The sequence below is a fragment of the Pelodiscus sinensis genome, chromosome 5 (assembly GCF_049634645.1).
Source record: "Pelodiscus sinensis isolate JC-2024 chromosome 5, ASM4963464v1, whole genome shotgun sequence".
NCBI classification, from domain to species: Eukaryota; Metazoa; Chordata; order Testudines; family Trionychidae; genus Pelodiscus; species Pelodiscus sinensis.
The window spans coordinates 114718778-114790866 of NC_134715.1; the positions used below are offsets into that span (position 1 = coordinate 114718778).

Consider the following 72089-nt stretch of genomic DNA (forward strand, 5'->3'; position numbering starts at 1 on the left):
AATAGCAATCGTGTGGACACTCCCATCCCACTATTTGTAAATAACTACTCCCCAGAGTAATTCAAATGGATTACTCCCTAGTGCTTCCTGGGACTGTAAGTCAAGGTAGCATGTCCAAATTAAGGGAGCCTGCCTTAATTTGAAGATTCCCCTTAGTGAGGACATGCTATTTTGATTTTGTTATTTTGGAAGTTATTACATTGATTTTAGTTTCTTCAAAATAGTTTCTTAGTGTAGACATGTCCTTAGGCTTATTTATCCACAGGCCTAGAAAGGGTAGAAAGAGATATTGAATATTTGGGAGTCCGCAGGCCAGTTAAATAGGCTGGCTTGCTTCTTCTTAGGGGCAGTGTGGGGGTGAAACTGGCAGACCCAGACCCAAGCTGGGTCAGGGCTTAACCCTAAAGTAGTGTGCCTATGTGCTTGCCTTTAAATTTGTTTGTTTAAATAGTTTACTGTCTAAAGGCTGACACCAACCTTATACCCCAGGCCACTAAAATGCAGTTGTTCTGTGTGCCCAGAATATCAAATGTTCTGGTGCTTACAGGATTGATCTGGGGTTGCACCTGTCAGTGTGATGTTGCATGCACATTGAGTGCACAAGCATGCCACACAGGGTAGGGGGCAGAGGAGTAGCCGAGTTAGTCTGTAACTGGAAAATCTTAAAAAACAACAAATAGTCTTGCAGCATCTTAAAGACTAACAAAACACATAGATGGTATCATGAGCTTTTGTGGGCACAACCCACTTCTTTAGATAAATGGAGTTATTAAAAGTCCAATTTCAAAATAAATAGGGGATGGGAGGTGGGGAGGAAAGAAGGAAAAAAAGGGAAAGAAACAGAGTCTCCATGCAACATGAAGCTTCTAGAGAAGTTGCAAATTGTTCTTAAGTACCCTTGGGGGTTTTTTTTTTTATGTCATTAGGATGTGGAATGTAGCGGGCCATCCAGGGCAGGGGATGTAATTTTAAAGAGTACACAGCCCTCCCACTATTGGTCTGACCTTGAACACCTGCTATACATTAGTTCATCCTGGTGGGACGTGGAATGACACTTCGAAAAGTATCCCCGTCTGATACTGGGAAAGCCATATTTGTTTTGCCCCAGTACTTGATAGGGGACAACCCGGCCTAAAAGAGGATTGTCTGTTATAGAACTGGATGAGTGGCCTCCCTCTTTGAACTGCCCTATGTTGAACAAGTGACCATACATTTTTGACTACGGCAGGCAGAGCCAGACCATTACCCAGAAGCAGAATGGCTCATTTTCAGTGAAAGGCAAGAATGTAACACTGCTTGAGTTTTTCTGTAAATTAGATGAGAAAATACCAAAAAAAGGCTTGTTAGCAAAATCAATTGGGGAAATGGAAAGAAAATGGTAGAATTTCTAGAAGAAAAATTGCTGAAAAGCACTTTGTGGCTGATAAATATTTGTAAACATTAGACCATAGTCTCACTGTGGAAATTGTCATAGTTCCATTGACTTCATTCTTCACTCTTCAGTAGCTACGGATCTGGGTTACCATTTTTTCTCCCTTCACATATTGTATATTATCTATATCTATCTATATCTATATCTTTTATCTATCAATATTTCTTTTTACTATAAGTTTTTGAAATGTGTGTCTATCTGTTTGTCTGTGAGTCCGTTTGTTCAAGAACTCCTCCTACACGGTAAGAGCTAGGACCTCTGTGCATAACTTATCATAACCTAAATCAAGGTAAGAGTTTGGCTGTGTCAGGAAGATGGGCTGTACTGGAATGGGATTGCTTGTCATAGAATCACACAGAAAAGAGACAGAATTACCAAGCAGATGAAAGGGTTTGGCTGGAGTGCACCTTCCCCAATCTAGGACTGCCCCAGCCCCAAGCCTCCCTTCCCCCAGGTGCCCTTTAGAGAGGGAGAGGGGGCTGAAATTCCCCATCTCATTTGTATGGAGACATTGCTGGCTGTTCCCCTCTGTCAGGGAGCGAGGGGAAAATGCATGGTTGATGGCATTCCCCACTCTGGCTGGGAAGTGGAGGGGGCAGATGAACCTGGACCTGTTCCAGCCTGAGTACATGCACCCTCCTCTGCCAGCTCCTCCCTTTGGAGTTGCAGTGGCCGTGGAGAGACACTTCTCACCTGGAGCTCCCACGATGTTCCAGTGAGAGAGGGTTGGGGTTGTCCTCTCTCCCAGGGCAGCCTGCATACAGAACTTACCCCAGAACAATGATTTAAAATGATGCATGAACATGTTCATTTTATTTAAAAGACAAAACAAAAATGAATTGTGTTAAGGACCCAAGGAACGGCGGGTAAATATTGTAGCCCAATGCAGTTCCCAAGGAAGTGAAGTGCAAAAGGAAGGCCATGTGTAAGTAAACTTCTAGTACTAAGATATAAATGCTCTTCTACTTGGTCATTATGGCTTTCCAAAAAACAGTCTCCACTACATTGCTCCCATGGTTACCTTTGTAGTAACTTTTTTGTTTGGTTTATATCATTTTAAAATTAACAAATAAAGCTGGTTGGGAACTGTAATTTCCATTCAATGGGAAATTCCAGCATTTTATTTTTTTGTTGTTCTGAATCAGAACAAGCAACTAACATTTATTGAAACTTCCAGTGAAATGTGAAAGTTTGATTCAGAAAAACTGAAATGCTCTTTCAGTAATGTTGAAATGGAATTTCTATTTCCTTGCTCTTATCTGAAACAATTGAAATAAATAGGATCTTTGGGGGCTTTTAAAGCATTCGTTTCCACTGATAGCTTGTTCTTAAGTTCTGTTTGTGATACTCCCAATGAGCAGCAGAGAGAATTATTTCAGTGTCACAAATAGAAGAATATGATTTCATGTAGAAAAGCAGAAACAACCATAAATTCCTAAAAAAATAAAGATCCTTCTTGTCATATGTAAATCAGTGGGAGTCTTTCCATTTATTTTAATGGAAACTAGAGCAGACTGTAGGAGATTTGACTGTTGACACAGTATGCTGTGAGCATTTATCAGCTATGCCCCCTCCAAAGGACTTCTTACTTGCATAACATTAATCATGTTAGCATGTGTGACATAGTGAACTGTCACCAAATGGGAAGAAAACAACCCCCTTCCCAAAGTTCTCTGAGAAGCAGGTAGTGGACTACCTCCAAGAAATTAGAATTAGGGTGTGGCCCAGCTGACTCTAAATAATCACTAATCAAAGCAGAGGCAGCTGGGACTGGGAGTCTATATAAATCATGCCAAGCCCATAGCTTGGGTGAACCAGCTTCAGGAGAAGTATTGCTGAAATAGGGCCGGGGGGGAATCTCAGAGCATAGAACCTAACAAGAACTCAGGAAGGATAGAACAGAGCCAGAAACAGGGAGGCCCAGAATACCAAAGAACAGGCCTGAACTTAGAAAGCAAGGTAAGGAATCAAGGAGAATTTGGGGCCAGATTGGGCTCTATCTCTATTTAAAGACTTGAATTTAGAGGTCTTCAAATAAAAGAAACTTTAATATAATATGAGGTACAAGGTGCATGGATGTATAGGATTTGAGTGAAAAATAAACCCAACCAACTTTGTTTAAAGAACCATTACATTCCCTCCTTCCTTCCTGACACACACATGTCCCTGCCTTATTTGTGTTTGTCAGGAATAACCTGCAACAGCTGATTCTAGGCCTCTGTTTTGCCAAGGGATTGAGGAACTGTTCCTTAGGGTCCAACCTAAGTTGTCAAAGCCAGTTCTCATTGTATTGCCAGAGCAAAGAGCATTTTCTGGTTTAAAATTCAAGTTTAAAAAATAGTCTTTTATACATGCAAATGCATGACTCTGAAGGGTAGAAAATGTGATTTAAAAAAAAAACTTTGCAAAAGGTCATGCATCTGAATTAGCATAATATGTTAGTCCTTTCAGCTTCCTCTATTTGCATAAATCCTTTGAAAACCCATTACAAAATAGTTAATTTAAATAATTTAAAGAATAATTATTTAAATGTTTTACTTTTTTGAATAAGGGCATGAGGAAAACATGCCTAACAATATAGAGTTAATGGTCTGTCATATTTAAAATAATTTACAAACCTTTATCTAAAAAAGGAAAATGAATGAGCTGACTCCATTATAATCCAAAGTGATAGGCAGATGCCATGTCTATTTGAAGTTTTATTCTCTTGGGGCTTGCGTGATCTTCTAGTATTTGCACACACCAAAGGGCTATATATATTAATAGGAATCTTACTGTGGGGCTATAATCTGGCCATTAAAGAATTGTGCCCTGGTTCAGCATGGCATGGGACTATTTTTGTGCTTAAAGCTAAGCAAGTACTTTGAGATGATGTTTAACCTCGAATCCTCCTCTCACTGTAATTAGTAAAACTTTCCCTGAGATCAGTGGTGCAGGATCAGCATGGATACTTAGTCTTGCAGCATGTGCAGTCCTAAAAGGGGTAAAGAACCTTTTAGGTGGGAACCTACATGGGTGGGAAATATTCAAGAGACGGGACAAAACCAATATTCATACCGCATCTGGAAATAGCACAGATACGCAGAGAGGGTTGAGGCTCTTGTGCAAACTAATTCTCTCTTGCCTTCTGCATGGTGCTGCTACTTATTTTCCAATCTGTTACTGGCTCTAGAATGGGGAGAAACTCAGAACACTGTTTTCAGGGAACAAAACCAAATCCACCCATTGAATTTGGATTAATCTTCTACCCTATTTGCTGGTGAGGAGTGACTGTGGGAAAGGACTCCTACATCTTACTGATGGGGTATTCCCATTTCATCATTGCAGTGTCTCCTTTCTCACTCCTCAGATTATTATTGTAGGGAAAATATTCCCCTTGCTCTGTCATCTTGCCCCTGAATGAGTTTAATTTTGGAGCTGTTGGTCAGATATATGACACTAGGACAAATGTCTCCTTTACAGTTTCTTCCCTATCAACTGTAATTGGACCTTCCCCCTCTAGCCCATTCCTGTTTTGGGTCAGCAGTTCTGTTAAAACCAGAGGATACTGTTCTTGGACTATGGGCCTTGACTATAAGAGGCATCTGTTTCCATTGAATATTCATTCTATGGGAATATGGTTTCATCGCATGTATTTAGTCATTTAATACAATGGGTGTGAGTCTCCATTACTTTACATTTTGTAGTCATCTCTGTACCAGTTTCAAAATGAATGTGAAACACCTATCGGGATTGTAGCATTTTGCACACGTGTTCAAATGGAAGGGACTGTTCAAGTTGTAAGGGAGCAGAGAATTGAGCCCAAAGGTAGAACTGCTATCGTTTATTTACCACAACTTTATTTTTCTATTTCCTATATTTTCTCCATGATGTTGGTGTATGGTCTTAGTACTTCACACTCTTTCCCCTTTTCAGTTGTACACAAATTTTGCAAAGCTATCTTATGCCAGCTTGCTGAATTTCAAACTAAACAAGCAGGAGTTGCAGCACTGCAATTTACCTTTTGCAAAGATATAATTTTCCCCTGCACTTCGCAAAATCGGGAATAGTACTTAATTTTCTTATGCGAGTCAAAGGAGTGTTGTCAGGAATGATTACTTATGCTCATAGTATTTGAGAAGGTAAAATGCTAGATCAAGGAAATGCTGCTTAAATATAATTTGTATAAAATGATCAGAAAGCAAATAGTTAGCTTTGCATATTTTGAGTCATTTTATTATTTGCAAGTATTTGGATAGTTACAGAGTATTTGCTCATGTAAATCACTCAAAGTAAATGTTCATGAATCCCCAGAGTTATACAAATAGAATAGGAGTGAACAGTCATCTGAAAACTGATACTTATAAAATTAACCCAATAGAGCGGGCCACTGCAAGGCCCATGCATAACTTGTCAATGGAGTTCCACAATCCTTACTTTGAGGCTTCAGTTAAAATGTACCTGCACTAAGGCCTTATATTGCCCCTCTCGCAAAGTTTATACTTCATTTTATAATTGCAATGAAGAATGTAGGAAAGGAAAGCCAAAAATAGCTCTGCTTCCACTCCATGCTCCAAGTTTTTCCCTACTTGCATGCTAGCTGAACTGTCTGGCTTAAAAGAAAAGCCGGTACAACTTCAGAATATGGCTACTAACAGGTTTTTGCATATGCGACTTTTTCACTATCACTTTGATTTTCTTTACTGCTTCCTGCTTTTCCCAGTCATCCACTTGTTTCTGTGGATGGTAGGGTCTAGCTAGAGTAACAAATGGTCAATAGATTGTCCCCAACATATTTGAAATGGTAAAATAGTTCACCTGATTTTTGGCATTATCTTTGCCAGTATCAAAAGCCTCACTAAAGTAAAAATATAGCACATCTCCCCCTTCCAGACTATCCACAAGGCTCGTTACCCTGTTAAAGAAACTATCCAATGGGTTTGGCCTCATGCTCTTACTTATCACCTTATCTTCTAGGTATTTCCAAATGGATTGCTTATTTGTTCCATCATCTTTCTGGGTATTAAAGTTAAGCTGACTGCTCTGTAGTTCCCTGGGTTGTCCTTATTTCCCTTTTGATAGATGGGAATTATATTTATCTTTTTCCAGTCCTCTGTAATCTTTGACTTTTCCATGTTTTTTCAGCGAATGCTGAAACCTTTGTTACAAGAAGCTTAAGAAATACAATACATCAGTAGAGGCTGTTTATCTGAATACACAGAGAGCTAGCTGAAAGCATACAAAACATATACTGTTGTCAAATCATAATAGTTTCAACAATATTAATGATCCTGCAGATGAAAACAATTTAAGAAATATGCTAAATGCTTTTACCTATGGTAATCAGAGGGATAAATGAAGTGCTATAATTCCAGGATTAGACATACAAATACCAGGACAACAAATGCCTTTGCATAGTAATAATTTCTGAAATACTATACCAGGAATATTAATTAAAAACAACAACAAAAAAACCCAGCACCCCACTTTTGTCTTGGGAATGTGCATCTGTTTTAATGTAATGTGTAGGGTCTATATTACTGTCAAAATGTAAACATAAATGCCATGCTAAAACTTTACAATGCATGCTCCACATACACAGGGAAGGTGGTTATTGGTGCCGCCTTGTCTGAGGGGGAAAATGTTAAAAGTTACATAAGGAAGATGTACTAGATAAAACTGTGAAACTCCTCCCTGTTATGAATTAAAAAAGGGAGTAAGCATAGAATCGTTGAAACAATTTGGCAACTGCTTTCTTTCAGAGGTTGTGGTAACATATCTATAATGGAATAAAAGTTGAAGGTTGTGCTCTTTTAATGGAATCATAGAATGATAGGTTTAGAAGAGACTTCAGGAGGCTGAGTCCAACCTCCTGCTAAAAGCCGGACCGACCCCAACTAAATCATCCCAGCCAGGACTTTGTCAAGATGAGACTTTAAAACCACTAAGGTAACCCATTCCAGTGTTTTACCTCTAAAAAAAGCTTTTCCTAATATCCAACCTAGACCTCCCCCCCCTGCAGCTTGAGACCATTGCTATTCATTCTGTCATCTGTCACTACTGAGAACAACTTCTAGCCATCAGTGTTCCTTCTAAACTGCTTGGCAGCACAGCTTCACAGGTGATTAATCAGCCCCGCCCAGTTAGTTAGCTCCATGCCTGGAGCCCTGAGCTTCTGAATGGGCAGGGCTGATTAAACACCTGTGCAGCTGTGCTGTGCCTCCTCCTTCCCTCCCCCAAGCATAGAGGGAACACTGCTCTCTATCCTCTTTGGAAGCTCTTGCTATCACATCCCCCCCTCACTCTTTTCTCTTCTGCAGACTAAATAAGCCCAAATCCCTCAACCTCTCCACATATGTCATGTGCCCCCTAATCATTTTGGTTGCCCTCCGCTGGAGTTTCTCCAATGCACCCACATCCTTTAGGTAACTGGGGCCCCAGAACTGGATGCAGTACTCCAGATGTGGCCTCACCAATGCCGAATAAAGGGGAATAATCACTTCTCTAGATCTGCTGGCAATGCTCCTCCTAATGCACCCTACTATGTCATTAGCCTTCTTGGCTACAAGGGCACACTGATGACTCATATCCATCTTCTCATAAATTGTAATCCCCAGGTCTTTTTCTGCTGAACCTGCTGCTTTGTCATTCAGTCCCCAGCCTGTAACAGTGCTTGGTATTCTTCAGTCCCGAGTGCAGGACTCTGCACTTGTCCTTGTTGAACCCCCTCAGATTTCATTTGGTCCAGTCAATGTGTCTAGGTCACTTTTGGCTCATTATGCTTAAACTCTGCTCAGAATCTGTGCACACTGAAGTCACACTGGAGATCTCAATATAGGGCTGAAGTCACAAGTAAATATCACCTGGCCCACTGCACAGGGATGAATCTCACTTAGCCGATGTAGTCTTTCTGTTTTGTGGAAATCTTTATAGGGGTGAGGTATAAAAGAAAAAGAATTATTTTCCCCTGGACAACAGAACCACTCAATCATGAAACTCATTTTTCATGTTTATCGCAAATTAGAACAACATTTTCTTTGTACATCTGTATCTCCATCTGAAGAGTTTATGACTTGTTCATGTTCTTTAAAGGTCCAATTCTTCATGATGTATTTCATTGCAATATGTGATTAATTAAAATGATATATCAATATTTTTTTTAAATGTCACCTGTTTAATCAATCCAATTAGTTTGGAAGTGTCACTGTTACAAGAAGTGGGAGATTCAAAGTGCCACTGACAAATACATTTTTACAAGGTGCATTTCAGAAGCTATATTTTACAATGTAGAAACAGCAGCTTCATTTTGCTGGGAAAGGAGAGGAGGGGAGGAATTGGAATTCATTTGGTTTGTTGAATGGCAATGGATTTTTTTCACAATGACTCTTTTCCCATTTCCTCTGAGTTAAGCAAATGCTGCTAGTATTATCTACAAACAATCTCCTCTATTTCTACAGTGCCTAGGACAATGGGAGTCCTGGTCCATGACTTGTGCTTCAAGGTGCTGTTGCCATAATAAATACAGATGAATCAGCAGTGGTGTTGATTCAGCTGCACCAAAGCACCAACATAAATTAGCTTACTCTTTGGGGATTCTGGCCTTTATTATACATACAAACTAGATTCAGGATCTGTTGTATAAGTTTCTGTACAGTGTTAGGATACAGCAATTTAGGCCTGTTGTGAAAGGCCTATACTTTAAGAATTTAAGTATTTTTTATCACTTTGTTTATAATACCTCTTTAGTAGCTAAGAATCAAAATCACAGTCCATCTGTATATGGGCCTTCTCCCATTATGATAGTCTGAGGCCTTTTTCTTAAGCCAGGCCTTTTGGCTAAGCAGCAGGGGAAGCCATAAATTGGTAAACCTATGCTCACATCCTCTCCAGTCACACTGAAAGAAGGTGTTAAGAAACTGTTAAGAGGGGGATCCAATCTAAAAGCTGCAGAAAAAAGATCCAAGAATGTTTAAAGAAAATGTAGGTTCATAGCTTTCTGTCTGGTAAGGACCCCCTTATTATTGGTTGGAGTTGTGAAGTCCTCATTTCTTTATTGTTTTATCATAATGGTCCCACTTCCTTATTGATTGTCTGTATGATCGCTGTCTGGTTCTATGATTGTTTCTGTCTACTGTATAATTTTGCTGGGTGTAAAATGATGACGGAAGTAGGATACAACTGATTAGAATTAGATAATTAGCGTGGGAAAGTGAGGAAACAGATTGACAGAGCTAGACAAGTACACACAAATCAAATACCAGGCCAAACAAGGAAAATAACAGAATAACACTGGTCATCACCTACATCCCCTCCCTGCCCAGCTTAAACCCCTCCAGTGCATCATTGACAATTTTAAACTATCCTGGAAAATAATCACTCAATCTCACTGAACTTGAAAGAAAGGTCAATACTCACCTATAGACTACCCCACAACCTGAAGCAAATACTTACCAGCAGCCACATACCACTCCTCAGATACTCACCCAGGAACCTAGCCCTGTAACAAACTCTGTTGCCAACTTTGTCTTTATATCTATGCAAATGACACCATCATAATACCTAACCACATAAGCTACAACATGAGGGGCTCATACAACTGCACATCCTCTAATGCAGGCATGTCAAACTGGCATTTGGAGGGCTGCATGTGGCCCAATCAAAATTTTTTGCAGCCTGCCAGAACATTTTGATAAAAGAATGAAGTGTGGCCGAGAGTCTGCTCATGGCTGGCTGTGCCACTCTGCAACACAGCAACTGCTCATGGCCAGCCGGGCTGTTCTGTGCATGTGCTCATGGCTGGCTGGGTACTCTGTGCTGGGCACTCCAGCAGGCACTCACAGCTGGCCACTATGCTCATGCCACCCCAGCACCTTAGGCAGCAATATCGACTTCAGGACCCAGGTATTAGGTTGAGGGATCTGGCTCTGGGGGAGGAGGGAGGCATAAAGTTGGGGGGGGCTGGCTGTGGGGGAGTGGGAGGGGATATTTTGTTTATATTTTGGTGGTTATTTATTTATTCCCAAATAAAAGCACAAAATATATATTAATTTTATATCAATAAATGTCAATTTTTTATAATTGCATGAATAATTATCTTTATGCAAAATCTCAAACTTACGAAGTATCTGAAATTTTCACAGAAGCCTGTTCTATTTGATTAACCATGGTCTATACTTGTTTTTATTTCAACAAAACAAGTTATGTATCATATTCAAAATGTAAAGGTACCTTAAATTTATATTTAATTTAAAAATCATGTAAAATTATTTAATATGAGCACATAACAATTTTACACATCAAATTATTGTAATATTATAAAATAAACCTAAAACATAATCTGTAAAATAAATAACTCTGACTTTCTAACAAAGTACATTTTCTTTTGTGGTCCTAGGGTTGCCAGGTGTCCGGAATTGGTCCCTTCTGCCTGGCACCTAAAATGCTGGGGGGTTTTTTGCTCAACAACAAATTTTTTTTTTTTTTTTGGTCAAACCATCTGGGAACCCTAGGTGGCCCTGAAAGCTATCAGTTATTGTTTGCGTGGCCCTCAGTGGGCTTTGAGTTTGACATACCTGCTCTAATGTGATATCTTCCATCAAGTGCCAGCAATGCCCCTTTGCCATGGATATTGGTCAAACTGGACACAAATCAGACATCAGGAATGGTAACACACACAAATCTATAGGGGAACATGTTAGCCTACCTGGACATTCAATAATGGATTTAAAAGTAGTCATTCTTCTACAAAGGAGTTTTACTACCCAATTACAGATGGAGATTGATTAAAAGGAATTCATTTACAAATTTGACACTGTTACCCTGGGCTTGAATAAAGATATTAACTGGCACTACAAAGGAAATTTCCCCTGCCTTTGACATTTGCATTTTCATATCAAAACTGACGAAGAGGTCACTTCTGGTTTATATAATTAGTTTCCTTAACACGGATCCTACAATTGACAGGTAACTGTTTTTGCTGTTATATATACCTTGGATTCTGATATTTCCACTCCAGCTATTCTGATGAAGTGGGTTTTACCCTTGAAAGGTCATGGTCTTTAGAGTTACAGACTAACATAGCTATCCTTCTGAGACACATTGTAATATGTTAGGACTGGTTAGTTAAATTTCAGTAAAATGGCAGGTTAAGGTATAATGAAGTAGATCTCAAATTTTACTACATAGACTGAAGTCAAACAGGAAGTAGGGGGAGGAAATCGGAATCCTATTTTGCTAAAGGGAGGGAATGGGAACAAGGAATAGGGACACAGGCAAGGTTCTCTGGTGTCAGAGCAGGGAAGAGATGTTAACAAGGTAGTGCACTAGTCTATTCCTTGATGGGTCCACTTCATTTGAAATATTTTTCATATGGTTCAATATTTCCAACTCACTAATGGTTTTAATCCATCACGCTTCCTAAGCACTTTTCCACCCCACAGCTCTGGAATACGATGACTCTGATGTCCTTGGGAGGTGGAAGCACATCATTCATACTTAGGAGTGGTTTGCATCTATATCCTGCAGTGTTTGAGGGAATATGACCTAGAAGAGCTATAGCCAAATTCATGTGGCTTAAATTTAGGACAAAAGATCTGATTTGAAATTATGAGACTTCATTGGTTTGCTCCCGATTTATGTGTGTGCACACTCCATGCCCTATGGATTATATATGTGATCTGAATTTGTAGACAACGTACCAGTAGGTACATTCAAGAAGGAGAGAGAAAAATCTTGCAATTCTGTTTGACTCTTGTTTTAGCCAAAAAGATCACTGATCTCACAAAACATTTTAAAACATAAGGGTCAAATTCCTGGTGAAATAGTCCTGAGGTTATTTTACTATATAGATTGAAGTCAAACAGGAAGTAAGGGGAGGAAATTGGAAATTTTGCTAAAGGTGGGTGGGGGGGATGGGACCAGTTTTGGTCCAAAATCTGATCCCAAGTCAATCATAGCAGTTCTCAACTGATATTGGAAGGAAAAATACTCGAACATTGAGTTTGGAAACACTTAAGGAAATAAATAACATAGCTTCCCTGGTGCGTTGCTTATTTTACAATGGAACCAATGTAATCCATCACTAAAGATAAGAAAATGCTTCAATTACAATCAAACTAGTTCAGGATTGGATTATTTTGAAAGTGGAGAGTCTTACATTGAATGTGGTCAGTGAAAAATAATGATGGTGGAATTAGATGGTTGATTTTGGTGAATCAGGGTCATATTGGCGTTTGTGCTGACAACGTTCACTCTTAGCCCTTTTTCTTTGGGGCTACTAAAATGTACAATTATGAATGTATGTATTTGTGACATACTGTAGCCTATTACCCCCTGTATTCACTGTTGTATAATTATATGTTTTGGACTAAGTGTGCCTTGTGAGGTATAATTTGAAATGTCTCGATTTGATGAACCTCATTCACCTCTTGGAACGTGTATGTTGTAAATTAAGTTGAGATTTTGCTATATGCTTGTTATTGAAACATGTGAGTCGGGGAAACAACCATAGACTAGAGGTGACCAACACTGAGCAAGGTGTTAAGCAGTCATCACTGATATTTACAGCTTCCCTGCTGGTGAATTGAGAAATTTAAAATTAGTAATCCAGGATGGTCAGCAGCTCACATACACTATGGGAACTGCCTCGCACCATGCCACAGCAAGGATTTTTAAGAGTATTAATGAGGGACTGTGACATCACCATGCCTGCTTCTACTCTTCCCCTCCCTCCCTCTCTACACAAGGAAGCAGGATCATCTGGTAAACAATGTTGATCCTTTGGGACTGCCTGGAAATAACTGGAGTTCCTAGATACATCGATTCAACTAAACTCACATGAGAACTAAATCCTATTTCAGATTCTGGATATGAGAGTATGCAGCGATATTACTGAAATATACCACCATTTCCCCCCAAAGTAGTTAGCCAGCTCCTCAGCTGTTATAAGTTGACATAACTGTGGCATTGCACCCAGGGGGCATCGTAAGTGCTCTGTAGAAGGACTGTTTGTATCCTGCTATGAGAGAACCACAATATAAATATTAATAAAATCATAGAACTGGAAGAAATCTCAAGAGGGGTCATCAAGTCTAGTCCCCTGAATTCATGGCTGGACCAATTACCATCTAGACTATCCGTTTCAGGTGCTTGTCTAACCTGCTCTTAAATATCTCCAAAGATGGAGATTAAACAGTCTCCCTATACAATTTGTCAGTGCTTAAACACCCTGGCAATTAGGAAGTTTCTCTCAATATCCAATCTAAACTTCCCTTGCTGCAATCTAAGCCCATTGTTTCTTGTCCTATCATAAGAGGTTTCTCCTTCCTCTTTGTAACAACCTTTTTTTTTTTTTTTACTTGGAAGCTGTTATCATGTCCCCTCTTCATCTTCTCCTTTCTAGACTAAACAAACCCAATTCTTTCATTCTTCCCTCATAGGTCATGTTTTCTAGACCTCTAATCATGCTTGTTTGCTCTTCTCTGGACCTTCTCCAGTTTAACATCTTTCCTGAAATGTGGCACCCGTATTGGACACAATTCTTCAGTAGAGGCCCAATCTGAGCAGAGTAGAGCTGAAGAACTACTTCTCATGCCTTGCTTGCAACATCCCAGAATATTACAAAAAAGCAAACAAGATCACACTGTTAACTTATACTTAGCTTGTGACCCCTAGATTCCTTTCCACGGTACTTCTTCCTTCACATTTCCCAAGGCAAACATCTTGATAGCTTACTGATGGCTTTTAACAGAAGATGAAACAAGAACTACAACAATACTGTAACCTTACATTTGGTATAATAAATATGCAGAAGTCACAAAACTGAAAGAAAGGGGTTTCACAAGTCATAGTTACCCATATTATGCCTATGAATACAGAGAGAAAACCAAATATTTCAAGTGTGTAATTTAAAAAAAAGTTTCCTGAAGTACTACTTGTTACTAAAAGACTAACAAAACATGTAGATGGTATCATGAGCTTTCGTGGGCACAACCCACTTCTTGATACCATCTTGTTTTGTTAGTCTTTAAGGTGCTACTAGGCTATTTGTTGTTTAAGTTTTTCCTGTTACAGACTAACTTGGCTACCCCTCTGAAGGTACTTGTTACTGTTTGTAGTGATTTTAAGAACAGAGAATATCACTAAAACCGGTAATATCCATGAAACTAGATTGAATTGTGTAATCTTGTATAAATTGTGTTACAAATGAGATGACAGTATAATTTGATCCGTTAAATTTTAAAATTCCAGGCTTTCAATAAGAACCTGGAAACTGAATAAGTAACTAACTGTAACCATATCTGGGACTCACTCTGTACATGAATTGTCCTATCTTGCTTCAGTTCACCAGGGGGGAAAAAACCTTCAACACTGGGGAAGTGTAAGACAGAAAACTCTCAAGGTGATATTTTGTAGGAACTAATTGAAGTGTTTCTACTCTCCGTGACATTATGGGTATGTCTACACAGTAACATCGTCTGCATCTACACTACAAGCAGTTACTTTGACATAATGTTGAAATAATGTCGAGCTGGAGGACTTTGTATTCCAACTCCTTTAACCCTCATTGTACAAGGAGTAAGGGAAGTCAGAGGAAGAGTGCTCTTCTTCAGACTTCCTGCCATGTAGACAGCGCCAAAAGCCGAAATAAGCTCTTTTGACTTAAGCTACACAATTGATGTAGCTCAAGTTTTGTCATTTATTTTGGCTTTAGCCCTGCTGTGTAGACATGCCCAGAGATAATTCTATGCTATTATTTTACAATAGTATGTCCTTTTCTGGAGTGGTGATATACAGTCATAACCAGGGCTAAGTAGAAAACATATTTACTTTTCCATAGACCAGCATATTTAATTTACTTTGAATGTTTTCATTAACTATCTTTGAGGGGTGGGTGGGTGTGTGTGGGGGGGGGGGGGGAGGACTTAAACTCATTTGAGTTTTCAAAAACTGAAACCCAAACAACTTTCAGCTTCTGGATTTTCTCTCATTTTTGGCACATCTAGGTACAGTGGGGGGGTACTGTGGGGTAAGGGGATGGTACTTTTGACTTTGCAGAAAAATCTTGACCACCCAGCCTTGCAGAAAAACATCTCCAGACACAATAGCTGAAACCATAATGGTAGGAATTAACTTCTCCATCACCTTCACTTCCCTGACGAGTGAATTGCAAAGACTAACTGGAGCCATATATCAATGTAACCATAAGTGAGGGTGTTCTAATTTTAAGTGTAAAGCTGTGCTTTTGCAGCCTTAATGTTACATAACTAGAATCAGTAATGAAATCCAAAACTAAGGATCTAATTGACAATTAACTTATTTCATAATAACCTGGTAGTGTAGACATAGGTATAGAGAAGGTACCACAGTTGTAGTCTGTGGAGAGTCGAGTTAAGTTATTTCAAAATAACTCCCAAAATAACTATTTTGAAATAAGCTTATTTTTCTTCACAAGCAGGAGTTAATGTCAAAACAACAAGCCCATTATTTAGAAATAACAGGCTTGGTAGTGTGGACGCTCGCCTTATTTCAAAATAAGGGGAGTTATTTTAAAATAACTCCCCAGTGTAGACATGCCCTCTATGTTCTTCTAGAAGCATAGCTTAATGTTGCCATTTATAGCACAACAATAGCAATATGACTCTTGTAGAACAAGCATGACAGAGTCCATAACTTTTTTGCATTCACCGTCTAGTGAACACTGCCAAATCCCCAGGTCTGACGGGATTTCCTGGGACTAGCAAATGCTGCAATATGTCAGTGTTAGAAAGCAGTTATAGTTTCACTATAAGGAACACTTAGAAATACCTCTGGTCACATTAATTTTCAGCTTACTAATAGCTTTTAAAAGCATCATCTCAGACTTAATCCGCTCACCATGATGCAGCCAGTGATGACAAATGAGCTGTGAGTAGGCAGATTCCCCTCTGCTCACCTCCAATAACAATCAAATTCCTGCATTGTGCATTAGCTTCGGGGACTGGATTAGCCTTTTAGCATTCTACTAGAAAGCACTTTGCAGCAATTCTGAGATCACAAAAGCATGAAATACCCATGTCAAGTATAAATCCTACTTTAAGGACCTGACTTTCATCTCATATCATTGTGAATCTAGGGTAATTCTGTTAGTCAATGCAGTTACGCATTGTTTTTACAGTGCAATATATGTCTACATTGTAATAAAAAAAACCCATTACATTGAGATTTAGAGACTGAATCAGCTGACTTGAGGTTGTGAAGCTATAAAATTACTGTATAGTTGTTTAGGCTTAAGCTGAAGTTCAGGCTCTGAGACCTCCCACACTTCTAGGTTCTCAAACCAGGTTCCAGCCTAAATGTCTGCACTGCAATTCCAGCCTGAGCCGGGCTACCACAAGTCAGAGGACCTGGGCCAGCAGCGGAAGTGCCACAGTTCTTTTAATGCACTGTACATATGTCTAATATGTAGTAAATCAATAAAACATCATGAGAGCAGAAACTGGATGGAGAGGGAGAAGGAAAGGGGGTCACATGTAAAAACTACAAAGAATCAAAGTTACATTCCTCTCTCACTGAACATGATCTTTCTCTCTGACTTACTGCTGAGTTCTGTCCTGTTACCCCCGCCAGCTTGCAATGTGTATTACTCCTTCAATTGACTGTATGGTCTGGAAATAATCTGCCTAAATTCCTACTGGGTCACAAAAACTTAATATTCAGATCCTGCAAATTGTGGCCAGAATTCTGAAGTAATAGGAGAGGGGGCCACTTTCTTCTAAACTGTTGAACTATAGTACCATTAAGAAGTAAAATTTCTATAAATCTAGAGAAACAATTGACTGGGAAACTGAATTCCATTTCCACAAACACTTTGGAGGTTTTGGAGAGAAGTCAAAACCTTAAATTGTTTTTTTTTAAAGACGTGAAATGCCACAATATTTTGGTGGAAACACTTAAATAATCCAGGCCAGTTTATGTTGAAATCAATACATTCCCATTTTTATTTTGACAAACTGGCATCTTCTGACAGGGGAATGTTCTGCTGAATGTTCCAACCACCTCTAAGAAATATGAGGTAGCTTCCAAATATGTGAAGAGAAAAGATTTACCAAGTTATTTCCCCTGCTGAAATGGTTAGGAGAGGATCTTACAGCTGTATCCTTCTAGTTATTCAGCAAGACTTGCATTTGCTCCCCCTTACATTTTAGAGACTGCCCTGTACTATGTCATAACACTGGCAGTCAGACTCTTTTGTTCTTCATATGTTCCCTACTGGCTGCCTTTCAGATTTGCAACTTGTGGAAACTACCTTGTAAAATAACAAGAAATTACCTGCAGCCTCTATATTTCCATGTGTAAGTAGATTTGTGTAACACCTAGAATATTATCATCCTTCATCATAATAGATTCTGAACAAATAGAGAGAAGTTGCCTACAAACATACATTCAGACAAATTTGAAAATTTTCTGACCATGTTTACAATCTTTTCACTTCATTGTTCCCTTTACAAGATTTGTACAGTGATCCAATGTTATTAGCAAGAATTCTTGCAAGAGCAATACTAAGATATAAGACTTGGCTAAAGGTTTTATCTCTTTAAGAAAAAATGTCTTGGTGGCTGACAACCTTTGGCTAAGTTTAAAAACCATCAGAGGCAGCAAAAACTCCACACTGTGTCAATAAAGACTGCTGGGAATTAAATGTCATTCCCTAGCTCAGGGTTATGTGGGGGAGTTTGCAGAAAAATGCACACATAATGACAAGCACCTTGTTTTTGGCACACACTTAATGCTCTTTCACACTGAAATAACAACTTCTAACCTAGCGCTAACTTAATCAGTGGTAAAATTCTTCTGTGTTTTACCAGAGAATGTTATCCCATCTCTGAAAATTTGTTAGATGATTTCTTCATAGGCGAAGGAAGAATGAAGATGTTTCCTTACTTGCGTAAGTGGAAGTACAGTATAATCGAACCATGCTCACATAGCCCTGGTCTACACTAGGGCTTTATTTCGAAATAACCCCCTTAAGTCGAATTTATAAGTGAAATATCCTCACTACCAAGCCCTTTCTTGTGAAATAATGGACCGCTTATTTTGAAATCTGTACTCCTGCTTTCCTCAGGGAATAATGCTAATTTCAAAATAGTAATTTCAAAATAACGGTAGTGTGGAAGCACCGATGCTCCTATTTCAAATAACTACTCCCCAGAGTAATTTGAAAGCACTCCCCAGTGCATTCTGGGGCTCTAAGTCGAAATAGTGCATCCACATTAATGGAACCTGCTTAAAAGTCATTTCAAGGCTTCCCCATAGTGGGGACACACTATTTCAATTTTTGTAAAATTAGGAGTTAAGTCGAATTCAGTTATTTCAAAATAATTTCCTAGAGTAGACACGTCCTTATACAATACAATAATGCACATAGCTGAATGAAGGACCCCTGGACAAGGTGTGTGGGGGGGAGTCAGCTCTGCACTTCCAGATGGGTTGGGGCCTTGGGATGAAAGAGTGGGGCTGGCAGCAGCTGACCTCAATACCACTCAGAGTGCCAACCCTCAGAGCCACCCAGAGCATGCTGCATGGCACGCCAGTGGCAATTCAAAGGGCCCCGTTATGGCAGTAGCAGCAGTGCTGGCTGGGACCCCTGGGCCCTTTAGAATTGCTGGGCCCTGGGGCAACTGCTCCCTTTGTCCCACCACCCCTTGTAGGCAGGCCTGACAATGTTAAGGTGTGTCACAGCATAGCAGAATTTGATAAGCTCTGTACAGAGACTGGCAGTCTTGCTGTTGTCATAGATGTGGACGGGCCACAGAATGACTGTCAGGTATAATATCCTTCATTCTAATCTCCATCCCCAGTGGAAAGGAGGAGTTGAACACTACTTTTGGCTTTACAGTAGAATATTCATTTGTAGAGAAGGAAAGATGCAGTGGAACTATGTTATTAATGGCATTGTAGTAGCATCTAGGTATCCCAGTTCCAGGCCAAGACCTCATTGTGTTAACAAAGATAGTCTCTGTCCCCAAAACTTATCATCCAAGTATAGGACGAGACAGCAGGTGCAGAAAGATTGGGGAACACAAAGTAATGAGACAGAAGTGCTGTCAGGCTAGGGCTGGATAATTCTGGGAGCTTGCAAAAGGTGTAGGGGTATCCAGTTCTGTGTGCTGCTGCAGAAGTAGTTTTGGAGATGGGGGAGCCATGCTAGCAGAACTATAATACTACAGGTCTCCTCTTCACTGTACATCTTGTATCCCCCTAAAAAGCAGGGATGATACCGTATTTTAGTTCTAAAGTTATCTTTGTTCCATACCAGTTTGTTTTCTCACCTACAGAGTTACAAATTACTTACATATGAGACTCTCATGGTGCTGAGACTTGTCAAAAGGGTTGCATGTGCTAGAGAAATGATTCCTGCAGTATGGTAAGTGTCCTACAAGAATCATTTTGTCCATCACATTGAGTCTCCAGATACTGTGTCTCATGTCTGAGCCAAGGTAGGCTCACAAAGGAAGCTTCTCCAGGTCTGACTACTGCCATGTTATGAAATTCCCTCTCTGCCGCGTTGCTGTCATGCTCTCATTGAGATGTCTTAGTTCTCAAGCTAGGAATCCATTGTCCTCTGTTCTTTCTTCCTCCTCCTCTCCTAAAAGAGCAACAAACCCATGGCACTGCTGCTTCCAGGGTTACGTCTTGCCCTTTAGCAGCTCTGCTCTAAGGTGCCACTAAATTCACTCGATTTTATTCCCATTGGTTTTTCAAACCCTGCTTATGATCCCATCTTATTGTAGGCTCCTATTTCACACGCTAGGAAGTCCTACCTCTGAATCCTGTCACTCTGCCTTGTTCCCCTTTCTCTTGAGTGTCATCTTTGGCTCCCCTCACTTTTCATGTGACACAGTTTAATATGGTTTTTAAATGAATATCTTTAATCTGCACTTAATATGATCACACTTTTTTTCTCTTTTGCTATCAATATTTCCCTAATTAATGATAAGTGCTTTGGGTCACAATTGATCTTCAAGTTCTCGCATTTAAAGATTTTTCTCTCGCTGCAGTTTCTTGTATCAAATTCACTGTCCTGTTTTAGACTCCTGATCCATGCTTTCTGTAAACATGTATTATGTGCTATATGTTCCAACAATCTAAAGTGGAGAGATCTGGAGTTTATCACAGGCCTGAAATTATGGAATACAGAATCAGAAGTTTAATGGAAGGTCATGGGGAAGGATATGAAACTTACTCCCCCTTGGATATCCTCCATTAAGAAGCAGCTATCTCTTGAGAGTCAGAGAGACCCAAGTCTATTATCATATTTGGAGAATGAAAGAATTCGGCATATCTATTTCTTATCCAATGACTTGTGTTCAATTCATGGAGGGCTAATTGTACCTTCAGGCCGACTTGTTCTTTCACAAATTGTGGCAGAAATTTGTCTTCTGGAAATTCAAGGTGCCTTTTCAAAGACAAGTCTGGATATGTCACTCACTGCAGCTGGGCACATCTTGGGAGGATGGGGGAAAACTCTACTTCTCTGGCCTCTTAGTTTATTCTTATTTTTTCACCCTACCTCCGTAAGGTTATCATACGGAAGTTGGTAAGGGGAGAGGAAACTACAAGAGTGCAATTGTGGAGTGGGGGTGAGGTACTGGAGAAGTGCTGGGGGGCTACGTGTGTCCCCCTGGCCCAGACACTCATATAGCCTCTCCCTTAGAGCCCAGGGATCCAGAGGGAGGTCCTGATGCTGGGTTAAGAGCTTGTACGGAGTTTTCTGTATGCTTCTTTCGAGGCATGAGAATCTTCAGCTTCTGGGAATCCTCCAGCTTCTCCTCCTCCCCCAGCAATGTCCTCAATTTGCAAGCTGGGGAGCCAGGCTCTGCAGGATCCATCAGCCCCTAATGGCAACTAGTAGCACTGCCACATCAATTCTGAAGGAAGAAAAATGAATTGCTGTGGAGAACAATAACTCTGTGCAAATTCTGCATTATGCACTGGTGCAGGATTCCCCCAGGAGTTATATTTGCTCATGATGGATGGAAGCTTTGTTGCCAACGAATCCAGCATTGTCCTATTGAAAACATTGGTAAATTACTGTAGAATATAATGTCATGTAACCATGTTGTGGAATCCTGGAAACCAAGCAGAAACCATCCCTCCCAGAAATGGTTTGAGTGGTAAATTCAAGTCCTCTCACATTAGGGAAGCTTCACAACCAGAAATAGTTTCCAATATTTATCTACATTGTTTTTCTTGCACCACAGCATCTTGCCCTGCCAAAAGCTACAGTTTCTGTGGGGAGGATTTTCCCAGCATTACTCAAAACCTAGTAGTAGTAGTAATAATAATATTACTTAATAATGTGCTTCAGTGAACATGTTATTTCTGCTTGTCACCTACATATATGCACAACATCATAACAAATCATGTACAAAAATATGATACTACAATGAATGATACGAAGCTATAGAATCTGTTACTCTGTTAGGATCTATATCTTCCCTGTTATATATCAGAAGGAAACTGATATAACTTCAAAATATAGGCTGTGTTGGAGTAGGTCTCTGTGCACAGCTTTACTATTACTTGAATTTGTGTTGCGTAAATTATCAGTTATTTTGCTCAACCAGAATGAGAAACTCACTAACTCCTTTTGTGCACTGAAACTAATTACAAGCATGAGAGTAATGTTTTCAAAAGTGACCAAGGACCATATTTTTAAAGGTGTTTAGGTGCCTAAAGACTCAGTTACCAATGCATTTTTTAAAATCTCTGTAGATGTCTAAATACCCTTAACAATCCCACTTTTTTTTAACCCTAAAGAGCATATGTTAATTTTGGTAACACCTTTGACTCTTTAGGTCTGTCTGCACTTGCAGCCTATTTTGGAATAGGGCTGCAAATATAGGCATTCAGAATTGCAAATCAAGCCCGGGATTTAAATATCCTGTGCTTGATTTGCATCTTCCCGGTCGGGCACCATTTTTGAAATTTACAAGCCCAGAATAACTGCCCGTGTCTACACGTGGCAGTGAAACCGCCGTTCGAAATAAAGCCCTATTTCAAACAACCTGTTATTCCTCCTGCAATGAGGAAGATGCAAATCAAGCACGGGATATTTAAATCCCGGGCTTGATTTGCAATTCTGAATGCCTACATTTGCAGCCCTATTCTGAAATAGGCTGCAAGTGTAGACATACCCAAAGAGTCTAATTATCATGATCCTGAAACTGTACAGTATTATACAAGATTCAGGGTTTGGTGGACAGAGATTTCAGCCTACTTAGTCCTATGATGGCAAACACTCATTTAGAAAAGGTTAAATTTTTTTTAATGAACTTACAGAGAGAAGGAAAAATAGCTAAAGCATTTGAAATGTGAAATATCAAAAAAGACTTTCATTTTAACATCCCTTGTTTCCTTCTGTAGCTAGAAAGAATTTTTGAAAGGAAAACACCCTTACTTTGACATTCTATTATATAGCATTAAAGGTGGTAATAACTGTCTCTTTTTTGAGGGGCATGGGAAATGGTTTAAAGAGACTGGCATTATTGTCAAAGTCTGATTCAATTTCCTTAAAGACTAACAAACACCAGGCTAGAGAGAAGAACAGCAGAAATAGAAAAAAACATAGCTTCCATCCCTGATGTTGACTTTCACCTCCTGGAGAAACACAGAGATGGCAATTTGTCTTATTAGCCACCCTCTAATCTGGCAACTTGTTCCAGCATTTGGCTGTTTTGAGCATTGCTTTTAGATGCCTTAATCTGATCACAGACTTATTGCACTGATGCCAGAAAAAGAAAAAAAAGTCTCGGCCAACTAGGCTGAGATTGTATTACAGAAGGCATAGGAATAGGAGGATGAAGAGGAAGCATAAGACATAAGTGGGAGGTATGTATATGTTTGGGATTTACAGCCAGATCCAGTGGTGTTTTCAAGGCTGTCTGGATTTCTCTTATGAACTGTCACTCACTTTTTGTAGCTGATTCACAGTTAGAACTGGGCCTACAAACTGACCCTCATAATACCTGTCTCTCTGACAGTGAGGGGGAAAGGGAAATACAAATCCTTATGGGATCATAACCCAGTTTACATTTAGCCATGAGCCAGAGGCTCATTCTTTCCAAGACTTGAGCACATAAGTAACTATATCCACCTGCATAGTCCTTGAGCTTAAGTCCTTGCAGGATTTTAGTTCAGATTTTTAAAGGTATTTAGGCTTTGCAGAGCAGAAGTTGCCTTTGAAAATGAGACGCAGGCTACAAGCTTCTTTCAAAAGAAGTTTTTTTGGAAGAGATCTTCCAGAATAACTTTTTTCAAAAGAGAGCATCAATACAACAAAAGCACATTGAAAAAGTGATCTGCTTTTTGAAAGATAGTGTCCACATTGATTGGACGCTATCTTGTATATATGCCACCTGGAACCAGTTCAGGCAGGGAGTTAGGTTAGTGGTTGCTTCCAAGTGCTGATGTTGAAGCCTAGCTGAGAGACACGCTTAAATGGACCCCCTTGGATAGTCGTTTCTCTGCTTCTGCTGCATGCTTGCCTACCTATCCGAGGAACAGCAAAATTTGAGCTGCGTGTGCTTTTGTTGCCCAGCTTTTGGATTCCACAGCATTTTTCCTTTTGACATGATGCTGGAGCTGTACCTGGGCATGTGATGGCTTCACATGGCCATGCTGCAATTTGTGCAGGCTGCCTTCATGGCCCTCCACGAGCTCGACACCAAGCTCATCCTTGAGACCCTCTCCCTGTGTGTGGGAGCAAGAACCTTGCAACCGCACCTCACAGTGGAGAGACAGTTTTGGAGGCTGGACACCAGTTCTGACTGGTGGGACTGACTGGTGATGGAGTAGTGGGATGACCAGCAGTGGCTCCAAAACTTCCATATTTGGAAGACCACCTTTTTGGAGTTCTGTGCCTGGCTTGACCCTGCCCTTCAATGATACAACACTCCGCGGCAGCCCAACCATCCTCCTGCAGAAGTGGATCTCAATCGCCCTTTGGAAGGTAACCACCCCACATAGCTACTGGTAGGGTGGGAAAGTCCACCATCGCGGCCCTCCTTATGGAAATAAGGCACTCTCTGGCTGGAGTCCCTGCAGGGGGAGGAGTGAGTCCTGGAAAGGGAACCGTAGGGAAAGGGGGTTGGAGGGGTGCAGGGCTGGGTGTGGGGGGCAAGGGGTTTGTGTCATCCTACTCTCACACAGTCCTGCTGCTAGGGATGCAGCCTCATAGGGGTGGCTTCTGAGGTGTTTGGGGGAGGGACGGGGAGTGGGGTGGGCACCTCCCAAGGGCTCAGGCGCACTCTCTCTCATTCTCTGTTTTGTGTGTTTGTCTCCTTCTGCAGGTTGTGAGGGCCATCAGCTCCATCCTGCAATTAACAATCATCTGTACCGGAAATACATTCTGTGGTGCCATGAATTCCCTCAGGAAATAAAGAGCATCACAAAGGTCACTACTTTCTACCCCAAGTACAAGGTGCATTCCTTTTACCTTGGCTTTTATGATGTGGTGTTACTGAAATATAACCATTTATATGCATAATATTGCCACTGTTAGACAATTGCAACAAAACTGGTACAAAGTATATCATAAAAGGTGTCAATGGAAAAGCTATGATTTACTAAAGATGAGGAGCCTGTTTAAATCCATGTGTCACTACTGTATTTCAAGTTACAAATATTGGCTATGTGTCTATAACTTCAATGTGAAAGCGACAAGGAGTCCTGTGGCACCTTATAGACTAACAGATGTTTTGGAGCATAAGCTTTCATGGGCAAAGACCCACTGCGTCAGCATTTTCATCCTGGGCCCTGCTACCCAGGGCTGCCAGAGCTGCGGTGGCTGCCGTGTCCCCCGCCTCACCTCCACTCCTTGGGCTGCCATGTCTCTGGCTCCAGCCCCATCCCAGCCCAAGTGCCAATGGTTTTTGGAGGTCCAACCTGTACAATCTATGACACTAAAAAGGCACTTAATATACTTCCTCTTTTACTGGAAGACTGCCAATTTGAATATTCTTAGATAAGACATTTACCAGAATAAACAAGATTCAACTGATTTAATATGATTTTTAATTAAACTGATTCTCTTCCCTCTTGCATGGATGTAAATGGGTAACTCTACTGAAGTCAATGGATTTATACTCATCCAGAACCAGTGAAAAGGGAGTTAATCTAGTTTGCCATCATGATGTCCAAATTGCTGTTTTGAGAGAGCTGATTTATTCTGAGACACTGTAGATAAAGCAGGATGGAAGTTCTTATAGTCATTAATCCAGGCCCTAAAGTCCCCACTCATTTTTATTCCATCATTATTCAAGCAAGACTCTTACTGAAATGCAGGGGAGAGTAGGGTCATGTATATTGATTTGACCTGCACCTCAAAACATTATACATTGAATTTCAGAGGTAGGATGTTGGAATGGAAGAGGAAGAAGACCATTTCAGCAAATGCTAATTCTGGATGGGGAGATCTGACAAACAGTGGAGCAACCTTCCCAGGAGAGAATTCTCTTATTAGATGGCTTAGGGAGGGGGGAAAGGAAGATTTAACAGCAAGGCTTTGTTTAACCAGTTCATTGAGCAATATTTCAGCTGACTGCTAGGTCGGATCTAGCTAAGAGTTCTGGTAATTAGGCTCAGGCATACACAGAGAGTTGGGCATACACAGAGAGTTGGACTCCAGAGAACACTGCTTCACCAAAAATGGGAGAACAATCTGAGACAAGTTGTGAAGATAAAATGGCACCAGCCTGGGAGCCAAGACTTCCCCGACTCCTAAAAATAGTATAGAACACGGATCTCTTTCTGTTGCTGAAGAGAGAATGCCATTTAATTTGGCTTGCAGTGAAAACATAAGATTAGATGAGACTAAATATGCATTGCGGCTTTGTCTTCAAAACTTATTTTAATGCTTTGTTTCACTTGTTGATAAACGTACTTTAAGAGCTTCCAAATTATAGATACTTAGACCTGCACAGGAAGGCGAGGGCTACATTACATCTTTCTTTGGTATAATGTGTGTTACCCAATGGTGTGAATAAGCTGCTCCTCGGGGATATGTCTTCACTACAGAGTTTTTTTCAGAAAAACAGCCAATGTTCTAAAAAAAGTCACTTATATCCACACTAATCATGTTCTTTCAAAAGAAAATGGAAGGAATAGAGGGGTTTTCCAACATTTGTAAACCTCTCTCTAGGAGGAAGAAGGCTTTTTCTAACATAGCTTTTGTGGAAAAAGGCATTTGTGGACAGGGAAGAGGGAGTTATTTTGAAGGAAGAGAAAAGAGGAAAAAGTACAAGTGCCCTGGTGGCTATTCCATCCATAGTAACCACAGCTTAAATGCGAGATAGCATTCACACTGAATGGACACTATCTTTCGAAAAAGCAGATTGCTTTTTCGATGTGCTTTGGCAGTGTGGATGCTCTTTCAGAAGAAGTTTTTTCGGAAGATCTCTTCCAGAAAAGCTTCTTCTGAAAGAAGCCTGCAGTCTAGACGTAGCCTGAGTGAACCAAAGTACACTGATCTATATATGCCAGCGTGCACAGCACTGTCAGCAGGAGAGCTTCTCCCACTGACATACGGTTTATTGTGCCAATGGGAGAACTATTTCCCACCGGCACAGAGTGTTATGAGGAAGGAAAGAAAGACAAAGATGGATATGCTGCAACCTCCATCCACTCTGCAATTGTCAGGTGACATTGCAGAGACCTGGAAAATTTTCTAACAGATTTGAATAGTATTGAGCAGCCATGGGGGCAGAAGAGAAAATGATAAAGTGAAATCCTTAGTTTTTTGCATGTTGTTGAGGCAGAAGCATTGGATATTCATAAGAACTTTAAGTTTGAAAAAGGTGAAGAGATGAAGTTAAGGAAAATACAGATTACTGACATTTGGGGAACTTTGCATGGTGAAAAGAATGAGTTCTTTGAGACACATTTTCATAGGCATATAAAAACTTGATGCCACCTAGAGCAACATGTCACAGAATTACAGTCCTTGTGACTTTGGTGAGTTGACAATCTCCAGTCAGAGCCAACATCTTTTGTGGCATTAAAGACTACTGCTCTGTAAAGGAGATTTAACTAGAAAAATCTCTCCAGGGCAGCAGAAACAGTGAAAGTACAAGCCAAAGAGCTGAATTCACCAGAAGGGATTGTCCATGTACTAAAGGACATTTGAAAAGGTCAGATCAAAAAGTGGAACCAACCACTATGAAAAACACTGCTTCTGGAGAGACTGAGTACAGTCTATTATGTGGAAGATGTGGATCGGCTCACAGCTTGGCCCAAAACAGACATTTGCCTTTGGCAAACTGACATACACATGGGAAAATAATTTTGCAAAATGCTGCAGATCCCAAATACAGAAAAAATCAAGTGCATGCAGTTGAACACAATCTAATTTAGGAGTTTTATGTAGATAAGGTAGGATCAAGCAAAGCTGATGTGTGAGTGGATACTATCAATTGAAAGTGAATTAAACAATTATGCCATTCATAGTGCACATAGGAGCTTAGACAACGAGTCCTATTACACCTTAGGCTACGTCTAGATTGCAGCTCCAGTATCCCAGAAAAGCTATACCATATTTAAGGAACACATCCTCTTTTTTGGAAACATTTCCGAAAAAGTGGACTCCTCCTTTTGCCATCCATGTAAACCTCATTTCACGTGGAAGAAGGGATGTGTTGAAAGAGAAGGTTTTTCCAAAATTTGACGCCATGTAGACGCGCCAAATTTCAGAAAAGCCCTTTCGAAAGAGAAGCGGGAAAAGATACACTAATTGCAATTCGCAATTTGTGTACCTTTCTGACTTTTCTTTATAGTGTAGACTTAGCCTTAGAGACTAAGGCACCTCTACACAGCAGAGCTAAAGGCAAAATAAACCACACAACTTGTGCTATGTCAATTGCGTAGCTGAAGTCAAAATAGCTTATTCTGGCTTCTGGTCCTCTCTGCACAGCAGGAAATCTGAGAACACTTTTCCTCTGACTTTCCTTACACCTCATAAAATGAAGGTTACAGGAATCAGTAAGAAGTCCCCCAGCTCAACATTATTTTGACAATTTTAGTGTGGGATGGAATGGGGGGGATGCTCAGGGCAGGAGTCAGAGCAGCGTGTGGGAGTGTCAGGACAGGTGGTTGGAATTGTGGGAGGCCCAGGGCAGTGGAGTTGTGGCATGAGTAGCTGAGGGTTGGGGAGAGCTTGAGGCTGGGAGTGCAGCCACCACACTGCCCTGCTCCTGGATCCCCAGGGCTGGCAAAGGTGCAGTGACGGCACTGCCCAGCCACTGGATTCCTGGAGGGTGCACTATGTCTGAACCCCACAGGAGCTCAGAGTGGCTGGGGCCCACCAGGGCTGGGGCCTCACTCCTCCACCTTTAACTGTCTGACCAGAAGTGCGCGTGTGTGTTTTAGTGAGGGTTTGGGCTCCTGTGTGGGAGGAAGTTAGAAGGAAAGGGATAGGGGCAGAAGGTGATGGGTGGACCACCCATGCTCAGCACCTGAACAGAAACTTTACCTGTCCATAGTGGTCATCAGCACCCAGAGTCCTGCCCCCAGTGGGACACTCTCTTACTGGTGCATCGCATTACCAGGCCACACCAGCTACTTTTGTTTTTGTCAGAGGCTGGAAATAAGATCAAAAGTGGGACCAACAAAGAAGGTAACTGGTTATTCTGGAACAAATATACCAATGAAGGGGAGGGGTACTGTTAGCATCAAATGTAAGGCTCTGCAGGATGTTTTTACAATTCACTGAAGTACCAAAGGAGGTAACACCATTTTTAGGCCTGTCTGCCTGTGAAAAACTCAGTCTGGTAAAACAAATTCTCTCCCCCCTCCCCCCCAGGATCATACTGAATATGAGACACTCATTCAGAAATATCACAATCCTATTGGGTTGCTTGCAGGGTGAACATACAATCCAGAGGAACAGGCAGACCTCTCCAGTTATCCATCCATGTAGAAAGGTTTTATTTCCACTCAGTGATCACCTCAAGACTGAGTTTGCAAGGATGGAAGCAATGCAAATCATATAAAAAAACTGAGGAGCCAATGGAATGGGTGAGCACCTTGCTCATTGGTGGGATAAATAATTTCCACTCTGCATATGCTTTGATCTGAAAGATTTCAGCAAGGCTTTAAAAAGTAAACTGCCAATATTTCAGTACATTGGATGCCTCCTCAGTTTCTTGACAGCTAAAATTAAAGCTTTGCTATGCACATTTAGTGCCCATTGGGGAAAATACAGATTCTTACACCTCCCCATCAACATAGCTTCAACACCAGGAGCATACCACAAAACCATATAAACATCTTAGGAGTGTCAACACCTCAATTAAAGGGGAGCATGAGTGTAGCCTTTGGGAAATTTTGGATGCAATTAGAGCTGCAAATTTGAAATGAGATAGGTAGAAATGTGTTTTAGGTATTACAGAAATGATTTTTGATGTAGATATTATTCCTGACAAAGGCATTGAACCATTGAAGTGATGCTACATCCTCAGTCAATGAAAGGATGTCCAGTGGTTCCTGGCAATGGTTAATTATTTTAGATTAGGTATGAATTTTCTACCTACAACTGTAGTGGGTTTGAGGAAATGTCAAGAAATTTTAAAAAATGGTACAGTGAAAGCTTTGTTATCAAGCACTTTGTTAACTGGGAGTATCTGAAGAAGGTTCCTCTGGCTCGCTTACCATCCTTAAACATTTAGGCTGTGTCTACAGTAGCAAGATTTTGCGCAAAAGCGTCCCGCCAATGTAGACACACTTTTGCACAAAAGCGCATCGTTCTTACGATGAGTCCTGGAACAAAATAGATGCCCTCTTGCACAAATACTTTTAATGCAAAAACTCTTGCATTAAAAGTATTTGCGCAAAATCATGCCAGTGTAGATGTAGCCTCAGAGTGTGTCTACATTGCACCCTTAAGTCAAAATAAGCTACACAATCTGAGCTATACAAATTGTGTAGCTTATTTTGAAATTTGGTGCTGTCTATACAGCACTAAATTTTGAAATAAATCGCTGTTCTGGCGTCTTCCTTAATCCTCATGCAACGAGGTTTACAGGAAGCTGGAATAAGAAGCCCATTATTTTGAATGTAAATAATGGATATTATCCCGAAATAGCACCGTTTTGTAGGCGTACCTATGAGTGAGAGAATTGGAGAATCCCACCGCCGGTGAAGGGTGTAATTGTAACACCTTCTGGGTGTGGTGTACTGTCCTACCTACTGCACTTAGACCACTTACAGAGAGAATGAATGAGTTTGCTGTTTAGCCTTAGCTGAGAGCCAGTTGGCTTTTAGCTCACGCGCTAAGTTCCAGTGGTCCCAAGTTCAGTTCTGCCTGACAGTATTACATAATTAGACCAGAAAGGGGACAGAAATGCGGCTAACCTGTAACCAGGTCAATTCCTCTCTGCTGATGGTGACAAAAAGTTTTGCCACTTATAATTGGGGGTTGTGATACTCATGATCATTTTGTATGGAAGCTCCTCAGTAGAGACTGGTGTCTAGCACTGCTAAAGTCATTTCACACACAGCACCTCACAATGATTGGAGGGTAACTGTTTTTGCTACAGAGAAGTGGATGAGATTTGACCTGGGTCCTACAAGTGAAGGTGTAATTAGAGGTATGATATTTAGGAGTGCTTGAAGGAGACTGCTCGTTGTTTCCTGCACTGGGCATGTACCATGGGGCACAGTTTCAAATTGTTACAAGCATGTTACATGGTGAAGAGAGTTCAGTATCTGCTGACTCCAGTGGAGGCTGTTACAAAAGGATTCTTTGGCTCATTACCTAAGCATCAGAGACATTGTTCCTCCCCAAAAATCTATATTTCAGATCTTACCCACTGCACTTGTATTACTGTGAGACACATCACGGCTTTGGATGTCGACCAGCCTGCTGGGAAGAGAGAGTTTAGGGGGTCTCTAAGTATCAGCCTTGATAAAACTATATTACTTGGAGTCGCACTTCAAATTTTAAGGAGCACAGACATACTCACATGGCTTACGTTGCAGGTAGGCTTGTACTTTTGTCTACAGATGGTAGAAAAAGCAAATATATATGCAGCAAGGAAGATGGCGTCCCCTCAGACACAAAGGGAATGTTGCAAGCCACCTGGCCATGACCTGAACTCTGGAAGCAGAGTGGTGGGACAGGAAGGGGCACTATAAAAATCCTGGCTGGCAAGGCTCAGGTGTTAGGCTCTCTATCTGAGGTTTCAGTCCATAGGCTTTGACTTTGCACCCCCACCCCTTCCCAGGGCAGTGGGGCTCAGGTGAGCTCAGTCCCCCCTCCTGGGGCCATGTAGAAATGTTTATTGTCAATAGGGGGTTACAGTGCAATGAAGTTTGAGCCCCATGGATAGCCAATACCCCTTGTATGAGCACCAGGTGCATTTCCATGGTGCCACATGATAGACTGTGAAAATGAAAGGCGCTATGTTAATATAAATTATTTAAAGCCCTTTTTTTGTCAAATTCTGAAAAGAGCTAATGGACAAAAAACTTTCAAATTTAATATGGGATGAATTTTTTTCCCACATGCCTCTGACAGCAGCCTCTCTCCTTGTCTTTGAACTTCAATCAAACATTCTTTGAATGCCAGCTATTTGGATTTTTACGCTGAGCTTTGGCTGGCAAAGAGGCTTTTTAATGGAAATGGATCTTCTCAATAAGCACACAGGGGCACAGTCTGTTACCTTCAGTCAGGTTAGCTTTCAGTAATGAAAACAGGTAAACCAATCCTTTCCTTCCAGCCACTCTGTTCTGAAAATAGGCCAGGTCCCATTGGGAACAAAAGCTGCTCCCACAAAAGACTATAATTAGATCACCTTGGTCTGTTCTGCTCAAATACCTCATTAAAGTTCAACTATGGTCAGGTTTGGGCATGCTCAGGGAGATGTGAACAACTCATCTAATAGACACATTCTGTGGCCATTCCACAAAGCAAATATTGCAGTGATTATTTATCATTCCTTCCAAGCTTACAGGTGATTTTCTTGATGAATGACAACTGTAGTGTCTTTTCACTAACCTCAAAAGGTATTGGCTCAGACCCTAAATGTTATGTTCATGGCATACACTTAAGGGAAGATAGATACCAACATAAAGTATTCTTTTGGGAAGGTTGCTACACACTACTTTATTTCTTAAAATCCAGAACATGAACACATGCGAACAAATGTAACCCATAAACGGAAACAAAAACACAAATGCAAACAAAGAGACAAAGAAGGCTGCTCCCCAGACATGATGTCCAACTCATCCTACTCAGCCAGACTGCTGGTTCTTTGCAGTCTGACTGTAGAAGATCCTGATTGAATGGTTCCCTATAGAACTCCCTAACTTGCAAGCAGACCCAGGTTTATTCTTAAAGTGATAACGTGTTGTTGTAACAGTTTTCAATACACTACCCAAGAAATGCCTCCATATGCGGGGGGAAAAAAGTAATAACCCTTGCCTTTAATCTATGCACTAAACAACGGGAGAGGCCATACAAATTCCTTCCTCAAGTTTATAACAACATTCTGTAACTGCCACTGTCTAGTATCAGGTGACAAAAACTAAAATAAATGTCCAATTCTGGTTGAAAGTTAACTGGCAGTAGAATCCTATCACAGTTTTCTCCTTTTCTAGCACTAGATCTTGAGAAGATTTTAATTGTTGACTCTTTTATGAAGTTTTTTCTCCATGTAGACCAAAAATTAATACTTACGAAACTTGCATTAGAAAGTTTTAGAGAAAAAGTTTGTTTGCACTAGTCAATTTAAAACTTAATTTCATTCTTGATTCTAGACTGGCATGATTTTCTGCAAATGCTTTTAATGGAAAAGTCTTTCTGTTAAAAGCATTTGCGGAATAGAGCGTCTAGATTGGCACGGACGCTTTTGCGCAAAAGAAAGCCCTGATCGCCATTTTCACCATCGGTGCTTTTTTGCACAAAACGGTTCTCAGTTGTCTACACTGGCCTTCTTGCACAAAAGCATTTGCGCAAGAGGGCTTTTTCCTGAACGGGAGAGTCATTGTATTTGTGGAAGAACACTGACGATCATACATTAGATCATCAGCGTTCTTGCGCAAATTCAAGTGGCCAGTGTAGACAGCTGCCTTTGAGTTCACTGGCATGGATTCCTTAAGACAGCAACTGCTTCCCCTACACAGGAAAATGTGTGAAGTCTATACCATACTCAATCTCAAGTCAATTTCATTCTTAGCCATTGGTTGAGATTGTCACACTGTGCCCCATATGGAAGTTATGCATTTAGATGCCAAAGAGATCCCAATTTTGGTCTCAAAAGTCTTGCTCCCTGATACCATAACCTTGAGTATTTTGTTTGTTTTTAAGATGATACACAGTGTAGGCATTATGGATTTCTGAGAGAGCTTTTTGTGGTGGTGATGTTGATGATAGTGGGTCATAGTGGACCACAAGCTAAATAAGAGTCAACAGCAAGCCACTGTTTGCAAAGAAAGCAAACATGATTCTGGGTCCTAGAATCTGGGATGCATTAACAGGAGTGTTGTGAGCAAGACACGAAAAGTCATTCTTCCACTCTACTCTGTACTGATTAGGCCTCAACTGGAGTATTGTGTTCAGTACTGGGTGCCACATTTCAAGAAAGATGTGGAGAAATTTGAGAAGGTCCAGAGAAGAGCAACAAAAATGATTAAAGGTCTAGAAGACATGAGCTATGAGGAAACACTGAAAGAATTGGGGTTCTTTAGTTTAGAAAAGAGAAGACTGACGGGGGACATGATAGGAGTTTTCAAATATTTAAAAGGAGTTACAAGGAGGGAGAAAAATTGTTCTCCTTGGCCCCTGATTATAGGACAAGAAGCTATAGGCTTAAATTATAACGAGGGAGATTTAAGTTGGACATTAGGAAAAATTTCCCAACTGTCTGGGAAGTTTTTCCTAATGTCCAACCTAAACCTCCCTTGCTGCAATTCAAGCCCATTGCTTCATTAAACACTGGAATAAATTGCCTAGGGATGTTGTGGAATCTCCACCATTGGAAATATTTAAGAACAGGTTGGATAGATGTCTATCAGGAATGATCTAGATGGTGCTTCGTCCTGCCATGAGGGCAGGGGACTGGATTTGATGACCTCTCAAGGTCCCTTCCAGTTCTAGTATTCTATAATTTTCTATGATTGTGTGATGACAAACTGCATTTTGAGATGAGAAGAAGATATTTCATCCCAGCCAGAGCTCCAGGCAGTACTGTACCTAAAGTACACACAGTGTAAATAAGAAGCTTGTGTGAAGCTCCACTGTTGTATCATCATAATGACAGGCTGTGTGCAGAGCTGCCTCCGAATTCAGACAGCTCTACAATGAATAATTGGAAGCCACTTATCAGAAATTCCTGTTTGTTACTCTGAGCTTGCATCCCTAGCTCAAAGTATTCTCCAATTTTGTATGGCCTCTGCTTGGGGTACAAAGGGAGAAGAGATTCTTCACTCCATGTGCTCCCGTGTTTTTAGGGAGGGTTTAGATGCATTCTTAGTGTATTCCTGGCATGAAAGAACATTTTAAAGGCCATGGTAGATTGGCCTGGGACTGAGCATCACTTTCTCACTATTCATTTGAACAAGTACTACTCAGTATGAGGGAAAGTTTCCGATTTGGGCCTAAAGTGACTATTATGGGACAAACTATAATATGAGATACAGCAAGGCAATACCATATGGGCTTCTGAGCAAGAAGTTCAGACCTAAGTGAGATGAGAGAATGAAAGAGGAGGGGGAAAAAGGTGGGGAAGGCAGGAGGAAAGGACTGAGGATCCAAAGAGAAACATGTGATTAGAATGTGAACTAAACAGTCAAAACTATGACACAGCATTAGAGCAGAGACAAATGGATTTGATTGAAGGGGAAAAGAATTGGAAAAACAGGCAAGTTTCTTTTCTTTCTCTCTGTATAAAATCTAACTCCAAATTTTGTTCTTAATTCAGCTGATTTTCTCTCCACACTGCTGCTACTACTAGGAATGTACCAAAGAGTTTGGTTACTACTTGCCCTGCAGCTTGTTTTTCACAATTGGTATTACAGAAACCTGGTGGGATGGGACACATGATTGGAATGTTGGTATGGAAGGGTATGGCTTGCTCAGGAAGGACAGACAGGGAAAAAAGGGAGGAGGGGTTGCCTTGTATATTAAAAATGTACACACTTGGACTGAAGTGGAGATGAATGTAGGAGATAGCTGTGTAGAGAGTCTCTGGGTTAAGCTAAAAGGGGTAAAAAACGAGGGTGATATCATGCTAGGAGTCTACTACAGGCCACCTAGCCAGGTGGAAGAGGTGGATGAGGCCTTTTTTAAACAATTAACAAAACTATCCAAAGCCCAAGATTTGGTGGTGATGGGGGACTTCAACTATCCAGACATATGTTGGGAAACTAACACAGCGAGGCACAGGCTATCCAATAAGTTTCTGGACTGCATTGGAGACAACTTTCTGTTTCAGAAGGTTGAAAAAGCTACCAGAGGAGAAGCTGTTCTGGATTTGGTTTTAACAAATAGGGAGGAACTAGTTGAGAACTTGAAAGTGGAAGACAGTATAGGGGACAGTGATCACGAAATAATAGAGTTCATGATCTTAAGGAAAGGTAGAAGGGAGACCAGCACAATTGAGGTAATGGATTTCAGGAAGGCAGATTTTGATAAGCTCAGAGAACTTGTAGGTAAGGTCCCATGGGAAGCAAGACTGAAGGGAAAAACAACTGAGGAGAGTTGGAAGTATTTCAAAGGGACGTTGTTAAGGGCCCAAAAGCAAACAATTCCGCTGTGTAGGAAAGATAGAAAATATGGCAAAAGACCAGCTTGGCTTAACAAGGAGATCTTGCACAATCTCAAAATAAAAAAGGAGTCTCATAAAAAATGGAAACTAGGACAAATAACAAAGGATGAATATAGGCAAGCAACACGGGAATGCAGGGGCAAGATTAGAAAGGCAAAGGCACAAAATGAGATCAAACTAGCTACAGGCATAAAGGGAAACAAGAAGACCTTTTATAAATACATTAAAAGCAAGAGGAAGACCAAGGACAGGGTAGGCCCACTGCTTAGTGAGGAGGGAGAAGCAGTAACAGGAAACTTGGAAATGGCGGAGATGCTCAATGACTTCTTTGTTTCGGTCTTCACCGAGAAGTCTGGAGGTGTGCCTAACGTAGTGAATACAAGCAGAGAGAGGGTAAGTTTAGAAGATAGGATACACAAAGAACAAGTTAAAAATCACTTAGGAAAGTTAGATGTCAGCAAGTCACCAGGTCCTGATGAAATGCATCCCAGGATACTCAAGGAGCTGATAGAGGAGGTATCTGAGCCTTTAGCTATGATCTTTGAAAAATCATGGCAGACAGGGGAGATTCCAGAAGACTGGAAAAGGGCAAATATTGTGCCCATCTATAAAAAGGGGAATAAGAACAACCCAGGAAACTATAGACCGGTCAGTTTAACGTCTGTCCCAGGGAAGATAATGGAGCAGGTAATTAAGGAAATCATATGCAAACACTTGGAAGGTAATAAAGTGATAGGGAATAGCCAGCATGGGTTTGTGAAGAACAAGTCATGCCAAACTAATCTGATAGCTTTCTTTGATAAGATAACGAGCCTTGTGGATAAGGGAGAAGCGGTGGATGTCATATACCTAGACTTTAGTAAGGCATTTGATACGGTCTCGCATGATATTCTTATTGATAAACTAGGCAAATATAACTTAGATAGGGCCACGATAAGGTGGGTGCATAATTGGCTGGATAACCGTAGTCAGAGAGTGGTTGTTAACGGTTCTAAATCCTGCTGGAAAGGGATAACAAGTGGAGTTCCTCAAGGGTCTGTTTTGGGACCCATACTGTTCAATATCTTCATCAATGATGTAGATATTGGGATAGAGAGTACGCTTATTAAGTTTGCAGATGATACCAAACTGGGTGGGGTTGCGACTTCTTTGGAGGATAGGGACATAATTCAGAATGACCTTAGCAAGTTAGAGAAATGGTCGGAGGTAAACAGGATGAGGTTTAATAAAGAGAAATGCAAAGTGCTCCACTTAGGAAGGAACAATCAGTTCCATACATACAAGATGGGAAGCGACTGTCTAGGAAGGAGCATGGCGGAAAGGGATCTAGGGGTCATAGTGGACCACAAGTTGAATATGAGTCAACAGTGTGATGCTGTTGCAAAAAAAGCAAATATGATTCTAGGTTGTATCAACAGGTGTGTTGTAAGCAAAACTCGTGAAGTCATTCTGCCGCTCTACTCTGCACTAGTTAGGCCTCAGCTGGAGTACTGTGTCCAGTTCTGGGCGCCACATTTCAAGAAAGATGTGGAGAAATTGGAAAGGGTACAGAGAAGAGCGACAAGAATGATTAAAGGTTTAGAGAACATGACCTATGAAGCCAGGCTTCATGAACTGGGCTTGTTTAGTTTGGAAAAAAGAAGATTAAGGGGGGACATGATAGCGGCTTTCAAATATCTAAAAGGGTGTCACAAGGAGGAAGGAGAAAATTTGTTCCTCTTGGTTTCTGAGGACAGGACAAGGAGTAATGGGCTTAAAGTGCAGCAGGGGAGGTTTAGATTGGACATTAGGAAAAAATTCCTAACTGTCAGGGTGGTCAAATATTGGAATAAATTGCCAAGGGAGGTGGTGGAATCTCCCTCTCTGGAGATATTTAAGAACAGGTTAGATAGACATCTGTCAGGGATGGTGTAGACGGAGCTTGATCCTGCCTTGAGGGCGGGGGGCTGGACTCGATGACCTCTCGAGGTCCCTTCCAGTCCTATGATTCTATGATTCTATGAATTATTTTGGGTGAAACAATGCTTTGATCACTTCTGCTGTGATGCCTTTTGTTATGTTAACATCATCCACATGGAGGAGTTCTATAAAACATATATATGCCTGCAGGACAGTGTTACTCAAAAACTTCCCACTGGAGCCTACCCAGGGTTACACTAGTATGGATTTATTCATTGAGGAATTAACACTCCACTATATGCACTGTATGGTTAAATTGAAGAGGCTAGGGCTGCCACTACAGATTTAAACTAAAGGGGAACCAGCTATCTCTCACAAACACGCACACATTCATTCATCCCTGCCTTCGGGCACCCACACACTTACACAGGCATATGGGTTGCAGAAGGAGCCAAGGCATGTTACACCTGGAGGGTCTCTCTGCTGATCATGGCTAGGGAGCTGGCCAGAAAAGAAACTGGCTGCAAAAAGAGGAGCTCCTCAGAAAAGAGGGTTTCTGCCACGTACGCTCTCCTTTTATAGCCTCTGTACAACCCCTGTGACTTACCCACATTCCTCACCAGGGAGCATGCCCAGACTTCCTTTGATCCAGCAGAGCAGCAATGTCTCCTTGATTGGTCTGATGACTCATTACCTGGCTCCACCTGCTCAGCCTTGCAGTTTCTAATCACAAACCCTCAATAGTCTCCACTCACACACACACACACACACACACACACACACACACACATTCATATCTGGGGAGAGTGCAGTTTAGAGCAAGTTACAAGCAAAGTGGCTGAGAGTTACAAAGATTACAGAATTTCAAGGCTCAACAATCACCAAGTTTACAGTAATTTTCTGAATTTATAAAGCAAAGTTGCTAAGAGTTACAAAGTTGCAAGGTTTTACAAAGATTACAAGTTGCAGAGTTTAAAAGGCAATGCAGCTGAAACAATTACAAAGCTTCAGAGAATCATTTACAAATGAAGTGACTTAGACCATAACTACGCTCCTCCCCCACCACCACCACCACACACGCAGCAATGCAGTCAGCAGGAAGTTTTTGTCAGTCTCTAAGGGTACGTCTACACTACAGCGCTAGTTCGAACTAACTTAGTTCGAATTAGTTAATTCGAACTAAGCTAGTTCGAACTAGCGCATCTAGAACTAAAAACTAGTTCGAACTAGCGTTTTGCTAGTTCGAACTAGCGCGTCCACACTGATTGGACGCAGGGGGGCATTTAAGGGCAGCTGAAACCGGTTCTGGCAGGGCATCAGGTCAGCAGTTGCTTTGTGTGGCTGCTGTCTGAGGCTATCTGAGGCTCGTGCTTAAAGGGACCCCCCCTGGACAGCCGGTTCTCAGCTTTTCCTGCTTGCTTGCCAACCTCGCCGAGGGACAGCAAAGCGTCGGTCTCTGTGCCCGTCTGTGTCGGTGCTTCCCTTCGGGGGGGCCGCCGCAGGTGGCAACATGGAGCCACGGCTCGCCCTGCACCTTCTGGTGCACGTTCTGGACTTGCTGCTGCAAGCCTGCCAGCAATGGCTCGAGGCTGCCTGGCACCACCTGGGGAACGTCAGCCCCCTGCCTCTCCGCCTGGCCGCCCTGGGGGCCGTGGAGGAGCCGCGGCGGTGCCCCGGCACCGGCGTGCCCCGCCGCATCTGGCGTCTGGACACCAGCAGCGACTGGTGGGACCGCATCGTCCTGGAGCACTGGGACGACCGACAGTGGACCCAGAACTTTAGGATGAGGAGGGACACCTTCCTGGAGCTCTGCGAGTGGCTCGCCCCTGCCCTGCAAAGAAGGGACACTCGCATGAGGCCCGCCATCCCCCTCCAGAAGCGGGTGGCCATCGCCCTCTGGAAGCTCTCCACGCCGGACAGCTACCGATCCGTCGGGAACCAGTTCGGCGTGGGGAGATCCACTGTCGGAGCAGTGCTCATGCAGGTACGGCGCTCGTCGGCCACCGAGCCGGGGGGGAGGGGGGCTGCGAGGAGGGGATGGGCCGCCCCAGGGACAAAGGGGGGGGCGGGAGGAGGCGAAAGCGCCCCGCACCGGAGGGGTCGGGCTGTCCCGGCCGTACTACACGCCGCCAGGGGGGTTGCTTCCGGGAGTGGGGCGCGGGGCACTGCCAGGGCACGCACGCTCCCAGCCACCCGGGCGCCCCACTGATTGACGCTTTGCTGTGTCTCTCTCCGCAGGTGGTCAAGGCCATCAACCGGGTGCTGCTCCGCAGGGTGGTCCGCCTCGCCAACCCGGATGCCGTCATCCGGGGATTCGGCGCCCTCGGCTTCCCCAACTGCGGGGGGGCCATCGACGGGACGCACATCCCCATCCGTGCCCCGGAACACCAGGCGTCCCGGTACGTGAACCGCAAGGGGTACTTCTCCGTCATCCTGCAGGCCGTATGTGACCACCGGGGACAGTTGACGGACATAAATGTGGGCTGGTCCGGCAAAGCACACGACGCCCGGGTGTACCGGAACTCCTCCGTGTGCCAGCGGCTGCAGGACGGGACCTTCTTCCCCGACCGCCACATCAGGGTCGGGGACGTGGACATGCCCGTCTGCCTGGTGGGGGATGCCGCCTACCCACTGCAGCCCTGGCTCATGAAGCCCTACACGGGACACCTCAATCCCTCCCGCCAGGCCTTCAATAACAGGCTGAGCAGGGCCCGCATCGTGGTGGAGGGGGCCTTCGGGCGACTGAAAGCCCGCTTTCGATGCCTCCTCACCCGTCTGGACCTGGCCGAGCACAACATCCCTCCCGTGGTGGCGGCATGTTGTGTGCTCCACAATTTGTGTGAGCGGAAGGGGGAGGCTTTCTTGCCAGCCTGGATGGCTGAGGCTGACCGCATGGCTGGACACTACGGTCAGCCCCGCACCGCCGCCGTCCGGGAAGCCCAGCGGGGGGCCATCCGGATCCGGGAAGCCCTGCGGGAGAGCTTCCAGGTGGAGGAGGAGGAGGACTGACCTCTCCCTGCATGCCCCACCGGGGCCTTCTTCCACCCTATCCCCCCCTTCCCCTTTCCCCTCCCTACCTACTGTCAAATAAAGACACCTGTTTTTCCAACAAAAACGTCTGTTTATTTCACAGAACTGGGGTGGGGGAGGGAGGAATGAAGGTGGGAGAAGGGAGGGGGAAACCTGGGACGAGGGAGCTGGAAGGGGAGGGGAGGGAAGGGAGGAAGGGAAAGGAAAGCTCAGGGGTGGGAGTCTGGGTGCCTCTCCCGTCTCGCCACACTGCGGGTCCGGGGGCGTCGGTGGGGAATGGTTGTGGAGGGGGGGGCAGAGAGGACAGGGGGTGTGGAGGAAGCAGGAGCGGAAGCAGGAGGAGCAGGAGGAGCAGGGGGAGCAAGAGGGGGAGCAAGAGGGGGAGCAGGGGGAGCAAGAGGGGGAGCAAGAGGGGGAGCAGGGGGAGCAAGAGGGGGAGCAAGAGGGGGAGCAGGGGGAGCAAGAGGGGGAGCAAGAGGGGGAGCAGGGGGAGGAGGAAATGGAAAGCGGTCTAGCAGGCTCTGGAGGTGGCCTCGCAGGGCACGGCCCTGCTCCTCCAGGGCCTCCAGACTCCTCTGGCGCAGCCTGAGGTCCTCCTGGACCCAGTGGTCCTGGAGACGGAGCTGTCGGTCCAGGAACCGGAGATGCCGCCTCTGGTAGTCCTCCTGGTTCCTGGCTGTCCTGCTTGCCCGGGCGCGGGCGGCTGCTGCAGGCGGGGTGGTGCGCCCTGCAGTCCCCGGTGCTGCAGCTGTGGTGCAAGAAGACCAGCGGTCAATTACCCCAGGGGCCCAGGTGTGTGAAACCCAGCTCCCCTCTGCAAGGCCAGGGCCCCTGCAGGATCCCCAGCTGCTGCTCCGTAGTGGGCAAGGCCCAGGCGCACGGTCCCGGGGCTCCCTCTCGCCCCAGCCCCCCGTACACATAAGGGGAACACGAGGGTACTCACAGGTGGACGCCTCCCCGGCCTCTGATGATGCAGGCGAGCGGCTCTGTGGGGTGCCTCGGGGGTCCCGGGTCCTGGGAAGGCTGGCAGCAGGCTCCTGGCTCTCAGAGCCCTCTTCCTCCTCCTCGGTGTCCAGGAGCGGTCCCTCTGCCCCGGGGTCAATCACGTCCCGGGGGGCAGGGACGGCATGAGGCCCCAGGATGCGGTCCAGGGCATGGAAGTGGGGGCAGGCCTCCGGGTCAGCCCCTGGCAGGCAGGCCCGGGAGTAGGACTGCCGCAAGTCTTTAATCTTGCAGCGCACCTGCTCCCGGCTGCGCTGGTGGCCCCTGGCGGCCAGGCTGGCAGCCATGCGTCCATAGACGGCCGCGTTCCGGTGGCTAGTGCGGAGATCGTGGACATTTGAGGCTTCCCCCCAAACCTCGATGAGGTCCACGATCTCCGCACTTGACCAGGCGGGCGCCCGCCTTTTGCGCCCCCGGGCAGGCTCCCGGGAGCCGCCAGGCTGGTCGTGGGGAGCAGTGGAGGGCTGGGAGCCCTCGGATGGCTGGCTCATAGTGTGGCAGGTGCAGGCTGTGCAGGCACGGGTGCTTGCAGCCTTGCAACTGGCACAAAGTGAGTAGCCAGCCCGTGGCCCTTTAAGGGCTCCGGGGCCGGGAGGGGGGCAATAGAGTTTCCCTGGTGTTGGCCAGAGTGGCCACCAGGGAAACCTGGGAAGCCTTAGCCTCCCACTAGTTCGAACTAAAGGGCTACACAGCCCTTAGTTCGAACTAGCTAGTTCGAACTAGGCGTTAGTCCTCGTAAAATGAGGTTTACCTAGTTCGAACTAAGCGCTCCGTTAGTTCGAATTAAGTTCGAACTAACGGAGCGCTAGTGTAGCGCATAGGAAAGTTAGTTCGAACTAACGTCCGTTAGTTCGAACTAACTTTCTAGTGTAGACATACCCTAAGTCATGTGTTGGCAGGACCTTACAGTTTAGTGTATTTCCAGAAAATCCATGTGTAAAATCAAGTAATAGCTTGGGCGGAGGCTTTTATGCAACCGACAGTTGCAAATGTTTTGTTTCCTGGAGTTCAGAATGACAACATGCAAGAATCCAAAGACTGGGAGAGAAAGCCAATTGCTTCCTAAGACAGCTAAGTACATAGAACTCACCCCACTTTGCTTTAAGTTGGCTCTTTTCAGACCCTCATGCTTGGCTATAGAGCCCCCAGTTTGCAAGTAGCAGAAGAAAATTTGCTGCATTCTTAGGGCATGTCTGTGTTAGGAAATTATTTCAAAATAACTACATTTGAAATAAAACTTCCAAAATAACTATTTCAAAATAAGCTTATTCCCCAAGGAAAGCAGGAGTACATGCAGTGTCAAAATAACGGGCTTGGTAGTGTGGACGCTCTGCTCATTATTTCAAAATAAGAGAGGTTATTTTGAAATAACTCGGTAGTGTACACCAGGGCTGTGTCTACTCTGCATCCCTTTTCTGGAAAAGGGATGCAGATGAGACAAGTCGGAATTGCAAATGAAGCGGGGGATTTAAATATCCCCCGCTTCATTTGTATAAACATGGCTGCCGCTTTTTTCCGGATCGTGGCTTTGCCGGAGGAAAGCTCCAGTCTAGACGGGATCTTTCGGAAAATAAAGCCTTTTCCGAAAGGTCCATTATTCCTCTTAAATTCAGGAATAAGGGACCTTTCGGAAAAGGCTTTATTTTCCAAAAGATCCCGTCTAGACTGGCGCTTTTCTCTGGCAAAGCCCCGAGCTGGAAAAAAGCGGCAGCCATGTTTATACAAATGAAGTGGGGGATATTTAAATCCCCCGCTTCATTTGCAATTCCGACTTGTCTCAACTGCATCCCTTTTCTGGAAAAGGGGTGCAGTGTGGACACAGCCCAGGGCTTAGTGATAGCTTGCTAAACCAAACCAGTGCTACACCCCACCCATCAAACAGTGATAATGGATAATAGCTAGGCAGGTGGCAAGCTACACAGTGCTCAGCTATGTGAAAAACATGCTCAGATTGTTACTTCAATTGAATTCCTCCCCCAGAGCCACCCTTTTGCTGCTTTTATCCTTCTGTATTTTGTCGTCAACCAACGCCACAGCCCTGTGGTGTCTGATACAGGTGCTTATCTTTATACACTGAGCTGCTCCATTGCACTTGAGATTACTGAGTATGTAAATATTAAACATGAATTTAAATCTTTGGAGGGTTGGGACTCAAATTTGTAAATTCTCCCTTTTACCACTTGCATGTACAGCTCCTAGCACTTCAGAAACTACTGCACTGCATATATGGATTTCATGAATCTGAGTCAGACTGGCCTGCCTTCCCCTGGGACACTGAGTCCAGTTCTCCTAATCCTGTTCTCTGGGATGCCACTGTGTTAACTGATTTTGGATGCCAATTTTCTGGGTGCCTAAGATAAAATACCATAACTTGATGTAAGTGGTAGGGTACCCAATTCCTTTATGATTTCTTCAGTGAACAATAACCAACTCCCCATCCCCACTAGGTCATAGAAATTAGTGTGAGGAAAGACCTATTAAATCTCTCTGCCTGGTCCTTTAAGTAAAATGTCTAGTGGTCTCACTTGTTTTAAATGCCCACTACTGAGTGACTCCTACTGCTTGCTAGACTGACTACTCACAAGCTAAAAGTAGTTGATAGAAGTGTTCCAACTATTCTACCTAAAACGATTTCTCCTCATTTCCAGGGCCCTATACACTCCACGTATCTCTCTGCACTCATTTCCTAACTTGTACTCCTACGCTCACTCCCTTTTGATTGGCACAACCCTCCCTACTATCTGCTCCCTTCATAGAATTCTCCCACTCAAAGTTCTGCTCTGTCTTTCATGTCACCTTTTGAGCTTAGAACAGCCTGCCTTTTCCCATTCACCAGACAACCTTCCTCCAAATTCCTTCTCAAAACCCACTCTCTATAAAGGATTTCTAAAATAGCCTTTTTTTAGACTCTTACTTTACCTCCTAATCTCAACATATTTATGCATTGCTTACAGCACAGCTGGCTTTCCCATATCTGAGTTCCTTAGGGGTAGGGTGACCATATTTCCCTATACTGAATACAGGACATCTGGTAAAATTACTCATATTCAAGTGACTTCAACAGCAATCAATCATACAAATGTTCAAATTGACATCAAGTAGACTGAACCCCTGTTAAAAAGTAATACTGTGTAGATGAATTGTTTTTATTTACTTTCTCTTTAAGGCTTTGGGGTTAACATGGAGAGTGGTTACACACATACTCTCACACATCTCTCACACATGTGGTGGTAACTGACTCAAGCCACCTACCCGGTGCTTTCCATCCTCCATGTTTGGCTGAGCCCTTGGGAAAGATCCTACTCTCCACAGCAACACATAGGTGGGGCATGCAGAACTAGGGACACCTCTCCACAGATTTCTGCCAGGGTTCACTACAGAATGGGGCCAGCATCAGCCTTTGAGCACTGTGTGTGGGAGAGGGAGGGGAGCTGCTTTCAGATGCAAAGAAGGGATGACCTAGCCCATGTCTGCAAAGCTCTTCTCCCCTCTGACTCCTGTGCAGCTGAAAGCAATTTGTTCCTTCCTTCCTTCCCACACAGTGTCAAAAAGCAGCTAATGCCTCTAGGCTGCTGTTGGCCATTGACATAACCCAGCCATCTCCTGTCTCCCTCTTATAGCCTAGGCAGGAAGGAGTTATGCCCTAAGGATGAGTTGTGCATTAAGGGGCAAGGAACCTGACTGCTCAGACTTCAGCAAGCCAGGCCAGAGAGGTGGATCAGCAGGGAAGGATACCTAGGGGCTGGAGCAGCCCCTTGCTCAGTGGTGGAGATGTGGATGAAGAGGGTGCTAAACCTCTGCCAGATGGGAGCCTGCAGGTTCAGGGTGTGAGCAAGCTGAAAATTGCTTCTCTCCTCCCACTCCAGAGCTTAGCTGAGTGGTGGTGAGGATTCTCATGCTAGCGCTGTGAGTGGCTTTGGCACATGCAGGGCTCAGCTCTTCCTAGCTACCACTCCAAGCCAAAGGGATTTGGGGTTTCCCACGGTGCTGGCCCTGGTACTTGACTTTGATCTCTCTCTGTTACTTTCCTTTCCTCTTATCGGCAGAGCATGAATAAAGAGGTAGAGACAAGAGACTTTTCTCCAAATCTCCTCTAGTTCTGTTACTGGCTTCTTTTTTTCCAGCCAAGAAATATTCACTACAAAATATATAGTCATATTTCCCATGACCCACTAAGCCAAATCCCTTGCACTACAGATATTTATGTAGACCTATTTTATCTCTTGTCTTAAAGCCATATAAACAGAGGGACCAGGCAGTCTACTAATGGCAGTCTATTGCTGTTGGATTTACCTATTTGGGGGCAAATTAGACTTATATTGGTGCTTTGAAAACTTAAGTATGTTTCAAGTGACAGGCACTGACTTTCATTTATCTGTGTGGTTGTGCCACCCATCTCCGCCTGAGGCTCCTGCCCCTACTCCACCTCTTCCTCCACGGCCCTGCCTTCACTCCATCTCTCCCCATCCCATTCGTATCTCTCTCCCCACCTCCTGCTAGCTGCCAACAGCTGATTGACAGGACTCACAAAATAGCGGAGACTGGTTGGTGTTTAGCATCCACTATTTTTTCTGTGGGTGCGTCAGAATCAGCAGCTATGTTTCAAGTAATATTTTAGCTTATTTACATGCCATATCTGATTGGGCCACATCTCCACTTACCCGAGGATTGACGCTCTTGCAATTGATCTTCCAGGGTTTGATTTAGTGGATCTAGTAAAGACCTAGTAAATCAAACACTGAGAATGCCCCCGTCGGCACCGGTACTCTTCAGTGTCTCAAGGAGTAAGGGAAGTTAGTAGGAGCATTTCCCCTGTTAACCTCGCTTTGTAGAATCTGTAACACCAAGCTCAGCTTAAGATACGTTGACTCCAGCTACATTATTTATGGGGATATTAATTATTTATGGGATCTTTGGGGCAGGACCATCTTGTATGTTTGTACAGTGCCTATCACAATGAGGACTTCGATTGGAGTCCTTAAGTTCTACCCCAATACAAGTGAATAATATTTCTAATAGTAATTGTCATGACAAGAGAGGACAGACATTCTGATATGGGTGTAGCTGCTTTGCACTGCCCTGCAGGCATACTCTGATTTTAATATTTTTTCACTCACCCTGGATTGATCCTTCATGGATTAACAATGATTTTTCAGTGTTCCTAAAACAGCATAGAGGGACGTAAGCCACTACTCCTATCTATGTACCAGAAATGCAGGAAAAAGGAAGCAGAGCTGAGGGACAAGCAGCATGGTACCCAGACCCATGCTAACGTTTGGTGACATTTATGGCTTGTGGAAGTTTACAGATTGGTGTAAATTGACTCTGCCTCGGGGGGACTAACCTTGCTGAGAGCTGTCTCAGGATCATCTGAGTGCAAACGTAAGCTTTAAACTCACTGTATTTTGAATCTGAATATGAGAGTCAGGGGGATTGTGCTGTTAGATTTGCATCTGCTAACTTGGAAAAAATGTCAGTTCTGAGCCCAAAACTATACTCTGTCATGTAAATGGCTCTTGCTCATACTGTATTATTAGTCCCACTTTGGTTAGGACTAATCAGAAGAGTAAAGGTTTACAGAATCAGTGGCTATTAATGAACTGTTTTTTCCACTGTTGCACAGATCAAACATGAGGTATTTCTTTGGACAGACGAACCTATATCTCCATTGACAATAAGGGGCAAGGGTGTGGGTAAAATGAATAGAAATCAACTTTTAAAAATAAAAAGAAAATACAGGACTCTACAAGTTGACTTGCTAGAGCAGATCATTTCTCTTTTTAGTCCACTGTCCCTTGGCTGCTAAATACATTGATTATAATACAGGCCTTGAGAGAGAGGAACGTGTCATAAAAAGTCAAACACAATGAAGAGATGCCTGATGATTACCATACATTATTTATGCCAGAGTGGAACTTGGTTGCAAAATGCTGCAGTAATGGAGAAGATTGTATGATTATACAGTAGTATGGGATTAATATGATAACGCAGCCAGAGATGAAAGTCAGCTGGTGCGCTTGGGTGCCGGCAGGCTGGGGCACTCAGCTGAAGCAGGAGGCAGGGCATGTTCCCAGCCTGTTTCTTGGGGCTTTCCTTCAGGCTGCTGCACTGAGCAGCAGGCAGCCAGATAATTTAAAGGGGCTGGCTGTGGCTGCACTCCCCCACCGGTCTGAGCCTGCCCCAGATCTGAGCACCCCCAGGCTCTGTTTAGGGAAGACAGAGATTCATACTGAGATGCTGCTTGCTGTTCTCCTTTGTCGCTGTGAGGGAGCAAGAGGGAAGTGCACAATGTGCATCACTCACTCCTCGGCTCCCTCCCCTCCCCAGCCAGGAGGAAAAGAAATGTGCAAGAGGAAAGCGCACACACCCTACCCTGACTCCTGCACCCCCCATGCCCCAACCTTCTGCTCTGAGACCCACTCCCCTCCAGGGAGTGAGTGACCCACACTGAGAGTCTCTCTCGCTCCCTGACAGTAACCAAAGGCAACAGAAAGCAACAGTATGTATCTCGGGGGTCAGGGAGTTCCAACCCTCTTACCCTCCCTAAATAGCACCCTTTTCTCCTACACATATAACCCACTTCCTGCTCTGAGCCTCTCCTCACACAGCCCAGCCCTGACTCCTGCACCTCCCATGTCCAAACCCTCTGCCCTGATGCCCTCCCTGAGGGAGATGCAATACAAGAGTAAGTGTAAGAAATTTGAGTTACTTTCTCCTCTGAATGCAACTAAAGACTGAATCATAACAGCCCTTCAAAAGGGGACAGAGTTCACTTTGTGGGGGCCATGTCAATGTCCTTCCTTGACTTTCTTAGTGCTAACTGTTCAGCTTTCATTCTCTCCCAATGGAGCTTTTTTGATGGAATAATATATACATTCAATAGTATTGCCTGTATTTAGAGAGGAAACTTATTACTGTTGACCTAATGTACTAATGCTGTAAACTGCAAGATGTGCAATCAGCAAACTATTAAACACCAAGAGCTACATAACTTATTTTCACACCGCAACTGAAATGTAATGAAAGGTTTCTACAGCTATACTACTTTATTTCCAGCATTAGCATGGTCTTCATGTAAAAGGTTCATCTCAGTGAAATTACACATCTACTTAGCAAGTACAAGAGCAGAGCACTGGGGAGCAAAATGGATATAAAACATATATATGGCTGTGTCTACACTGGTAAGTTATTCTGGAAAATCAGCCGCTTTTCCGGAAAAACTTGCCAGCTGTCTACACTGGCCGCTTGAATTTCCGCAAAAGCACTGACGATCTAATGTAAAATCATCATTGCTTTTCCGGAAAAACTATGCTGCTCCCGTTCGGGCAAAAGTCTTCTTCCGGAAAACTGTTCCAGAAAAGGGCCAGTGTAGACAGCACAGTAGTGTTTTCCGCAAAAAAGCCCCGATCGCGAAAATGACGATCAGGGCTTTTTTGTGGAAAAGCGCGTCTAGATTGGCCATGGACACTTTTCCGGAAAAAGTGCTTTTCCGGAAAAGCGTCCTGCCAATCTAGACGTGCTTTTCCGAAAATGCTTTTAATGGAAAACTTTTCTGTTAAAAGCATTTCTGGAAAATCATGCCAGTGTAGACGTAGCCCTCACGATGGAAGTAACTAAGGGTATGTCTACACTACCCCGCTAGTTCGAACTAGCGGGGTAATGTATGCATACCGAACATGCAAATGAAGCCCGGGATTTGAATTTCCCGGGCTTCATTTGCATAAGCGGGGAGCTGCCATTTTTAAATCCCCGCTGGTTCGAACCCTGTGTAGCGCGGCTACACGGGGATCGAACTAGGTAGTTCGGACTAGGTTCCTATTCTGAACTACCGGTACACCTCGTGGACTAGGTTCCTATTCCTCGTGGACTAGATTCCTATTCCGAACTACCGGTGTACCGGTAGTTCGGAATAGGAATCCTAGTCCGAACTACCTAGTTCGAGCCCTGTGAAGCTTCATTTGCATGTTCGGTATGCATACATTACCCCGCTAGTTCGAACTAGCGGGGTAGTGTAGACATACCCTAATTTCTTGCAAGCTTTACCAAAGGAAAGGGTGTTAAGGATGGACTTGAAAATGGATATGGGAAATGATCTTGCATATCATCTTAGGAATAGTGACACAAGCATGTGGGCAGCTGTGGAACAAAGACAGTTGTGAGAAACAGCTGGTGTTTAGAAGCTGGGGAACTTTATTCTGGTTTGGACAAGCACATCAGTGTTGATGCTCATTTGAACCTTGCCAAGCCTCTTTATCATAGAAGTCAGATTTTCAATTGTGAGGACCATTTAACTTTGAAACAAATGATCATGGGTGTGACAAGAGTCTTTAGATCAAAATTGGATGCCTTTCTGAAACATAGCCAGTCTTCACTGTGTGATGGAGAACTTGCCATATCCCAAACTAATTTGTTTTAATGTCTAATTAATCTCATCTGACAATTTTGAATCCTATTTAATGTTATGCTTTTGTGTGGTAGATTGGAGACCCATCCAGTAACACAAGGCCTAATCTTGCATATTTGTGTGCAGGAAGAAGCTAATGGCAAATGCAAAATAGTTAATACAGAAAATATACAAAACAGAATACATGAATACACTTGTTCTATCAGGGTCACAAATGGATACTTAAGGGCCCCTATTCAGCATATCGCATATACAAGTGCTTGAACTTTAAGCATATGCTAAGTCCTCTGTACTTCAATAAAATGTAAGGATCTGCTTATGTGCTTTGTTGAATTAGGGTTCAAACAATTATGCATGTACCATTACTTCAGTTGCATAAAGTATTACCTGTTTGTACCTCAACTGTACCTGTTCTGAGCTTTATTTTGCTCTCTTAGCCCTGGTCTACACTAGGGAGCTATTTTAAAATACCCACCTTACATTAAATAATAAGCAGAGCGTCCACACTACCCAGCCTGTTATTTGGAAATAATGGGGGATGCTTATTTTGAAATCTGTACTAATTTCAAAATACTTATTTCAAAATAATGTTAGTGTGGATGCTCTACTGCTGCTATTTTGAAATAACTACCGCCCAGAGTAATTCGAAGTAATTACTTCCCAGTGTTTCCTGAGGCTCTAAATTGATGTTGCACGTCCATAATAACAGAGCTTGTCTCAAAGTAATTTCAAGAAGCCTTCATAGTGAGGACACGCTATTGTGATTTTGTTATTTTGGGAGTTATTATTTTGAATTTAGTTATTTTGACATAATTTCCTAGTGTAGACATGCCCTTTGATATGTAACATTATTATGTGAGTGCATTTCCTTCTAATTTTCAATATTCAAGCCATTAACATAGGAAATGTAGAGAAGCTGCCTATTTCTTATGAATTTGGTCCATGTGTTATAATTTTTAGCTAGATCTTTGGCTTGTGACTGATGCATTTAGGCTTTCTCTCACTTTCACTACAGAAAATCACTGGGAAGTAACATTGAATTCATCTTAAAACGCTACCCAAGTCAAAGATACATTACTGTACATTAAAAGATCCTTATAGACATGAACAAATAAAATATGACATCAAGTGCCACTTATACTGAATATTACATGTAATCACTTGGCTCTGATTACTTGAAATTCATTCTAGAGTACTTAAGGAACTGGCTGAAACAAATCTCAAAACTGTTAATTATTAACTTTGAGAACTCAAGGAAGATTGGTGAGGTCCCAGATGACTGCAGAGGGCAAACATAGTATCTCTCTTTAAAAAGGAGAACAAAGGACTCGAGGAACTATAAACCAATTGGCTTAACTTAGAAATTAATAATTTCCCATTATCTTTCAGGTATCAAAGTACCTAGAGGATAAGAAGATTATAAGGAATAGCTAGTCTGGATCTGTGAAGAGCAAATCATGCAAATAAAACTTCCTACCTTCTTTGACACTGGCTTAGTGGCTGGGCAGAAGCTGGAGTTGTGCTATATCTTGATTTTTAATAAGTCTTTTGATACAGTCCCACACAAGGTGTTCATAAGCAAACTGGGGGGATGTGGCCTAGATGAAATTAGGGTTGCGTCTATACTGCACAGTTAAATTGGAAAAAGATACACAATTTGCAGTAAGTACATTTTTCAAATTTTCTTTCGAAAGAGGCTTTTCCGAAATTTGGCCCTCCAAATTTCGGAAAAACCTGCTCTTTCTACACATCCTTTATGGCTTGTAAAATGAGGTTTACAGGGATGGTAAGTGTGCATCCATTTTTTTTGAAATTTTTGTAGGAAAAGCAGACACATTCAGTATCCCGGAAAAACTCTGCTGTGTCCAGGGAATGCATTTGCTCTTCCACTTTTTTTTGTGGAAGAACAAATGTGCCCTTTTGGGGATCCCTGAATACCTTGTTCTACAAGGAATAAGGGTTCCTCTGAAAGAGGAGGATTTTCCACCATTTGGCCCTGTCTAGATGAGGCCAAATGGCAGAAAAGCCTCTTCTGGAAAAGCAATTGGAAAAAGCTACGCAAATTGTGCACCGTAATTTGTGTAGCTTTTTCTGAAAAAAGGCTATAGAGTACACCTAACCTAAGAGAATGCATATCTTCTTTCAAGACTGACAGTTAACCAATGAGCACAAACAGTGGGGAGATGTACTCTCTGGGATCCATGAGATATCCTGAGATTGATAGCATTCAATATTCAGATTAATGATTTAGATAATGACACACTGAGTGTGTTTATAAAATTTGCTGGTGGCACCACACTAAGATGGGTTGCAAACACGTTGGAGGACAGGATAAAAGAAGTTACCCCAGATGTGAGAAGCAAGACTGAAGACAAAATGGAGGTGATGCAGCTGACTTTTTATATTCTCTGCCATTTGAATGTACTTGTATATCTTTTGCCCAGCACATGGGCATGGAAAAGGATTTGGAATGCCCTGTCCATTGGCATGTCTCTACAGATTCTGCAGATGCATGGACATCTCTCAATGGGCTCACTGTACAGATGATTGCTCTTCAACAACTTTGCGGTCTCTTTGCTGCTGCCACAACTGGCTGGGAACTGCCTGGGGAACGGTGCTCTCAGTGGCTGGGCAGCTGCAGAAGGAGCCCCTTCTCGTGGCAGCAGCTGGGAGGTGCAGCTCCATCCTTATTAATTCAAAACAGCTTTGTCAGGTTGGAGCATTGGTCTGAAATCGACAACATGAAATTCAACAAAGGCAAATGCAAAGCAAGATGTGAAAGAAGGAAAATCAAATGCACAACTACGAAATAGGGGATAAATGGACAGGCAATAACAGAGCTGGAAAAGATCTGAGGCTTATCAGTAAGTCTGTGTTTTAGCCACAGGTATTTTTAGTAAAGGACATGGACAGGACCTGGGTAATAAACCAAAATTCATGGCCTGTGACCTGTCAGTCTCTGACTACTCCACGTGCTCAGCAGGAGTGCAGGTGGGTGGCCTGGGGCACCATAGATTTTGAGGTGGGGTGGCCTTGGACTCTTGCTATTGCTACAGACAGTGAGAGTGGCAGTGTGTGATCTGGGACCCCCACTAGGGCTGTGGGGGGAGTTAGTGGGGCAGGCAAGCTCCCTACCTGGCTCCACCCCTCTCAGAAAGTGGCAACGTCCCCCACCCTCGTCTCTTAAGTGGCCGTGCAATCAGACAGCTCTGCATGCTACCTCTGCCATGTGCACCAGCTTCCAAATCCTATTGGAAACCACGGCCAGTTGGAGCTTTGGGGATGGTGCCTGCAAGCAGAGGCAGCACACAGAGCTGCTTGGCCGTGCCTCTGCCTAAGAGCTGAGGGAGAGGAATGGTGCTGCTTCTGGAAGCCTCCTGAGGTAAGTGCTGCCCAGAATCCTTATCCCCTCCCATATCCCAAACCCTTCTTACATCCAAACTCCTGCTGGCGCTGGGGAAGGGAGGCCACAGTGGCCCAAGATTGTCCCAGCAGCAGCTAGCCCAGCGATAGCCCAAGCTGTTCAGGGGACCTGTGGGCCAGCCACACTGTCTTCTGCAAAAGTCCTGGAAGTTCTGGAAAGTCATGGAATCCATGACTTCCGGGACCTGTCCTATGTCAAACATGGGAGAAAATTGTCCCGCTCTGTTTGCCTCAGGGTAGGTCTGAGTTGGTGCATTGTGTCCAGTTCTGGGCACTGTGGAGAGAGTCCTGAGGACAGCAACAAAAATGGTAAAGAGTTGTAAAAAATCTGATCTATAAGGAAAGGTATAAAGAAACTAGGCACGTTTAGTCTTGAGAACAGAGTTGGGCGTGGGGGGAGGCGGGAGGCGAACCAGCTAACTGTTTTCAAATACATAAAGTGAGTGGTGCCCAGTTGTTCTCTGTGTCCACTGGAGGTAGGACAAGAGATAATGGGCTTAATCTGCAGCAAGGGAGATTTGAGGTAGGAAAAACTTTCTGACTATATGGAGAGTTATGTGCTGGAATAGATTTCAAAGTAGATAGTGGAATTCCTATCACTGGTGGTTTTAAAGAATAGCTTAGACCAGGGGCATGGCACCAGCAGTAGGGGCTGGGCCCTTCTCTGCCCTCACTGACCACAGGAGGAAGTGGAATGACCCAGCTCCCAGCCAACTCCCTGCTTCCCGCTGCCAGTGAACGCGAGGCCTGATTCCTCCCTTTCCCACAAAGCTCTTGCCCAGCAATGCAGCCCAGGGACTAGCAGGAGGTCTGGTGCAGGCTGCAGGGGTCAGAGCCCCCCTGCACTCATTGGTAGTGGTGGGAAGCAAAGTTACCTGATTTAGTCCAGGCCGTTCCATTCCCCCGGCTCCCAGCTATGTCATTTTAGGGAGGCAGCTGCAGGGAGAGGGTCAGTTTTCCCTGTAAGATGTGCACTTGGACATCCACCCAGAAGAGATTCTGGTGCTGTCTAGCTTATTAGCAGAGTACTGACAGCCCATAGCCAGCAGCATGTGTTTTTATTGGTGCTGCACACCCGCACATGACTTGATGCACATAACAACATTTATTCTGTGCATGGTCCTCCTTTAGTGTGGGAAGGCTGGAGTACAGGACCTGTTGAGGTCCATCCCAGCTCTTTGTATCTATCATTCTATGACTTCCTCAGAGAGAAAAATGTAAATGTAAAATGCTGAATTGGCCTGGATAGCTTTCTACTTCAAGACAAAAGCTAAGTGGCTTGAGTGCATTTTCATTGTTGAACGCTATATGCTAACAATGATTTGACATGGGGTGGGTTGTAATTGTTGGTTATTGCTTCAAGTTTGTATCAAGGAAGGAAGTGGGAATCGACTATTTTTCATCTAGACCAAATTAAAGTCACACACACTAGGCAAATGAACATCATTTTACACCCGTGGCATAATCACAAGGCGTGGGAGAAAAAACAATGCCTGAAAGTAAACTGCTCATTAGAGTGGAAGTATATTAGAGAGCTTGTGAGCAACATGAGCTGCTTTTGTTGCTTATAAAGGTTGAAACTTTCTTATTCTCAGTTTGTAAAAATATCAGCAAATAAAAACAAACAAACAAATAAATCTTCACATCCAATGCCCCAAGTCACCTCCATGGGAGGCAATTTTATACTCAGGTATACATGAGAGCAAGCCCAGAGCAGGGCTCTAAACATGATGTGCAGTTCTGTATCAGTGAAATAACAAATGGAAAAGGCAGAAAAAGTACATCTGTGGAGATCAAGGAAGGTGAAAATGTGCAGTTATTTCACCTGCCAATACTGATTTGTTCCTTATGCGGTTGCCCACATCGATGACCTTTGTTCAGTCCTATATCCCTCTTTGTTTTGAAAGTCCCTGGGCCTTGTGTGGTCATTATGACTTGTTGATCACAGACCCTGCATAATAGGTGGTTTGGTTGTTCCTCCAACCACTGTTAAAAGCATGCTGCACACCTAGCATAGGGAGAGGAAATGAGCACATGTATTTATACACCCTTTTCTTGTGGTGCCACTGAAAACAGTTAAGGGATAGAGTCTGACTTCTTTATACTGGAAGAAAATGCTGAGTAATCACATTCACCTCAGCATGCCACTCCAGAATCACACCATTGTCATTGAGAAGAAATCTGATCCTAAATCACTAGATTATTTGGCCATACTTGCCTCTTCTAACAACTACACCCTTGGTTCTCTGTCATGGTGACATTCTTACTCTTTTTTCCTTTTTTTCATGGTGTTTCCTGATCATTCGCCAAAAGTAAATAAATATATAAATAAAATCACCCCTTGTGTTCTTCCCCCCATCAAAACAATGATGTGTCATTTAAAATCTCTCTAACATTCAGCTCTGAGGAGATATGGAAGGGCAGAGGACTGTGGCAGGTATTCTGGCCCTGTCTCAAACCCACCCCCTTTATTCAGGAGCCCAGGGTTTTTTGTCATACATTGTGTACAGCCTCACACAATTTCCCTCCATTCTGTCCTGCCTCAGTACAGCAACCACAGCTCTGCTGAGAGGGGGCTGCCCATGCCTGGGGATGTAGGGATGGGATTTGCACCTAAGTGCTTGTACAGTGCTTACAATACCCAATATTGGTGCTATTTTAGTGCCTTGGAGACGTTCTCATAGCCAGGGCTACCACTGTGTGAGGTGCTGTGCAAACACACAACACAAAGTTGGGTCCTACCCATGTGTGCCTCAGAATGTGATGTCCGTCATCCAGTGCACTAAATGCCCCAATTACAACGATGCGGGTGAAATAAGATAATCCCAATGCTCTTGAATGAACTGACACGTGAAAATAATAAAAGACCAAAACACCCTGTCATGGGTAGAGGAACACTTTCCACAAAGCGATCACTCCACTCTGACCTATCAGTCCTGATCCTGAAAGGAAACTGTCACTACACTTTCAGAAGGCAACCCGGGGAGTTTAAATTCATAACTTTGCTAGAGACTGAAAGTTATTGTGTTAATAAAGATTTATGGCTTATTATAATGATCGGTAGCCCACTTACCTCCCCCCACCCATTTTTGTCCTATGACTACAGGGGTGCGAAAGGGCCATTCATCTTGAATGGTCCCTTTGCACATATTCTACACATATGCCAAACCACTTATGACACTTTAAGAGTATGTCTTCGCTGCAATGAAAAACTCGGGACTGTCCCATGCTGGTTGATTCAGGCTTGCAGGATTTCGGGCTGATTGGCGGTTTAACTGTGGGGCAGATATTTGGACTCAGGCCGGAGTCTGCAAAGTGGGAGGGTCCCAGAACTTGGACGGTAACCTGAGCCCAAATGCCTACACCATGATTAGACAGGCTCCCTTGAGCCTGAGTTAGTAGGCATGGGCCAGCTGTGGACAGGACTCCCAACAGAATTGCCAAGTCTCTAGCAAGCTGGGTGGAGGGGCAGTTCTGGGCCTCTGGAAGGGGCCAGGCCTCAGGTGAAAGGGGTGAGGCTGGGGGGCCAGCCTCTCCCCTGCCAGCTGTTCAGCACTGCTCAGCCTGTGCTGCCCAGGCTCCAGCAGCTGCTTTGGACCTAGTAGCAGCAGCTGAGTGCCCTAGGCCCTTTTAAAGTGCTAGCAGCTGCTCCTTTTGCCCCCCTCTTCTAGTGACCCTGGCTACACCCTAAGTACTTCTCCCAAAGCGAGGAAGAGCTCCATGTTCCTTGCAAGCTTCCCTCTCTCACCAGCAGAAGTTGGTCCATGAAAGATATTATTTCACACACCTTATCTCTAGGGGGCTCTCTACACTGCAGAGAAGATCAAAGCTGCCACTGTTGATCTTCCAGGATTCAAATTAGTGGCTCTAGTGAAGACATGGTAATTCAAGCTGAGAAGGGCGCTCTGGTTGATGCCAGTAGTTCTGCTTTCATGAGGAGTAAGGGAAGTCAAAGGAAAAGTGTTCTTCCTTTGTCTTCCCACAGTGCGGTCTGTGCCTAAGGTTGGGTTAAGGAACTTTGACTTAGCTGTACAATTAACGTAGCTGAAGTTGCGTATCTTAATTGAACCTTATCCCATAGCGTAAAAATACCCATTGAGACCCCCTGCTCTAAGCAACGCTAATTGTTAACTGATACTTTGAAAGCTTTATGAAGAGTTAAAATAATCCCCTTTCTTATGTATTTTTTTTATTTTACGTCCCATTTCCTACTGTATTGATGTTCACACACAAATGTAGTAATGTGCCTCTTTTTGCATATAACATTTAATACTTAAATATTTCGTCCAAATCATTAATGTCTCTTTGCAGCAGGGTCCTTCAAGGTCCCTCAGTTTCAGACTCATTTCTAGTCTTACTGCTTTCTTCTTTCAAGTGGAAAATGTAGTGCACATAATTTTATCTCCAAAGATTCTACAGCCTTCAGAGACAAACAGACATTCTGTGGTCATTTGAGTGACCGGTTACATACCGTGCACTCTTGCGTTGCCCCTTTGACCTGAGCCATTAGCCAGAATTCGGAATCTTGTAGGGTGGCTTTTGTTATTGAAAAATTAGGAATATAGATCAGGTATATATTTGGTGTAATATAATCTTGCTTATTTACAAAAATATCGATTGATACTCAGTCTTGTTTCCTCTTTTGTGTCTCCCTTCTCAGAAATCCCCAAGTGCAATATTCCAGTGAGAACCAAATACAGGACTATGTAGCACTTTAAAGACTAACAAGATGGTTTATTAGATGATCATCATCTAATAAACCATCTTGTTAGTCTTTAAAGTGCTACATAGTCCTGTACTTTGTTTCAGCTACACCAGACTAACACGGCTACATTTCTATCACTATTCCAGTGAGCTGTGTGTGGAAACAAGTTCTTTCTTTACTTCCCATCATGGCCATGCTCCCATCTCCTTTTACTGGCTCTCGGCCGTCAACATCCTAGACCTGGCTTTTGCAGTAAAGGAAACCTGTTATTTAGCCTGAATTAGATTGGAGGAAGGTAGGGAAGGCCTTGGTTCCAGGCTCCCTAGAAGGGGCAGAACCTTGTGCAGAAGGAACTAGCCTCCTCCCTCAGCCAGCCCTCAGCACTGCACAGGACTTGGGGCTCTGGCCATTGCCGTGGTAGCAGCAGGGATGGCCCCAGGCTCTGGGCCTTTTCAAATCACTAGGTCCCGGAATAACTGCACCCCGGGACTCCCCCTCTCCCTCATCGGCAATGCTGTGCCTGCTGTGCCTTGAACAGTTGTCCTCATGTCCTGCTGCTCTTCTTACTACATAAAGGGGGTTTGTTGCTTTTTCTGTTGAAGCTGAATGAGTGCTTGGCATGCCTACTGACTTTCAGTATAACATCCTTCCTGGAGACTTGATTTTTGTTCTTCTTTATTTATTACGTTAATCTTCTCAATAATAGCAGATTTGGCTGAAAATATGTTTCCGATTAGCACATAGACAAACAGTCCTGTTTTTTGAGCACTGGCCTTCCTATAATCAGTATTACCTCTTGAAAAAACTTGAAATTTCTTGATCTTTTAACATATCTTACTTGTGGGGTTTTTTGTTTGTTTTGTTTTCTGGCTTGGGTTATTCTTCAAATAAATGTTATGTCAGCTTCCTGTTCTTACATAACCTTTCATACTGTATCATCAGAGTACTGACATGAAAAACAGCAACTTAAACTACTGCTTTAAAAAAAATTCTCATTCATTAATCAAGGTGACACCTCCTATTAACTAGTTAATGTAGAAAGACCTTTGGGCATTTAGGAATCTATCATTTCAGCAAAAGCAATGAAGCGGTAGCAAGTTGAAAAAAAAAGGATTTTAAGAAAATTCACCAAGGGCACATTTAATGTTATATAAGTATCCAAAAATATCTATGCTAGAATATGTGGAACGAGGGTTTTTATTTAAAAAAAAAACCCCTCCTAAAGAAACACCAAATCAAAAGAGTCTAGACTAGAAAGAAAAACTATTGATCTATTTTTGTTATTTTGAATACCAAATATTTAGACAGCTTCCTACTTGTAATAAACTACATTTTTATTGGATAAAATGTGGAAACAGAGATACTATGAACCAATTAATTTCCCAGGAGGACTTGAGGGCAAAATTTAGCTCTGCATCACCTATTGGTGTCTTACTGGAAATGTAATATAATAGGTTTTGTTAAACGAGTTAACGGTCTTAAGGTCTGGTTCTGATTCCCTCACTGATGTTGGATAGTACTTACTCAAGAAGTGATTCCACTGACTTCTAAAAGGACTCTTCAAGTGATGATTCAACATGAACAAGAGTATCACAGAGGCTGAATATTGTTCTTAGTTCTGCCATTGGCTTGCTGTTTGCTACTTGATCTTGCCGGGTGCTGAACTTGCATGTGGAGTGATGAGTACTCCTATGATGTGCTGAGCATACTCCACTTCCATGGACTATAAAGTCTGGCAGAAGTGAGTCCTTAATTTCTGTGTCTCATTTACCCATGAATATAGTAGAGATGGATTTTGCCACCAATGGAATCAGTGACTGATTTCAATGGGAGTGGATTGTGCTGTAATACCTGTGTCCTTTTGGAAAGTGCAAAATAAATACTCCTATCCGTTAAAGAAAACTCTCCAATCACTGCAGGGAGATTAAATTAAAAATGAAAGATTTACCCCATTATTTCTAGAGTTACACCCTTTCCCCAACAATGGCTGATTAACTTCATTTGTTATTTACAGAACAGCTCATCTTCTGTCTTCCTAAAAACAAGTACTCTCAAATTCATTTTTACTTCCTAGTTAATGGAGATAATGGGCTAGTTTCTCTTCTGATACAGTGCAGGAGGATTGGGCAGCATCAAGCAACTGGTCACATACTTCCGATTCATGGGGCTAGTCCCAGACTGGACATGACTTAGAGCATCCCCATAGTTGCTGTAAGTACCCCACTAATATAAGGTCCTGAATGGATTGGTGTAGTAGAATTTGCCCCCTTTTAACCATCCCCCAACTCCCAAATACTGCTGTAATGTGAGGCAGTATAGGTAAAACCACAAGCACAGACCTAGCCATGTGAACCTCTGTGTCAGTAAGGGGTTCCTTTCTGGCAGGGGAATTCTTTGCTGGGCATTTGTGGCCAAGTTATGTCCATATTGCACAGTATGAATGGTGCGAGGGGACCATAATGCAATAAAGAACCTGACCCAACGTCTTTATTTGACTGAAATTGTCCAACCAAAGGAAACATAACGTGTTCCAACTTCTCCTTAGTCGCTCATTGTCATAAGCTTTATAACCATACATACAAAAGAAGCTACAGGGCTCTCCTGATCATTAAAATACCTGTCAACACCTGAATTTCATCTTGCCACCTTAAAAAGCATCAGCTATTTGAACTTTTTGTTGGGTGCTTAACAAGAAATCTTTGATCAGTTACAGGCTCTATTACAACTGATTGATTATTTCATGATATACTGTGCTGTTATTTCCTATGTGGTTGGTTGATGAATGTTTTTACCTCTAAACAGATTATTGAAGTCTGAACAATGATCATTGGACCTTTTCCATGCTGTTGTTTCCCTAAAGTGTGTGGTCTGTAATAACTGAGTGCTATTTCCAAAGAGAGAATTCAGGCAGCTTTGCTGTGTCCCAAAGTACTTTTCTACACATGGAGCCCCAGGGCTTGTCTGCATGAGAAAGTTATATAGAATCCGAGAATCCTAGGGTTTCTAAGGCTTGCCTGCATGAGAAAGGTAAGTTATAACTTAAGGTGTGAAATGCAAACCTGAAAGCTATACTGATGCTTAATATTGTCTGGATGCTTTTATTTCAGTTTGAGTGGATTCAGCTAACACAAAGAAGCCACTTTTCAACCAGAATAATGGGCCCACATTGTTTTTTGTGTCAATTTAACTAGACAACCTGCTAACATTGGAGGGAGGGATAGCTCAGTGGTTTGAGCATTGGCCTGCTAAACCCAGGGTTGTGAGCTCAATCCTTGAGGATGCTATTTGGGGCAAATATTTGTCAGGGATGGTACTTGATCCTGCTATGAAGGCAAGGGACTGGACTCAATGATGTAGGCAATTTCCTATAAGTATAATGTGGTCACCCCATCTCAAAAAAGATATATTAGAATTGGAAAAGATTCAGAAAGGGACAACAAAAATTATTAGGCATATAGAACAGCTTCCATATAAGGTGAGATGAATAAGAATGGGACTTTTCAGCTTGGAAAAGGATGACTAAGGGAGGATATGATAGAGAACTATAAAATCATGACTGGTGTGGAGAAAGTAAATGAAGAAGTGTTATTTAATTCTCATAACATAGGAACTAGGGGTCAGCAAATGAAATTAATAGGCAGTAGGTTTAAAATAAACAAAAGGCAATATTTATTCACACAATGCACAGTCAACCTGTAGAACTCCTTGGCCAGAGGATGTTATGAAGGTCAAGACTATAACAGATTTCAAAAGAGAAGTAGATACATTCATGGAGGACAGGTTCATCAATGTGTATTAGCCAGAAATGGCTGGGATGGTGTCCCTAGCCTCTGTTTGCCAGAAACTGGAAAAGGGCAACGGGATGAATAACTTGACAATTGTCTGTTCTGTTTACTTTCTCTGGCGCACCTGGCATTGGTCACTTGTGGAAGGCAGAATACTGGGCTAGATGGACCTTTGGTCTGGCCCCATATAACCATTCTTATGTTCTCAAAATTCAGTTCAATTTAAATGAATGCAACATTTTTTGTGTAGAGAAATCTTCAGTGAAATCAGTGGAGCTACTCATATTCCGAGGAACTAGTGAGAGTGACAGAATCTGGCCCTAAATTGTTTTCCTGATGGAAGAGGAGAAAAGTAGGGGATCTCTTAATGGGTTTTGGAATACTCATTCTGCTTCCTTCATATCATGGGCTTTAGTTTCTATTCCTTGCAGAATGGACCACAAACTCCACCCCATCTTCCCCCTGAATCTGGCTGAGGTGCAAGTCTGTCCCATGCCCTCAGTCTCTGGCAGTGAGACTCTGATAGAGCCACAATATTAGGGTTTGCCTTGGTTGTGGCCTCCTCTGGAATCCCCTCAAAAGTAGGTCATCTTACACTTAGGTGCTCTGTGGAAAGCTTATACAAGGGCTGACCTGTAGTATCAAGAATCTCTGCAGAGAGGGTGCAAATATAATTTCCCTCCCCCAACCTCTGCTTCTTCTCACCCACACATTTTCAATACACTTCCTTGCACAGTCAGCTCTTTGAGGAATCCCAAAGGGAGGGTGTCAACAAGGATGTGCTCCTTCCTCCCATAATCTTCCATGTTGAATGGGTGAGGGCCTCATGTCACAGGGACATAAACTAGGCTGATATGTTGAAGTACTTAAAAAACAATGAATAGTCTAGAAGCATGGTAAAGACTAACAGAGCATGTAGATGGTATCATTAACTTTTGTGGGTACAACCCACAGGAGAGATTCCAGAAGACTGGAAAAGGGCAAATATAGGCCCATTTATAAAAAGGGAAATAAGAACAACCCAGGAAACTACAGACCAGTTAATTTAACTTCTGTGCCAGGGAAGAAAATGGTGCAAGTAATTAAGGAAATAATCTATAAACACTTGGAAGGTGGCAAGCTGATAGGGAACAGCCAGCATGGATTTGTGAAGAACAAATCATGTCAGACCAATCTGATAGCTTTCTTTCATAGGATAATGAGTCTTGTGGATAAGGGAGAAGCGGTGGATGTGGTATACTTAGACTTTAGTAATGTGTTTGATACGGTATCGCATGATATTCTTATCAATAAATTAGGCAAATACAACTTACATGGGGCTACTATAAGGTGGGTGCATAACTGGCTGGATAACCATACTCAGAGAGTAGTTATTAATGGTTATCAATCCTGCTGGAAAGTTATAACAAGTGGAATTCCGCAGGGGTCTGTTTTGGGACTGGCTCTGTTCAATATCTTCATCAACGATTTAGATATTGGCATAGAAAGTACGCTTATTAAGTTTGTAGATGATACCAAGCTGGGAGTGGTTGCGACTGCTCTGGAGGGTAGGATCATAATTCAAAATGATCTGGACAAATTGGAGAAATGGTCTGAGGTAAACAGAATGACGTTTAATAAAGACAAATGCAAAGTGCTCCACTTAGAAAGGAACAATCATTTTCACACATACAGAATGGGAAGTGACTGTCTAGGAAAGAGTACGGAAGAAAGAGATCTAGGGGTTATAGTGGACCACAAGCTGAATATGAGTCAGCAGTGTGATGCTGTTGCAAAAAAAGCAAACATGATGCTGGGACACATTAAAAGGAGTGTTGTGAACAAGACATGAGAAGTCATTCTTCCATTCTACTCTGCGCTGGTTAGGCTTCAGTTGGAGTATTGTGTCCAGTTCTGGGCACCGCGTTTCAAGAAAGATGTGGAGAAGGTCCAGAGAAGAGCAATGAGAATGATTAAAGGTCTAGAGAACATGACCTATGAAGGAAGACTGAAAGAATTGGGTTTGTTTAGTTTAGAAAAGAGAAGATTGAGGGGGGACATGATAGCCGTTTTCAGGTATCTAAAAGGGTGTCATAAGGATGAGGGAGAAAACTTGTTCATCTTGGCTTCTAAGGATAGAACAAGAAGCAATGGGCTTAACTGCAGCAAGGGAGGTTTAGGATGGATATTAGGGAAAAGTTCCTAACTGTCAGGGTAGTCAAACACTGGAATAAATTGCCCAGGGAGGTTGTGAAATCTCCATCTCTGGAGATATTTAAGAGTAGATTAGATAAATGTCTATCAGGGATGGTTCTAGACAATATTTGGTCCTGCCATGAGGGCAGGGGACTGGATTCGATGACCTCTCGAGGTCCCTTCCAGTCCTAGTATTCTATGATTCTATGATTCAGATGACATTTATCAAATCGCTGTCTTGAAAGCTGGGCTGGTAGTAATGGTGTCTACTAAATTGTAATACACGGTGGCTATGTCTACACTGCAGGCTTCTTGCGCAAGAACTGTTTTGCGGAAGCGTTCTTGTGCACAAGGTCTTCCACAAGAGTGTGTTCACACTGCCATGTGCTTTTGCACAAGAGAAGTGCTCTTGCGCAAGAGTATCCATGACAGTTTGGACGCTCTCTTGCACAAGAAAGCTCTGATGGCCAATTTAGCCATAAGGCTTTCTTGTGCAAGAAATTTATGTTGCCTGTCTGCACTGTGTTCTTGTGGAGCTCTTCTGCAAGAGGGCTTATTCCTCCTGGGGAAAGGAATACCTCTTTCGGAAGAAGTCCTGTTTTCCGACACTATATTGTAAATTTACTTGTGCGAGAACGAGCGTGCAGTGTAGACACTCTGCAATTTTTGCACAAGAACAACCGTTCTTGCGCAAGAAGCCTGAAGTGTAGATGTAGCCAGTGTGTTTTGGGTATATTACTACTAAGTAAATCCTGTCTGCTGTGCTATCTCCTAAGATATTTTGGACTGGCAAATTCCTTAAATCGCACAGAACATAATTTAGTTGCAGGGAGTTAGTATAATTCCGACATTTAGAGCGTTACCTGATTGCTTCAGTAATCACAACATAACTGTATTACTAGGAAGCTAAAGCAAATTGGTATCTGCTGTCTTCTTAAATACTGTAATTGCTTTTAAGAATAATTTAGAAATGAACTAGAATTATTCTGACTGCATTTCCGATATAATGTCTCAAGACCCATTTTTAAGGTTAATTCAGTGATTGATATATTATGTGATATAAGCAACAATGAATTTAGAAGTGTCTTGCATTTTCATTTTAAATTATCATTTAACATAAATCAATGATTTTCAGCTGAAGATAGTATTCTTTTATCATTTACTTTGCTCATATTTAGGCTTGGTAAAAATTGTTTATTATTTAAAATATCAGTGGGTAATAAAACAAATATTTCTAAGCAATTTTATTTCTATTCATTTAAAGACTTATAGTTGCACAAATTATGTTTTAAAGTGTTTTATCAATTTAATTGTTTATAGTTCTGGGACGTTATGGGAGGAGTCAGATAATCATTATTTATTGCAGTAAGATACTGAGATTCAAAACCTAATATGTTGTAACTGTTAAAATATACACTGTCAACAAAGCATGTCAAAATACACCAACTCTAATAAGTTTTCAAGAAGTATTTCTCTTACTTCACCTATCTTGTTTTATTATCAAAGGAAATATTTTTTTGTGTATGTATATAGTGAAATCAATGTTTACTGACAGTTATTGATTAAAAAAATGTAATCCTTTCAACTCTATTTACACCTGGGCATGTCTCTTTATTTCATCTGGGAAAACCTTAAATTACATTTATATTGACTTCTCAGATAGAAATATATTTATCAGTAATGTGTCTGGCAGAGAGACAGTATTTTTGTTGTTTTGGTATTCCATGTCATTACATCATGTTAATCATCTCATGGGGGTACCAATAACTGAATTTGGCAATGATAAGTCATGTGTGGTTAGCAGAATCATCCTCACAAAGTATAACTCCGGATAGCTGGGGTTTTTTTCCCACTTGAGTGGTAGCAGGGCTCTCGTTCAAGGACCTAAATAAAGATGGGATTTTTAAAAGTACTCAAGACAGACTTTGAGTGCAAAGCTCTTTTGAAAAGTCTAGTCATTTACTTTGTTGCCTAAGTGCAAGCTGAGTGGCTGAGAAAATCTGACCTTGGATCTGCATTCTTTAGTTTTTATGGCTTATAGAGTTTTTCATCAGACCTGTGAATGGCTGCTGTCATACAGATTCTTGTCTGTAAAGCTGATCCGATAGAGAGCTTAATTGTCTCTGAAATTATGTTACTGTGTGAACACATGTGCCTGATAGCTCTGGAAACAGACTTGGTGTCTCAAGTATCCATTCCCGTTGTGGCACTCTCTCTAGTGCCACTCGCCAAGGAGTTACATGCTCAGAGATAAATAATAATGAATAATTCACCATGGCCGGGGGGAACCAACAGCCAGTTGCACTTGGTTGCACAGATCTCACAACTAATCAGTAGCTAGGGCATGAGACTGAAGGGGTTGGATATCGGCTGCTGTGGTTTGATATCTCATAAATTCAGTCTGACATTTCAGTCAGTCAAAAGCAACCTGGGAAGAGCCACACATACAGATACAATATGAGGACTCCCTTGTTCTCTAGTTATTATCTTATGGAAACAGAATGGGGTTGATGCTACACTGCAAAACATTCATTTAGATCAGATATTACCATCCTATTTCTCGCCTCTTACACGAGGGCTATGTCTACACTGGGCCACTTATTCCGGAAAAGCAGCCGCTTTTCCGGAATAAGCTGCGAGCTGTCTACACTGGCCCCTTGCTTTTCTGGAAAAGCAATGATGATCTACTGTAAAATTGTCAGTGTTTTTCCAGAAAAACTATGCTGCTCCCATTCGGGCAAAAGTCCTTTTCCGGAAAAACTGTTCCGGAAAAGGGCCAGTGTAGACAGCACAGTAGTCTTTTCTGCAAAAAAGCCCCGATCGCGAAAATGACGATCGGGGCTTTTTTCCTGAAAAGCACGTCTACATTGGCCACGGACGCTTTTCCGGAAAAAGTGCTTTTCCGGAAAAGCATCCTGCCAATGTAGACGCGCTTTTTCCGGAAATACTTATAACAGAAAACTGTTCCGTTTTAAGCATTTCTGGAAAAGGGTGCCAGTGTAGACATAGCCCAGTGGTATTTGCAAATAACTGCCATCTACAGAACAGAGTGGGACTCTGAGGTTCCACTCTCCTCCATGTCACCTGATGCGCCTTGAACTCAGTGTTTAAAATTTCTCCCTGTATAGCCTGACAGTTGCCAAATCCTGCCACTTCTTTATATCTGCTAAAATGTGTCTTTTCCTTTCAATCTTTTTTGATAAAAACTTTGCCTTGAGGCATGTCTGGACTCAACTGTTAAAATCTCTTGTCCCTCTAGGGGCCTGATTCCAATGGTGACTTTAGAACCCTGCCTCGGCTGCTTATTAACATCACCTTAAAATCTATCCAAAATGCTGTGAATGTAATGATATACCTCTCCAGTTTCTCAGACTATGCCACTGTTTATATGAATCCCCGCCCCCTTGCTTCCCACTTACATTTAAACCAGTCAGTCGCATTTTCAAAGCTCTACGCCAATGTTCCCTCTAATCTTTTCCATTCACGTGTGGATTTTTTTCCATACATGTGCAGAATAAAATTGTATGTGCATCAAGGCATGTGTGAATGTGCACCCCCAGTTGAAACAAAAAAAACCTAGCTGTGGGCACTCTGCTAATCAGCTGGGCAGCACTGGTATCTCTCTAGAGTGGCCGCACAAGTGCACAACTTACAGGGAACACTGCTCTACACAGTTTAACTCCTACCACTACTCTTCTCTAGTGTGTTTTCTTAGCTGTGACCAAACATCTCTTCTTCCTCTACCTTTCTAACCTCTTTCTTCTTTTGTAGTCATTGGCTCTTCTCTCATGCTGCATCCCATCTTCTTTTCCACCAAACATCCATTCACTCTTAATTCAAAAAGCTCCCTAAAACCATACCTTGTGATTCTTTGTGCTTTTCTATCAGACTTTATATCAGCTTGTATTGCCTAGGAGGGCAATGGGCAGGAGAGGATAAATATTTATGTGGGAAAGTCTATGCCTGGGAGTTTGCTGATATTGCCCTGCAATGTAATTAATGAGTGGCTGGCACTAGCGCTCATTCAAAATAGCTGTGAATGATTTACATGCCCGAGGCTGCATGTGAACAGGCCAGGAATGGTTGTTCTCATAGCAAAACAGTGTAAGAGGCATCCCAGGCTGGAAAATTGAAGCGATGCAGCTGTACAAGAATGCAGCTTGTACTCTGAGTAATGTCACAAAGAGGTAACACGTTGCTTTTATTATTGTTTTATTAACTCACCACCCAAAAGTATGTGTAGGAAATGTCCACTTTATTGCCTAGGTGCTGTCAAGAAACTGAAAACCTTCATCGAAAAATACATTTTGGATATAATAGAATTTGTCAACTTCCGGCATTTGTCAACTTCTGACAAAGTGTCTCCAATGGTGGGAGGTTGTCAGAAATGGCACTTGATTAACAGTCAGAAGCTTTTAGCAAGGGTTTAAGAAGCCTGTGAATTCCAGAGTCAATGATCTGAGGAGAGTAACAAATTTGGTTGTGGGCCTGTATCTTCCATAGCAATTTCAGGCTGAATTGTGCATCATTTAAAGAAATGATTGCATTTGCAAGAAATGAAACATTTCTTATAGCTGCCCGTGCAGTCCCAAAAGTTGCAACTGTTTGGCAAGGGCACTCACAGACCTATAAACTGTCCTTTTTGTATCTATGGCACTGAAATACAAGCCATATTTACAGAGCCTTATATGGTAACCAAAGAGTATGACTTTTGGGGAAAGCAACATGTGTGGTTCCATCAACAATTTTTCCTGATGGTATGCTGTGATGGGTTTATTGGGTGCGAGCGCCCCCTTTCGGGTGAGCAGGGGGGTTCAGCGGACCCACCGTCTAGATCCTGGGTTTTGGGTCCCAAGGTCCAACCTCTCTGATGGGGTTAGTGGGTGCGATCACCTGTCGCCGGCTCAGCAAGAGGGTTCAGTGAACCCACCTTTACGTTCCTGATAACGGTCTTAGGGTCCTGTCCCTGAGAAGGGTTTGGGGTTCCACCCCAACACAGGTCCTGGGGTCCTATTCCCGGATGCCCATCCTGTAATGGCAACAGCCACTAGAGCCCTGTTTGAGGCTGTTCACGCCCGGGAACCCCGGAGGGTGCGGCGTGGCGAGTCGGCTCAGTTGCAATTAGGGGGAAAGGGAGTGGGGGACCCAGGCCCTCCCTCTCCACTGGGTCCCAACCCGGGGCCCTAAGTGGAGGGATTAGTGCGTTCTCTCCATGACAGGTGGGGTTAATCCCCGAAACTCGCCTGTCCATGGCCACCAGAGGTGGACTGCCCCGGGCTCCTTCCACTCCCCATCCAGCACTGGCCCCCCTGTGGACCCAACCGGGGCACTCACCAAGTCCGACTCCTCGGCCCCATCCTGCTGGTGTCCTAGGGGCCCCCGCGCTGCTCCTCCATCCCTCCAGTGGGGCGGGGTGTTCTTCCTCCTGAGTGGGGGTCAGCGGCTCCTTCCTCGGCCGCCTCCAGTCTGCTCACCTGGCCGCTTTTCAAGTGGCCCAGGGGCAGCCACCCAGTGACGGCACCCCTCCCCCTCCGTGTCACCTCACGCCGCAACGTCGGGTCGTGGGGCCAGAGCCCCACCCCCTGGGTGGCCCGGCGTTCGCCGGCCCCACCGCTCCCCCAGCCTCACGCCGGGGAGCATCGGCATAACGTGGCCCTGCGCCCCACGTGGCCGGGCTGTGTCAGCCTCCCACTCCTCCCCGACCCTGCTGAGCCAGGAAGCGGGGCTGTCACGGCCGGACGTGGCACCGGACCGTCTTTTCCGCCTCAGAGGGGGGCAATCCCCCCCTTCAGTAGTGCGGGTCTGTCACATATGCATTATTAATTTTTGTTTGTAACAAATCATCTGATGTTTCAGGATGTTGAATTATAGACAGATACGGAAGCTAGGTGGGCTGCTACAAACAGCTGAGAACTCTCATCTGTTCTCAACTGATTTCTGAAAACAAATATGTGGGGTTTATAATGTTGGTGCAGAGGAGAAATAAGCTTCAATATCTCCTTGAAAAGTATTACCTGCGACTAGAAGGAATATGGCGGGGGAAGGGGGCGGGTTGTGGTCAGCCATAGCATAAACAGAAAACATTTCATAGGAGTGAAGAATTAACAGGCAGCTGAAGAGGTGAGCAAGCAGGTTCATGAACATCAAGGTAAGGTTAATCTTGTCAAATCAAGTAAAGTTAAGTGAATTCCCAACCTGCCTTCCTGTCTTTCCAAGCAAATTTTTCTTGGGCTAAAATTATACTTAGTAAATGATGGGGGTTACTTTCAAAATTTATTAGAAAAAACATATTGATAGTTTTGGTGGAAGACCACAGTGTTTGGTGTTGAGTCTTTGCACATCCTTGTAAGTCTTGCATGCATAAAACATGGAAGTCTCTAAAATCAGGATTTCTATGAACAGCACTATCAACTCCCACTTGATATAATAGTATCAGGATGCTTCTAATAGGAGTTTTTCACTATGAAAATGTTTGGGATAACATCTTTATAACTAGAGATCAACTAGAGATCAACTAGTAGACCCACCTTCCCTTCTTTGTGAATATGCAACAGCCCTGAGCAGCCAAGGTATGTCTAGAGAGCAGTGCTATTTCAGGATACTTCTCCATCTACATTGTAAAGTTGTAAATGACTATGCAAGATGCACAGCAGTGAAGAAACATACTAATTATATTGATGGTCTGTAGACTTTGTTGCTTGATAGTTTCCAGATTTATTCATAATATCATAAACACTAATTGTTCAGAAATTCCCCAAACTTTGAGCTTGAGTTCTCAAAACATAGATTGAGGTTTTCCATTATATAGACAACAAGGTGTGACTGGCTATGCATTTTGTAGGTCAAATTCTGCAGTCTTATCACACACAGAAGTTCTGTGGATGCCAGTTGTATACACAGCAGTGAGTATAAATTGTTGAGAAGATATGAAATCAAAAGCCATGTGATTTATACAACAGAGAAACATAATAATCATCCAAAACATATGATTTGGAGATCCTTATTTATACACAACTTACACAGATGGAAAAAACATTTAGATTAGATTTGTTACTGAGTTTAATAACAGATTAAAGCTATGGGCTTCCCAAGGAACCAACACACTAAAGTCTCCAGTAGATCTCTGAGATATCAAGATGACATAATTAGAACAAACTTTCAAAAACTTGTACCATGTCATTATTAAAAAAAAAATTCTGGATGAACATTTGCATGAGTGTTGGTCTTGCAATGGCATCTATACAGACATGCATGTCATTAAAAACCTGGATCTTCAACAAATCTTGACGCTGGTGACTGACAAAAATCTTCAGCTGTGTCCAGAATTCTAAACCCATTTACAATTGACAAAAACTCTGAACAATCCTTTAGCAAAGATCCAAATTGTTGAAGTTGAGATGTATATTTATCCTATGGAAATAAAATAGTCAAGGAGGCCTCCCTGAAGATCATATAA

General features: G+C 43.0%; 2 long non-coding RNA genes across 2 annotated transcripts in view; both read left to right on the forward strand.

Moving 5' to 3' along the window:
- The first annotated feature begins 3275 nt into the window (after positions 1-3275).
- On the forward strand, positions 3276-52065 carry LOC142829482 (uncharacterized). Its single transcript, XR_012903908.1, has 3 exons — positions 3276-3391; positions 24742-24872; positions 51935-52065. It is a non-coding gene; the product is annotated as an uncharacterized LOC142829482 (long non-coding RNA).
- A 16649-nt stretch (positions 52066-68714) lies between these two features.
- The window catches only part of LOC142829483 (uncharacterized), a 9745-nt gene continuing 6370 nt past the window's right edge, over positions 68715-72089 (forward strand). The window contains exons 1-2 of the long non-coding RNA XR_012903909.1: positions 68715-68820; positions 70725-70781. This is a non-coding gene — a long non-coding RNA (uncharacterized LOC142829483). The remainder of the gene's footprint in view (positions 68821-70724; positions 70782-72089) is intronic.